Source organism: Poecilia mexicana, unplaced genomic scaffold, assembly GCF_051168715.1.
Source record: "Poecilia mexicana isolate PSO_F unplaced genomic scaffold, ASM5116871v1 scaffold_12, whole genome shotgun sequence".
In the NCBI taxonomy this organism is placed as follows: Eukaryota; Metazoa; Chordata; class Actinopteri; order Cyprinodontiformes; family Poeciliidae; genus Poecilia; species Poecilia mexicana.
In genome coordinates, this window is record NW_028263381.1 from 27,467,997 (window position 1) to 27,528,944 (window position 60,948).

The window sequence follows — 60,948 nt, forward strand, 5'->3', positions numbered from 1 at the left end:
CATCAGGTTCATCAGGTTCATCAGGTCAGAGGTTCATCAGGTTCATCAGGTTCAGCAGGTCAGAGGGTCATCAGGGTTCATCAGGTTCATCAGGTTCATCAGGTTCATCAGGTTCATCAGGTTCATCAGGTTCAGCTCCTCACCTGGCTGCTCAGCTCTGAATGGATCACGATGAATTAAAAACACTTTTAGTTCGTGATCCAACAGTAAAGTCTTGATTTGCTGGATCTGAGCAGCACCTTGACGCGTTTCCACCGTTTAGGTTTACTGTCACAAAAGTTGGTCGACTCCAAAAACGTCCTGAATATAAAGGGAGTCAAAGAAACATGAAGATCATAAACAGAACAGAGATGAAGCTTTTATGAAATGATGAATGAAAAGCAGGAAAACACAAACAATTAGAACCAAGAACAGAACCGTGTGGACCTCCAGAGTCCTGTTGGCTGAGGAAGGTCAGCTGATGGAGTCGAGTTTAGAAAAGAAACATCTGTAACATTCTCCCAGTTAGCCGACTGGTGGACCTGAACATGGGAGCAGGTTGTGACCACTTCCTGTCTGATTCCTGCAGATCGTGAAGATCCTGAACCTCTACACGCCTCTGAACGAGTTCGAGGAGCGAGTCACCGTGTCCTTCATCAGAAACATTCAGGTCAGTCTGAGCTGAAACCGACCTAGTCAAAGTCTGGGACCTGATTCCTCAGACATGTTCACCAAGTGAAACCACAAGAGTTCAGGAGGAACTTGTGTGTTTTCTGCTTGTCTCTGCAGAGCGTCCTCCAGGAGAGGAACGACCCGCCGCAGCTGCTGCTGGACACCAAGCACACCTTCCCCGTCCTGTTCCCCTACGCCCCGTCCGCCCTCAGCCTGGAGGCCGTGCACATCCCCGCCTCCCTGGGGCTGGACTTCCTGGTCCGGGTCTGACCCCGCCTCCCTGGGGCTGGACTTCCTGGTCCGGGTCTGACCCCGCCTCCCTGGGGCTGGACTTCCTGGTCCGGGTCTGACCCCGCCTCCTGGGGCTGGACTTCCTGGTCCGGGTCTGACCCCGCCTCCCTGGGGCTGGACTTCCTGGTCCGGGTCTGACCCCGCCTCCTGGGGCTGGACTTCCTGGTCCGGGTCTGACCCCGCCTCCCTGGGGCTGGACTTCCTGGTCCGGGTCTGACCCCGCCTCCCTGGGGCTGGACTTCCTGGTCCGGGTCTGACCCCGCCTCCCTGGGGCTGGACTTCCTGGTCCGGGTCTGACCCCGCCTCCCTGGGGCTGGACTTCCTGGTCCGGGTCTGACCCCGCCTCCTGGGGCTGGACTTCCTGGTCCGGGTCTGACCCCGCCTCCTGGGGCTGGACTTCCTGGTCCGGGTCTGACCCCGCCTCCCTGGGGCTGGACTTCCTGGTCCGGGTCTGACCCCGCCTCCCTGGGGCTGGACTTCCTGGTCCGGTGTGGCCCCACCCCCTCAGACTGACGCTCGGCACCAGCCTTCATCTCCTTCCTCTGGATCTTCCAGGTCGATCTCTGACCCTCCAGCAGAATTCGGTCTGGTTCGGCCCGGTTCTGCTCCTCTTTAGGTTTAGTTCGAGGAAGGAGGCGGAGCCAGTGACCTAGGAGGGTTAAAGGTCACTTCCAGGTTCTTCCAGATGGATGTTGGGTAGAAGATCCGGCCCCCCCACCCCTCTGTCTCAACCAGAACCAGAACCAGAACTCTAAACCAATCAGAACTCTTCGTCCTCCAGATTTCTCACTAATCAGAACCAGAAGTTACCAAAATAAAAGCATGTTAGTCTGCTTCCTGTGTGATTCCTCCAGCTAACACTAATGTGCAAAATATTTAAACCAGCTGAACTTTCTGTCATCATCTGTAATAAAGGTTTTAATGTTTCTGTGTAATACTTTGAGTTTAGTCGGGTTATTCAAACTGCAGAACTTTTCACTGGACTTCCTGTATGAATTCATCCATCCACCTATTTTCTGTAGTGGGGTCAGGAGGTGCTGCTGCCTCTCCAGCTAACATTCTAGGCGAGAGGCGGGGTCACCTGGACGGGTCACCTGGACGGGTCACCAGTCTGTCGCAGGGCAACACAGAGACAGGCAGGACACACAACCACACACACACACACACACACAACTACACACACCTAGGGAGGATTTAGAGAGACCAGTTAACCCAACAGTCGTGTTTCTGGACTGTGGAGGAAACCAGAGAAAACATGGAGACGGGGCTGGGAATCGAACCCAGAACCTTCTTGCTGCAAGGCAACAGCTCTACCACTGCACCACTGTGCAGCCCGTCATGAATTCATAAATGTATTAAAAAACTTAATCTGCTGGGCATCCATCCCATAACGCTTCCTGTCCATCCCATAACACTTCCTGTCCATCCCATAACACTTCCTGTCCATCCCATAACACTTCCTGTCCATCCCATAACACTTCCTGTCCATCCCATAACGCTTCCTGTCCATCCCATAACACTTCCTGTCCATCCCATAACACTTCCTGTCCATCCCATAACACTTCCTGTCCATCCCATAACGCTTCCTGTCCATCCCATAACGCTTCCTGTCCATCCCATAACGCTTCCTGTCCATCCCATAACACTTCCTGTCCATCCCATAACACTTCCTGTCCATCCCATAACACTTCCTGTCCATCCCATAACACTTCCTGTCCATCCCATAACGCTTCCTGTTTCCTCACCTGAGTAGCAGGTGGACCAACAGCAGAACTCAAACTTTAATCTGGATTCTGTTCTAGATATTTCCTGCGTTTCCTGAATGTTGCACAGAACCAGAACCCACTCAGGAAAAGTTCTGGGCCATTCCGGGACGGATCCCTCCAGAACCCAGGAGAACCGGGTCCAGCTGGAGGTTTGATGGTTAATAACAGTTATTATGTTTGTGATGATCCAGGAGAGCCTGATGTGGGAAGTCAGCCGGACCGAACCGGACCGAATCGAACTACAATCGGTACAAACACCAGGAGATCCCGGGAGAAGACGGCTCAGGTCGCTCTGAGTCCAGATGGATTATGGGTAATGAAGTGTTACTATGGCGCTGTCCGCCATGTTTATCTGCTCCGACGTCTTTGTGAGGAACCTGGATGCCGGATCAGAACCTCTTCCGGTCCCGGACGGGCCGTGTTTCCTGTAGAACCACCAGCAGTTCGTTTCAAGCTGTGAAGCAGAAACTCAGCGGTTCCCAGCGCCGCCGCGGCAGTTGGAGCAGCTGCAGCCGCTGAGGCTCCGTCTGCGGTCTACCTGCCGCCAGGTGCCGCCAGCAGGCATCCTGTGGGAACCCACAGACCCACCCGGAACCACAGCAGGGTTCTGCATCGGCCCGCCGACCCGCTCAGGTCCAAACCACCAACAGCAGCCAGCGAAATCCTGAGAGTCTGAGAACCGGGCCAAAGTTCTGTTCATCAGAGGTTCTGGTTGATGAAGAGGAGGAGACAATGAGGAAGACATGTTGTCTCTGCTCAGCAGCGATCAGCCGATTAGAACCGACACGGTACCGGCCTCCGGTACCGTTCTACTCCCACTGACTCGTAGGCGGTACCTTCACCTGTCCACCTGTCCAGAATGAAGACATTTTGAAAATAAATTTGCTTTAATAGAAACTCTGCGGTAACGAACCAGATTTCTGGATAAAGTTTTTCTCCGTTTGAATTGAGCATTTCATAAAACTGCAACAGAAACATTGAGTTCACAGGAGTCACATGATCAACAACCGGATGTTGCCGCTGGCGCCAACCACGAAGAAGAAGTGGACAGGAAGTGATGGGAGGACAATGAGGACAATGAGGACAATGGCGCTGCATGTTTCTAAACTGTCCGTGATTTTCATAGTTTCTTAAACGCCACTGACAGTCAGACTGAGTCTGTAGGGTGGGACGTGTCCAACTGTCCAACGTGTCCAACATGTCCAATGTGTCCAACATGTCCAACATGTCCAATGTGTCCAACGTGTCCAACATGTCCAATGTGTCCAACGTGTCCAACATGTCCAACATGTCCAATGTGTCCAACGTGTCCAACATGTCCAATGTGTCCAACATGTCCAATGTGTCCAACGTGTCCAACATGTTCAATGTGTCCAACATGTCCAACATGTCCAATGTGTCCAACGTGTCCAACATGTCCAATGTGTCCAACATGTCCAACATGTCCAACGGTCCAACGTGTCCAACATGTCCAATGTGTCCAACATGTCCAACGTGTCCAACGTGTCCAACATGTCCAATGTGTCCAACATGTCCAACGTGTCCAACGTGTCCAACATGTCCAACGTGTCCAACGTGTCCAATGTGTCCAACATGTCCAACGAGTCCAACGTGTCAACTGGTTCTAAACCTGCAGTTTTTATTAAATTTCATAACTTTTATATTGAAAGAAAAAAGTGGTTTGGAAAAGTTTTCTTCTGCCTCATTTTGTTATTTTACAAAATGAATCGTTTTCATTTTGGTCCTTAAAACAGAGAAATGTCTGTCTGATGATGCATCTTTTAAATATTAAATTATTGATCATCGATAAGTTACTCAGCATGTCAGCAGATTTTTTACAAACTTGGACGGTTATTTTTACTCTGACAGGGGGCGCTGCAGGCCCCGTGTCTCCCAGCAGGGGGCGCTGCAGGCCCCGTGTCTCCCAGCAGGGGGCGCTGCAGGCCCCGTGTCTCCCAGCAGGGGGCGCTGCAGGCCCCGTGTCTCCCAGCAGGGGGCGCTGCAGGCCCCGTGTCTCCCAGCAGGGGGCGCTGCAGGCCCCGTGTCTCCCAGCAGGGGGCGCTGCAGGCCCCGTGTCTCCCAGCAGGGGGCGCTGCAGGCCCCGTGTCTCCCAGCAGGGGGCGCTGCAGGCCCGGCCCGCTGCAGAGCAGCCTCTGCTCAGCTGGAGCTGCTTGTTGTTGTCAGAGGATGAAGCTGGAGGAAGAGGATGTGGTGACAAGTCATTTCTCAACAAGTGGAGCCCCGCTTGCACGGCTTGCATCACCTTTCTTCAGAAACGCAGCAGCAGGTTGAAGCTGCAGGCCTGATGAAGGCGAGGAGGAAGAGGAGGAGCAGGAAGCTGCAGCCTGGCTTCAAACGCTCCGGCTGCTGCGGCTCCTCGTCTGGCTCTGCAGACGCTCTGCAGGAGGGACGTCCTGCAGAGCCACATTTATTCACTTCAGGCTTGAATCTTCTCCTCCTTCATGGATCCATTTCTGCAGCGGTTGGAGCTGAACACACTGAAAGTTTCTCTGATTTATGAATTCTGAATAAATGTTGAAATGCTGAAAGGAGCTGGACTCAGTTTTCTGCTCATGTTAATATCATTATGGCCTTTTTTATTTCTCTGAACAAAGTCAGACATGGAGAAATAAAAGAGCAGGAATGTTTCTGTCTGAGTCAGATCACATTAAGACCAGCTATCCCATGGTCAGACACCTTTATGGATCGCCATGGCAACGACTCGGTCCGGGATCAGGTCAGGGTTTGGTAGATACAAAAGCATGAAACTTCCTCAGAGGATTTTACTGGACATTAAAGGGGCGGGGCCGTGTAACTGTGTTACACATCAAATATGACTTTAATAAATCTGACTTCCTGATTTAACGCCTTGAAATTAGGTCTCTGTCTCTAGAAGCTCTGCTCTTCCTGAAGCTCCGCCTCCAGGAAGTCATTCCAACATGGCTGCTCTATTAATCCTTTAATGTTTTCACCAGCGTTGCTCTGAGCAGCAGCTCCTATAATGAGCTCAGCAGATGGTTGCTAATTGCTGCTGGCTAGTCTGGAGGAGCTGGGAGGGGGAGGAGCTCCATCTCGGAGGCGGGGCTAGGCCCGCCCAGGCATTTAGCAGCTGAATGGTCGCCATGGAGATTAAAGGATGTCTTAAACATGCCTTGAAAGAATCAAGGCAACATTCCAGGTTAGTTTTGATAAGGGAATAGTTAAAGTATATTTTCATGATGCTGCGTCTTTGAACTGCTACCAGGTCCGTTTGTCTTGTTGGGCGGCGCTGAGGTGAAGTTTGCTGCTCAGTGGCAGTAGAAGCTCCGAGGTTTCTCCTGCCGTCGCCTTCCGATCCGGAATGTTTCCTCTAAACTCTTCGGATCCGTCAGAACCTGAGCGGCAGCAGAGACTCCAAACCGCAGCTGAAGATGTTTTTGATGCTGAGCCGAGATACGAACCTCAGCCTGTGGTTTGGTGGGGGCGGGGAGAGCGCTGCGCTGGAGCTGCAGCAGCAGAGGCCCGAACAGCCGGTTCAGGTCGGAGAGGCAGAACCTCCTGGACCCACACAGCTTCCTCCCGGTTCCTCTGGGATGTTTTCCTTCTCCAGGATTTTCTCGCCTCCTGAACGCAGCACGGTAACCACAGCAACCGCCCACACAGAACCAGCCAGGCCCGGTTCCTCCCACCGACTCCCTGCCACAGAACCACCTGCAGAGCTGGACCCGTCTCCATGGAGACGGCTCTGAACTCTCTGGATCGCAGCGAATCAGAACCAGTTTGAAAAGTTTCTATGAACTAAAACGTCTTCTAGTTTCCACCTGAAGTTTCATCTCAGCTTTACAGTGTTTTCCTTTTATCGCTGTGAACTCCTGGGGTCAGAGGTCAGGGGAAGTGACCTTCAGCCTGCCAAGGTGATGATGCTCCAGGAATTAGACCAGACCCACATTCAGAGATCAATCATCAGGTCAGAATATTGATCAGTAACTGATGATGTTTTTATCTGGTCGTTCTGAACTTCTCTGAGTTTCTCATTAAACTGACTGAATCTCCTGGCTTCAGCTGAATGGTGCGGCCTGCAGCTTCACGGCTGAGGCGTTTTGAATGTTGGACTTCCTGTCAGAGCAGGAAGGAGGAAAGTTTCAGTCTGAATGGATCTCAGAGAACGATGGGGCCCATCAGGATCCTCGGTTGACTTCAGGTTTGGTTGTTACTCTTTGTTCCTTACTTTGATTAGACCAGTCCTGTTTCACTCCTGAGTGTTTAAACTTTATTATGTTTATTTCTTGCTGTAGTTTCTGTTTCTCTGCTCTACTCTTTAGAGTTTGGACCAGAACCAGAACCAGAACCAGAACTGTCTGAGCTGGAGATGCGTTCAGGATCAGTGAGAAACGGGAAACGTTCCTGTTTTTACCCAGAGCAATAATTCATGAGTTATTGTTTTTCTCTTTGTGAATTTTCATGTTGGATCCAAACATCTGCACCCAGCAGAGGAAGGTTCTGTTCAGGTTCTGGTTCCGGTTCTGTCAGAACAGCATGTTGAACATCGTTTAGTTTCATCTGAACAGGTCGGTTCTGGTTCCCTAACAGAACCAGAATCGACCTGGCTCACCCGCTGCTTTCCCAGCATGCCCTGGAGCAGAGGATGCTGTATCCATGGAGACAGAACCACAGCCAGGCCCAGCAGAACCGAGGCTGAGGCCTGATTGGGTCAGAAGTTTCTGGTGATCATGTGACCCGTTTTCCTGTCGACGGCAGCTCAGGGTGTCTCATCTTCATCTTGGCCTCGTTTCCAAACAAAGAAGCTCAGACAGACAGGAAGTGGTTAGTGGGTCGGGTTAGACTCTGAGCCGGTTCTGCTGCAGGTTCTGATCGCTGCAGCTGATAGCTCTGTGGTCTCTGCTGATGGCATCATGTGACCACCAGCTGCTATTTCTGGTTCTGATTCTGGTTGACATGAATTTATTTAAATCAGGTTCTGCTGCAGCTCCCTGCTGGCTGACCTCTGACCCCAGGGTCTTGCTGCAGCTGCATCCCTCCAGGCTGCAGAAGAGAAACAAGACGACAAGTTCTGCTTTCAGCTGAGCTGCAAGGAAGTCCATGATGCTGCAGCATCAGATGGTGCTGCAGCATCATGTGAAGCAGCAGCATCTTGTGAAGCAGCAGCAGCATCTTGTGAAGCAGCAGCAGCATCTTGTGAAGCAGCAGCAGCATCTTGTGAAGCAGCAGCAGCATCTTGTGAAGCAGCAGCATCATGTGAAGCAGCAGCATCATGTGAAGCAGCAGCATCATGTGAAGCAGCAGCATATTGTGAAGCAGCAGCAGCATCTTGTGAAGCAGCAGCAGCATATTGTGAAGCAGCAGCATCATCATGTGAAGCAGCAGCATCATGTGAAGCAGCATCATGTGAAGCAGCAGCAGCATCTTGTGAAGCAGCAGCAGCATCTTGTGAAGCAGCAGCAGCATCATGTGAAGCAGCAGCATCTTGTGAAGCAGCATCATCATGTGAAGCAGCAGCATCATGTGAAGCAGCAGCATCATGTGAAGCAGCAGCATCATGTGAAGCAGCAGCATCTTGTGAAGCAGCAGCATCATGTGAAGCAGCAGCATCATGTGAAGCAGCAGCATCTTGTGAAGCAGCAGCATCATGTGAAGCAGCAGCATCTTGTGAAGCAGCAGCATCATGTGAAGCAGCAGCATCTTGTGAAGCAGCAGCAGCATCATGTGAAGCAGCAGCAGCATCATGTGAAGCAGCAGCATCATGTGAAGCAGCAGCATCATGTGAAGCAGCAGCAGCATATTGTGAAGCAGCAGCAGCATCTTGTGAAGCAGCAGCAGCATATTGTGAAGCAGCAGCATCATCATGTGAAGCAGCAGCATCATGTGAAGCAGCATCATGTGAAGCAGCAGCAGCATCTTGTGAAGCAGCAGCAGCATCTTGTGAAGCAGCAGCAGCATCATGTGAAGCAGCAGCATCATGTGAAGCAGCAGCATCATGTGAAGCAGCAGCATCATGTGAAGCAGCAGCATCTTGTGAAGCAGCAGCATCATGTGAAGCAGCAGCATCATGTGAAGCAGCAGCATCATGTGAAGCAGCAGCATCATGTGAAGCAGCAGCAGCATATTGTGAAGCAGCAGCATCATGTGAAGCAGCAGCATCATGTGAAGCAGCAGCATCTTGTGAAGCAGCAGCATCATGTGAAGCAGCAGCATCTTGTGAAGCAGCAGCAGCATCATGTGAACCAGCAGCATCTTGTGAAGCAGCAGCATCATGTGAAGCAGCAGCATCTTGTGAAGCAGCAGCAGCATCATGTGAACCAGCAGCATCTTGTGAAGCAGCAGCATCATGTGAAGCAGCAGCATCATGTGAAGCAGCAGCATCATGTGAAGCAGCAGCATCTTGTGAAGCAGCAGCATCATGTGAAGCAGCAGCATCATGTGAAGCAGCAGCATCTTGTGAAGCAGCAGCATCATGTGAAGCAGCAGCATCTTGTGAAGCAGCAGCATCATGTGAAGCAGCAGCATCTTGTGAAGCAGCAGCATCATGTGAAGCAGCAGCATCTTGTGAAGCAGCAGCATCATGTGAAGCAGCAGCAGCATCATGTGAAGCAGCAGCATCATGTGAAGCAGCAGCAGCATCATGTGAAGCAGCAGCAGCATCATGTGAAGCAGCAGCATCTTGTGAAGCAGCAGCATCATGTGAAGCAGCAGCATCATGTGAAGCAGCAGCATCATGTGAAGCAGCAGCATCTTGTGAAGCAGCAGCATCATGTGAAGCAGCAGCATCTTGTGAAGCAGCAGCATCTTGTGAAGCAGCAGCAGCATCTTGTGAAGCAGCAGCATCTTGTGAAGCAGCAGCAGCATCTTGTGAAGCAGCAGCAGCATCTTGTGAAGCAGCAGCATCATGTGAAGCAGCAGCATCATGTGAAGCAGCAGCATCTTGTGAAGCAGCAGCATCATGTGAAGCAGCAGCATCTTGTGAAGCAGCAGCATCATGTGAAGCAGCAGCAGCATCTTGTGAAGCAGCAGCAGCATCATGTGAAGCAGCAGCATCATGTGAAGCAGCAGCAGCATCATGTGAAGCAGCAGCAGCATCATGTGAAGCAGCAGCAGCATCATGTGAAGCAGCAGCATCATGTGAAGCAGCAGCAGCATCATGTGAAGCAGCAGCAGCATCATGTGAAGCAGCAGCATCATGTGAAGCAGCAGCATCTTGTGAAGCAGCAGCATCATGTGAAGCAGCAGCAGCATCATGTGAAGCAGCAGCAGCATCATGTGAAGCAGCAGCAGCATCATGTGAAGCAGCAGCATCATGTGAAGCAGCAGCAGCATCATGTGAAGCAGCAGCAGCATCATGTGAAGCAGCAGCAGCATCATGTGAAGCAGCAGCATCTTGTGAAGCAGCAGCATCATGTGAAGCAGCAGCAGCATCATGTGAAGCAGCAGCATCATGTGAAGCAGCAGCATCATGTGAAGCAGCAGCATCATGTGAAGCAGCAGCAGCATCATGTGAAGCAGCAGCATCATGTGAAGCAGCAGCATCATGTGAAGCAGCAGCAGCATCATGTGAAGCAGCAGCAGCATCATGTGAAGCAGCAGCAGCTCTTCTGGCCAATCAACCTCCTGCTTATCAAGATGTTTTCTGATCCACAAACTTCCTGTCTCTGAAACCTCAGTGAACCTGGCGCCGCCTCCCTCCTTCCTCTGCCTGCTGGCCCCTCCCCCGCCTGCTGCTGCTGCTGAGTGCCACGGTGTCGCAGCAGTTCAGGGCGAGCGGAGAACAGGTGAGTTAGTGCTGCTGCATGGAGACGATGCTGCCTGGCTGGACAAGCGTCCTGATGCTGCTGCTGCTGCAGGTGGCCGGGAGCTGGGCCCAGAGCGGGGACCGCGACCCGGACTCAGGTGAGACCCACTGGACTCGGCTGGGCCGAACAGAACCAGACCGCTGGGTCAGAAACACACAGGAACATCTCTGCTGTCTGCGGCAGGAAGGACCTGAGAGAAACTCTGGTTCTGGTTCCAGACGTGGAGAAGCAGCTTTCAGCTTCCATCTTATCTGGAACAAACTGAAAAACAGCTGAAACCCTGATCTCCTTTAATCAGACCAAAGCAGCCGATCAGCAGATCAAATGTTTGATGTTCAGTGAATCGTTTGTTTCTGGTTTCTGAGCGATGGTCTGTCACGTTTCATCTTTTATGACGTAAAGCAGCCAAGCTGCCTGCTGCTGAATCAAACATAAATAACTGTGGCTGGTTGAGGCAGAACTTTGACTGGTCCCCTGCTGTCTGTGGTTGTGGTTCTGCTTCCTGCCAGAACTGAGCCTCAGCTGCAGCTCTCATGTCAGCGTCCGGGCGAACAGCCTGACTTGCCATCTGCTGGGACGCCATAGAGACGAGGACGACGAGGACGATGAGGACGGAGACAGAGACCCCATCGACAAGATGATTGTCTGGTAAGGCTCTCTGCTCCGGTTTCTCCTGAGAGAACCCACCAGCAGAACCTGACAGAACCTTCTGCTCGTCTCTGCAGCCAGGAGAGGAAGGAGAACAACAGAACGAAGCAGAAATGTGTGAGGGCTGATGGAGGCACGGTGAGCGGTCTGTCTCCAGTGGCCGACGCCAACGTGACGGTCCACCGGCGGGGAGGAGGACGGCTTTCAGCCATCGTGCAGCTGCACAAGATCGGTGAGTCCAGAACTGGGCCGCGCCGGCCCACAACGCCACAAAACGATTCACGAGTTTCAGCATAGAGGTGAAAAAGTTTCATATCCTAACCCCTTTACTCTGACACCCTGAAACAGAAACCAGAGCTGCTTCAGCATTTCACTCATGCATGCCCCCCACACTTTTCAGATTTAAATGTTTAAAAGGTTCAAACTTGTTTTCCTTCCTGTCTATAGTTCTGTTGGTCTGTTGCAAAAAATGAAATATTTAACGAAGCGACCCTGACCCTAACGAAGCGACCCTGACCCTAACGAAACGACCTCGACCCTAACGAAGCGACCCTGACCTTAACGAAGCGACCCTGACCCTAACGAAGCGACCCTGACCCTAACGAAGCGACCCTGACCCTAACAAAGCGACCCTGACCTTAACGAAGCGACCCTGACCCTAACGAAGCGACCCTGATCCAACTGAAAGCACTTTGACAGTGAATTCTTGTGAACATTTCTTTCTGCCTCTGTGTTCCAGTGAAGCCCAAAAGTCCGTGGATTCTCAACGTGACGATGGATCCCGTGATGAACCGGGCTGTGATCTACTTCCAGATCCCCTACAGCAAAGACTACCTGAATCTGGACAACCAGATCTTCCAGCTCAACCTGTGGACCAACGGCAGCAACATCGTACGGCCCTCAGCGCTACCAGAGAGTCTGACCTCTGACCTCTGCTGGATCTGACCTGCTGATCTCGTCCTGCAGACCCAGAATGTCACGTCTAAGAACTTCCTGCAGATCGACAGGCAGCACCTCCACCAGGCCTCTGAGTACCGGGTCAGGGTCCGGTCCATCCCTGCCAGCTCTCTGGAGGGAACCTGGAGCACCTGGAGCCCCGAGTTCTCCTTCCACACGCCGCCTGGTGAGAACATCGGACCTCCAGCAGCGTAGAGCTCTGAGCTGCAGCCACTGACATCATTTCCTGTCCCTCATCAGAGGAGAAGCCGCCGAGTCCCCATGAGATGGAGCGGACCGTCTCCGGACCCGTCCTGAGCTTCATGTCTGTGCTGGTGGTTCTGTTCAGCATCGTCATCGTCTGGAAGTCGGGGTAGGACCTGATGTCTGGCCGGAGCTTCAGGTGTGTCTCTGGTTCCTAACTTCCTGTTTCTCTCAGGATCTTGTCCTACATGTGGCCCAGCATCCCACACCCCAAGCAGGCGCTGGTCCAGATCTGCAAACCGAACAAGGTGACTTCCTGAACCAGCAGGTTCTGCTCACACCAGAACCCGCCTAACCGTCTGCTGCTCCCCAGGGCCTGCTGCTGGACCTCAACCCCGAGGTCTTCAGCCCCCTGCGAGTCCTGCCGCTGGAGAAGCCTCAGGCGGAGGAGGCGGAGCCGCACAGGAGGCCCACTGGGGCCGGGTCCGCCGCCGGGTCCCAATCCGGATCCCAGTCTGGATCCAGGTCCAGCTCCTCCCACAGCACCACCAGCAGCGCCTCCAGCGCCGGCACCGAGGAGCTGGAGATCTCAGCGCTGCTGAGCTGCTCGGACGGTGAGGACAGCGTCCCCAGCAGCGCCCCGTCCCCTGTCGACGTCCCGCGGCGCGGAGACGAGTCGCAGAACCTTCTGGCCCGGCGCGGCGGCCCGGGGCAGGAGGAGGCCTACGTCACCATGTCCAGCTTCTACCAGAGCCAGTAGCACAGCGCCACCAGCTGGAGGACCAGCGTCTCATCTGTCCTTCACATCTGACTCCCAAAGCTGGACTCATACGACCTTTGACCCTTCCTCAGGCATCTCTGTTCATTTTTCAGGGCTCCTCTCAGTATTTGACCTTTGACCTCATATAGCTGCTTCCTGACTGGACCCGGTCGGTGGGTCCCCAGTCCCCCAGAACCTGAGAACAACCAGTTCCTCTTACTGGTCCCAGCGCTCACATTCACACTAACAGGATGAGTCACATGGTCGACAGCAGCCAATCAGAGCCCAGCTTCTTCTCTGTCCCTGATTGGCTCAGGAAACGATTTTATTTTATCAGTTTGATTGAATATTACAGCCTGAATGAGGAGAATAAATAATTTAATTTGGAGAATAAAGTCATAATATTATCAGAATAAAGAGAAAAACCTGAGATATTATCAGATGTGAATCATCTGCAGGTTTTTATTTCTAGTCAATGTTTAAATCCTGTGACTGATAATCTGATGCTGATATGATAAAAACTTATAAACCCATAAAGATGTTCCTCATTTTAACAAAGATTTAAAAAATGGCTTTAAATGGAGGAACTGAAAAAATGATTCTGACAAAACGACAAATTTATTCTGTTATTACGGCTTTATTCTCATGTTATTATCATTATTATCATTATTATCATTATTATTATCCTCTCCTGTTGTTATGGCTTCACGCTGTCTCAGACCGGACCTGCTGCTGGTTCTGGTTCTGAACATTTGGGCCAAACCGGTTCTGATGGTTTCACAGGTCCTGCTGTAGATCCAAATGGACTTTGGTTCTCCATGAAGCTCAGTTAAATCAGAAGGTTCTGTTGGTGGAACATGGCAGCAGAACCAGAACCAGGCGGTCCATTTGACCCGTTCTGGAGGTTCTTCATTTAAGGTTCTGGACCCAAACGTCACAAATGTTCCTGATCTCAGCAGGGAAACTCAGAGACCCAATCAGAACCAACCAGAAGGTTCTGATGGACTTCCTTCATCCGGCTCCAGAACCTTCTGATAGAACTGAACCGTCAGAAGAACCAAAGCACCAAACCCGACAGAACCAAGAGACAGAACGGTTCCTTTGGTTCTGATCCGTTCAGTTCAGATCGAAGGTCATCTAAACTGGATCATCCAGTCCGATCATTTGGGTCAGAACCGGGTCAGAAGCCAATCACAGCCCAGATTGGGTTGAAGTGATCATAAAGATCGTTTCCATGGAAACCAGCTGGTTGCCAGTCATGTTCAGCCTCCAGAACCTTAAGAGTTCTACATGTTCTCTGGTTTGACCCGGTTCTGTTTGGGTTCTGGTTCCTAACAGCAGTAGAACCTGTGGGAACATCAGAGACGTTCTTTAGAAGCTGCTCCCATCCGGACCCGTCCGGTTCTGGACCCGTCCGGACCCTCAGAACCTGCTGCTGCTGCAGAGTTTCGTTTCCCCTGCAGCACTCAAACGCATCGCGTGCCGAGTGGGAACTTCCTGTTGCCATGGCGACCTGTTTGTTCTGATTGTGGTCGGGTCGGGTCGGGTCAACGCTGCTGCTGTAAAATCCGACCCGGTCCAAATGTCACGAGCATCCAGACCAGAATGTACGGCTCCACTTTGTCTGTGTTAATGTTCTGTACATACTGCCAGGTTTGAACTAGGACCTTTATTTAACCGTCATTAACCAGTTATTGATTATGGACAATAAAGTAAAAAATTCACATGAAAAGTTTCTGTTGAAATGATGAAGCAAAGTTTGACATCCTAAAGATGGAAATCAATTATTTGATCAGTGATCACTGTAAAACATTAATAACATTATAATAGTGATCACTGTAAAACATTAATAACATTATAATAGTGATCACTGTAAAACATTAATAACATTATAATAGTGATCACTGTAAAACATTAATAACATTATAATAGTGATCACTGTAAAACATTAATAACATTATAATAGTGATCACTGTAAAACATTAATAACATTATAATAGTGATCACTGTAAAACATTAATAACATTATAATAGTGATCACTGTAAAACATTAATAACATTATAATAGTGATCACTGTAAAACATTAATAACATTATAATAGTGATCACTGTAAAACATTAATAACATTATAATAGTGATCACTGTAAAACATTAATAACATTATAATAGTGATCACTGTAAAACATTAATAACATTATAATAGTGATCACTGTAAAACATTAATAACATTATAATAGTGATCACTGTAAAACATTAATAACATTATAATAGTGATCACTGTAAAACATAAATGCGGCGTCAGAGCTTCCAGGCGTTCCTCATCATCAGGATGAAGTAGGCGTCGCTGTCGATGGAGGCGCTGACGCCACTGTAGTAGTTCAGAAACTCCTCTTTGCTCACCTGGAGGTCAGAGGATGAAGATGGTCAGTGAGGAAGAGGAGCGCGTCCAGAATCGGTTCTGTCCAACGTTCTCCGGACTGACGGCAAACCGAAAGAAAAATGGAGAAATCAGAGTAGATCAGAGTAGACATCATCCTACAGGAAGGTAAAGTTTCTGAGACCCAAAGGTCTGGAGGAAGTCCTGACCTTTGGGTCTCCCAGGAGGACAGGGGGACAGGAGGTCAAGGGGACAGGGGGACAAGGGGACAGGAGGACAAGGGGACAGGGGGACAGGGGGACAGGAGGACAAGGGGACAGGAGGACAGGGGGACAGGGGACAGGAGGACAAGGGGACAGGAGGACAGGGGGACAGGGGGACAGGAGGACAAGGGGACAGGGGGACAGGGGGACAGGGGGACAGGAGGACAAGGGGACAGGAGGACAGGGGGACAGGAGGACAAGGGGACAGGGGGACAGGAGGACAAGGGGACAGGAGGACAGGGGGACAGGAGGACAAGGGGACAGGAGGACAGGGGGACAGGGGGACAGGAGGACAAGGGGACAGGAGGACAGGGGGACAGGAGGACAAGGGGACAGGGGGACAGGAGGACAAGGGGACAGGAGGACAGGGGGACAGGAGGACAAGGGGACAGGAGGACAGGGGGACAGGGGGACAGGAGGACAAGGGGACAGGAGGACAGGGGGACAGGAGGACAAGGGGACAGGGGGACAGGAGGACAAGGGGACAGGGGGACAAGGGGACAGGAGGACAGGGGGACAGGAGGACAGGGGGACAAGAGGACAGGAGGACAGGGGGACAGGAGGACAGGGGGACAGGGGGACAGGGGGACAAGGGGACAGGAGGACAGGGGGACAGGAGGACAGGAGGACAGGGGGACAGGAGGACAGGGGGACAGGAGGACAGGGGGACAGGAGGACAAGGGGACAGGGGGACAGGGGGACAAGGGGACAGGAGGACAGGGGGACAGGAGGACAGGAGGACAGGGGGACAGGAGGACAGGGGGCAAGGGGACAGGAGGACAAGGGGACAGGGGGACAGGGGGACAGGAGGACAGGGGGACAGGAGGACAGGGGGACAGGGGGACAGGAGGACAAGGGGACAGGGGGACAGGAGGACAGGAGGACTGGTTTTAATGTCTTAATGTGTAGAAAAAAAACAAACAACCAAAACAAAAACCTGGACATGGAACCGAGGAACTGGATCGTCCTGCTGGATCCAGGAAAGTTCTGCTGAGGCGTGAGGTTGTCTACCAGAACTGAGCATTCTGTCTGGTTCCGGTCCAAACGTCGGATTGTTCCAATCATACAGCACAGATCAGGAGACCCACAGCCATCCCCACCAGCAGATATAGCTAGCTAATGCTAATGCTAGCACCAAGAGGATCACTGATCACCTGACCATCAGAGCCTCTCTGATGGTCAGAGGCCCGTCAGACTCTGAACCACGGACTCATTCCCGTACCTTCCCGTCTTTGTCATACGGAGAGTCGAAGCTGTCCAAGAAGGTCCGGAACACCTGCTCCTCGGTCCACTCCCCATTCTGGTACTTTGGGTGGTACTTGGCGTTGTAGACGCCCCTCAGGTCATCCACGGTGATCACGCCATCTCCGGTCTTATCCAGCTTCCTGAACGCCTCCATCACCACCTCCTTCCTAGACTTGGACATGGGAGGCTGCAGGACAGAGGGACGAGTTCATGCTAAACCAGTGGAACCAGTTGGTTCCGAGGTCAGAAAAGACACTGGGGTTCATCAAGCAGCCGGACGATTAAAACCAGACAGGAGACCAGTGAGACCAGGACAGGTCTTCATTTAAAATAATTAAACATGTTTTTCTGATAGATGTTTCTGCCTGGTGGTACTGATGGTACTGGTGTTACTGGGTTTACTGGTTTACCCTCAGGGTGACGAGGAACTCGTCAAAGTCGATGGAGCCGCTGCCGTCGCGGTCGAAGTGTTGGAACATGGCGGAGGCCTCGTCCTTCTCGATCAGCAGCCCGTAGTCGCTCAGGCCCTTCAGGAACTCCTTGAAGTCCAGGGAGCGGTTCTCGTTGTCGTCCATGACCCTGAAGGTCCTGACAGGAAACAGACTGTTGGAGCAACTCAGCCCCCTGCTGGCCACCCCAGGTCAATGCACCACAAACAGACTCGTCCTCAGGGATTTATGTTTGAAACTACAAACTGCTGAACTAAGTTTTTACATTTATTAAAGTATCTTCAGATTCTCACTAAAACTAAATCTGAGCTCCAAACAGAACAAAAATACAGGAAGTAAAAATACTTATGTTACCATCTGTATAAAAACTGTTACGGTATGTGTCTGTGGTTTCTAGTTCTCAGCCTTGATGACACATTTAGAGCCGAACCGAGAAACTACGATCGCAAACTGCTGATCTGATGTAGTAAATGAGCTCAGAGTACCACAGAGTACTACAGAGCTGAGATCAGTGGCTGGAAACCACCGACAGCAACAGAACGACGAAAACAACAACATCCTGCAGCAACGCCGAGTCAGCACAGCCCACAGCATGACTACTGCAGACACACAGAACTCTGAACGACACGGAGCAACACTGGAGTAATCAGAGTACTACTGGAGTAACTAAAGAACTCGTGGTGTTTTGGATCAGGTTAGCTTTTTCTGAACTGAACCTGCAGAGACATTAAAACCTTTGATCAGTGTTTGTTTCTTTATGAAGTTTATTAGTTTTAACTTTACTTATAAATGCAGGGTTTCCCTGAGTGCATTACAGGCCTGACGGCCACCATGCTTTACTAGCGCCACCACCAGGCTAAACCTTTCTTTTTTATGTTTTTAGGAAAATAATAAAAATAAATAAATAAATAAAAGGTTTGTGCTTCACTGGCGGAGCAGATTTATCCCTAAAAGATTTGTCTACAGAAGATAGGTTTATAGTTTATGCATTTAAAGCCGGACCGATCCCACCGCTGGCGCCTCTGCAGCAGCTGGATTAAGTTTACCTCAGCGCGGATCCTTTCACTCAAACTGACCTGTATGGATATTTACATCCACCCCTGTGAGGAATTATGATTCTTTCCAGAGTTTTTGATCAAGGTAGGACTTTAAACACCACTCTGGTTGGCTCTGGTTGCAGCTCTACATGAACTGCAGGAATAACTTGTAGTCGCTTTCAGAGGTGCGTTAAGGAGCGGTGAGAATGATTTATACTTATGAACAAAACATTATGTGGCTTTTCCATCTCAACACGCCGCCCAGCGCCCGGCTCTGCCTGCACTGATAGTTTATCTGTGTTCCCAGTTGGCTGGTGTGTTAGTTAACGAACCAGCTAACCTGATCATGCAGGTTCAGCCTGGTGAGGAGCTTTGAGGAGCTTTCGCTCCTGTCAGCATCATGCTGATTTTATATTATTATATTTTTAGTATCATTTTTTCGGTTACTCAATGTATCAAACGTATCAAATGCTTTGTCCACTTAGTCAGACAGAGTTAATGTTCGCAGCGGCGCAGAGATCTGAGAAACTCGTCCCATAAACTCGACCAACCAGAACAGTTTCTGTGACGCTTATTAAAACTCAACAGACATGAAATGAAAGAGCTACTGAAGCCACATTGGCAGCATTGCAGTGCAGCAGATTTACCTCATCCTGCAGGGCCGGTCCAAGGCTGATGAGGCCTGGAGCAGAATCTGACTGAGGGGCCCCTTTTGTTGCTACAATCATCAGCACCTCTAACAGATGTGTTGGATTTAATCTGAGAGAGGGGGACTAGATTAACTGGCCAACCTAAAGAGCAATAAATTATAACTGCAGTTTACTAAATTGTATTTGTGAACAAACAGCTCAAACTTAAAGATTAAACTCACAGCATCAGATTGTTGCTATGGTAACAAAACAATCTAACTATAAATACTTAAAATCTTACATATAAATGTTAATTTAAAAGCTTTTAATTTATGTATGCTGAAATTGAATCAAATTTAACAGCATTGATCATCTCAATAAATAAATGTTACATTCATGTATCTGTAAGGTTTTCTGGGGGAAACCCTGAAATGATTTATAACTATATTTATAAATATCCATCCGTCCATTTTCTAACACCTTGTCCCTTAGTGGGGTCAGGAGGTGCTGCTCCCTCTCCAGCTAACATTCTGGGCGAGAGGTGGTGTCACCTGGACGGGTCACCAGTCTGTCGCAGGGCAACACAGAGACAGACAGGACACACAACCACACACACCTAGGGAGGATTTAGAGTAGCGGTTCTCAACGTGGGCGGTACCGCCCCCCGGGGGCGTTCAGAGGACGGCAGGGGGCGCTGGGATGCCTTTGGGGGGCGTTTGGTCGAAGGTAAACTTTACACCTTATATGCACAACAATACCAGTTTAGACTCTGAGCAACTTGGTAAAACTGTGTTGTGTAACATTAAGTCATGCTTGGCTGCAACTGTATCAATGGCAGCTCTTCTTCTATTCAGTGTTTGTTAGCTTCTGTTAGCTTCTGTTAGCTTCTTGGCACTGCTCCGTTCTCCTGCTACTAGTAGCTTCACTGCATCAGTTCAGCGTCTCACCGGCTGATGACGTTGCTGTGATTCACTTTGTCTGGTATTTTTGTACATACGTTTTGTCAGTTCTGTGATCATGTCAAAGCAGCAACTTATATTAAAAAGTGTTTTATTTCCGTTTGAAGGCTTTCCGCTTCCATGGAAGGGCAACAGAAAATCGCTATAAACATGTAATTACTAAAATCACGATACCCTGACTTTGTGTCCCTCTGAAAAATGAACCCATTTAAATAAAGAAATCCCTCCATGGTGACACCACGACAGAGAGCCTTCATTTTATAGCGTTAACACCGGAGCTGTAAGGTCTGGTATGAAACTGGGTGATGGAACAACACAGCACTTTTAAATTTCAATAATAAAAATACCGCAATTGTTTCCGTTGTTTTAAAAGGTTTATGTCAGTCTGCCTTTTCCCCGTCGACACGTTTCCCAGCCGCCCTGGACTTTAGAGGGTTAAAAAAAACAAAAAAAAAAAACGACGCGCACATTGTGCAAAACTGTGAAACAGGAGAAGCGGGACGTAAAACGGAGCGATTAACTAGATGTGAATTATGGCATAAAAACAGAGAATCTGATGCTGAACAGTGAAAAATCAACACATGATGTGAAACATGACCATTAGGCAGGTGATGAATAAATCTAGCAGCAGACACTATTTCCAGATAAAAGGTAAAATAATATTGATGAAGTGCCATGGGTTTGTTTAGACCACATCTAGTACTGAGAATAAATATATCTTACAGATCATAACAGTAAATAACTGATCACTTATTTATGCTTTAATTAGATTTGATATATTTATTTCTTCAATATTATTTTCATGTCAGTGTTAATGTCATGGTGGTGTTCAGGGACTCCATGACACTTTCACTTTGACTCATTAGGATTTAAGAACCAGATTTGTTCTTTGTAATTTCTGTCCATTAAAACTATTAATCTATAATCAATAGACAGATCTATATAAAGATATAATCCATGTTTCTGTCTCATATTTCTATGGCATTAAAAGGAACTTTAGTTTTTCCACTGAAAGCTCTGGTTTGCTCACTAAATGCCATGTGGGTGAAGTTTTATGGATGATGCTCTGATGTCTCATTCTCCTGAAGGCAGCACAGAGCTGCACCACCAGAAACACTGAAGAGAAGAAGAGCTGTGATTAATGTAGTTCCAGTTCTATCCATGTTTTAATGCTGCAGAGCTCAGTGGTTTGCAAATAGATCAAAGTTTAAACTGGCATGTTGTTCATCTTTTATCTGGTCATTTTGTGGAATATTTATCTAGAAACTGGCACAAAATAAGAATATTTTCTCCACTCTGATTGGCTGCTGTTGGCCTACAGATTTTAACTTGAATGTTCATTGCATTTTTCATAGACGCCTGTGAAAATAATTTCTATTCTCATGAGTTTTTTGTTCTCTGGGGAATTATTTTTGATGATAAATACAGAAACAAGCATAAAAATCAAAACATCTACAATAGTGATAGTAATATTAATGATAAAATAATAGTCAGAGCAAAGTAGCCTGCAGATTCTTTGGTGGGGGGGTGGGGGTTCCAGGTGGTTAATGTCACGATTACACCATGTTGTAGGTGTTGGTGGCTCTGTTCTTAAATGGTTCAGGTCTGACCTGGAGGACAGAATAACCATCTGCTGCTTCAATGCCTTATGGTGTCCCACAGGGCTCGGTTCTGGGCCCACTGCTTTTCTCTCTGTATTCACTGCCTCTGGGTTCTGTCCTCAGGAAACATGGGATTTCATTTCACTGTTACGCTGATGATTGTCAGATTTATTTGCCCCTGAAGCAGAAGGATGTCCATCCCATCAAGCATCTCCTGGCATGTCTCTGTGATATTAAAGGCTTTGAACTTTTTAAATTTAATGAAAACAAAACAGAGGTGATGGTGTTTGGACCCAGTGGCTCCTGTGAGTCCTCCTCTGTGGACCTGGGACCCTTGGAGGTTTATTTTAAACCTGTTATTACAGATCTTGGTTTTAAGGTGGACATGATCTCAGATTGGACGGCCAAATCAGAGCTGTGGTTAAGTCCAGCTTTTATCATTTAAGGCGATTGGCGTCAGTGAAATCTTTTCATTTTGAAACAGTGATCCAGGCTTTTATTTCGACTCGACTGGATTACAGTAACTCACTTCATCTGGGAGTCAGTCAGTCGCTGCTCTCACGTCTGCAGCTGGTTCAGATGCTGCTGCACCACTTGGGACAGGAACTCGACAGGGAGCAGGTGACCCCTGACCCTGACCCTGACCTGGCCTCACTTCACTGGCTGCCTGTATATTTTAGGATTCATTTTAAAATTCTTATGTTTGTTTTTAAATCGCTACATAATTTTGCCCCGGCTTACCTCACTGAGCTTCTTCACCCCTACATACCCCATCGGTCTCTCAGGGCAGATCAGCTGCTCCTGGAGGAACCGAGGTCCAGCAGGAAGCTCAGAGGGGACAGGGCTCCTCTGCCAGGGGCCCCATATGGACCGTCAGAGGGGCCCCTTCACTGTCCACTTTTAAAACCCATCGGTTTTACTCGGCTTTCAACTCCAGCAGGATCCAGATTTAAATTTTTTGTTTTTAAACTGAAAGTTTTTATTTGATGTTTTTTATTATGTTGTGTTTTGATCTTTGGATCAGCTGAGGTTGTTTTAAAATGTTTATGAATAAAGTTGGTTTGGTGAGTTGAAGAAATGTTTCCTCTGATCCGACCAAACTTTGATGTTTCTGCATTCAAGAGCCTCAGTGACCCGGTCCTGGCCCGGTTCTGACCCGGTTCTGGCCCGGTTCTGACCCGGTTCTGGCCCGGCTCCACTGTGGTCAGAACAGCAGTAACCAGGTGAGTGAAGTGGGCGGAGCTTACCTGCCCAGGCCTTTGATCCCAGACGAGCCGCGGGTCAGACACTGCAGCCGGAGCCGCTCCACCGGGTCAGAACATCCCGACAGCTGCTGCCGGGCCTTCTGGGCCATCGCTCGGTCGTGTCTGGACGTTCCTGCCATGACTGACAGCCACATACAGAGGGTTGGTTCTGGTTCTGGTACCAGAGGGTTGGATCTGGTTCTGGTACCAGAGGGTCGGATCTGGTACCAGAGGGTCGGTTCTGGTACCAGAGGGTTGGTTCTGGTTCTGGTACCAAAGGGTCGGTTCTGGTACCAGAGGGTCGTTCTGGTTCTGGTACCAGAGGGTCGGATCTGGTACCAGAGGGTCGTTCTGGTTCTGGTACCAGAGGGTCGGATCTGGTACCAGAGGGTCGGTTCTGGTACCAGAGGGTTGGTTCTGGTTCTGGTACCAGAGGGTCGTTCTGGTTCTGGTACCAGAGGGTCGTTCTGGTTCTGGTACCAGAGGGTCGGATCTGGTACCAGAGGGTCGTTCTGGTTCTGGTACCAGAGGGTCGGTTCTGGTACCAGAGGGTTGGTTCTGGTTCTGGTACCAGAGGGTCGTTCTGGTTCTGGTACCAGAGGGTCGGATCTGGTACCAGAGGGTCGTTCTGGTTCTGGTACCAGAGGGTCGGATCTGGTACCAGAGGGTCGTTCTGGTTCTGGTACCAGAGGGTCGGTTCTGGTTCTGGTACCATAGGGTCGGTTCTGGTACCAGAGGGTTGGTTCTGGTTCTGGTACCAGAGGGTCGTTCTGGTTCTGGTACCAGAGGGTCGGATCTGGTACCAGAGGGTCGTTCTGGTTCTGGTACCAGAGGGTCGGTTCTGGTACCAGAGGGTTGGTTCTGGATCTGGTACCAGAGGGTCGGATCTGGTTCTGGTTCTGTCAGAATGAAATTTTGTCTTTTTATTTTTTTCAATCAAGAAACAATAAATAATTTGTTTATTTATTTATTTTTTTACTTTTAAACAACAAATTTCTCCTTTTTATGACTGAATATGTAAATAGTTAATAAAGTATCAATAATAATATCAGTATCATTGATGAAGCATCAGGTCAGAACCTGGATCTGCTCCAGAACCATCAGAACTGGGATCAGAAATGTTCGGATTATTAAAAGTTTCTGTTTATCTGCTGGGCGGACAAACGGCGCCACCTGCTGGTCAGAAGGACGAACTGACCTCAGTGTTCCGTGCTTTTATTGTGAAGGTCTGCTCCAGGTGTGGAGACCTGAAACTCTGATGTTTATCTCTGGAACAGGAAGCAGCAGCCGCCGCTGCGCGCGCAGCGACACAAACAAACAACCAAACAAACAACCAATGAACCAATCAGCGGCTCGGACTCACCAGTTTCTCCTCCAATTCTCCCAGTTGAACCAGTTTGTTCTCAGCTCCGACGTTGCTCTGCTCTAAACGATCCGTCGTTACCATGGAGACCTGCTGCTCTGGGCTCTGATTGGCTGCTCTGTCTATAGCGGTGACGTCATGTTTATCAGGAAACAGAAGAGCCAATAAAAACCCTGAAACGCTCACTAGCGGTGACGTCACTGTTTATTTCAGTTCTGAGTTTTTGGAATATTATTAAGTCCAGAACCAGAACCGGAACCGGAAACGGGCAGCAGCACAGGTGATGAGGACAGACCGAACCTTTCTGGATCAGCTCGGTCCAGACAGAAACATTCACACATTTCTATGATTTATTATGTGGCAACATCACATGAATCTCAGTTTTCGGACCCAATTAATAAGTTGCTCAATAAGAACAACATGGAATCTCACAGGTTCGGTTTCGGTCCGGATTCCTTTTGCTTCTGTGTGATGGAGTAACAGCTGGTTCTGGTTTATTAAATCAAATAAAACTTTTAACTTGTTGCTTCAGAAGATAAACCCAGGGCGGCAGCTGCATTTTATTCAGGTGGACGCGACACGTAAAGCGGCCGAAGAAGAAGAAGGAGCCACGAAACGTTACTCAGGTGGATGATGCACAACATACTGGGCCCGGTGCCGCTCTGGGCCCGGTGCCGCTCTGGGCCCGGTATATTTACAACATTATATGTTCATTAATATCCACTATTTTAATCAAATCAAGTGAAGTTTATTGTATAGCACATTTCAGCAACAAGGCAGTTCAATCAATCAATCAATCAATCAATCAATCAATCAATCAATCAATCAATCAATCAATCAATCAATCAGCAAACACAGGGACTGTAACATTAGGCTTTGTTCATGGAGTTCATCCCACCCAGGATACCAGATGTCAGATCTGCTCTCAGAGACACGATGGAGGCTCAGCTGGTTATTAGTTCTGATGGAGAACCTGAAACTGGTTCTGCTCTCTGATTATCAGCTGAACGATTTTATCTTTATTGAAGAATAATGATGACGACAATCAAGACTCATTTTAGGTCACCTTTTATTTCTCTTCATGCAGTAGATGAACAGTGAGTGACTTAGACTGGATAGATTAACATGGTCGTTGTAGCTAATCTGGAATTCTGCTCTTAAACATTAAATGAACAAAGAAATATCTATAAAACATAATTTACTGGCTAGCTTACTAACAATTAGCCCAAGTCATTAAATTACAATGTTTCCAGCACCAGACAAAACTTGGGCAACTAACTGGTCAAGAACCTGTTTGGGGTCAAAGACCAAACTGGTTTCAAGCAGTGACACCAGTCACTAGTCCAGCCATTCCTTCTCACCAGTAGGTGGCGCCTCAGAAACACACATATATATATAAACCCATAGAACTGGAACTAACAGAATATTATCTCACACCAAATGCTGCTAAACGTAAGAATGCAGCTCATCCCTCACAACCGTCAGATTCTGTTTCTTCGTCTTTTCATTGGACCCAACATGTTCACTTCCTGTTTTTGTGGACCAGGAATGAGACGCCATGTACCTCAGCCCTGATCTCACCTGATCTCCATCATATCTTCTTCTCATCTCCTCCAGTTTCTGGACTTTCCATACATCTTTCTTCTCCTTTATCTGGCCAATCAGGAAGTCCAAGTGGACAAAAGTGGACAGAGACTGGTCTCTGAGGACGATCTGCTCCAGTTTCATGGTAATACACCTCATCAGTCAGCTGGAACTTCTCTGCTGACAGTTTTTCTTTTTCCTTCTCCAGATTTTGCAGCAGATTTCTCTTCTTCATCCATCCTCCTTGGCTGAACTCTTATCTCCTCTTCACATCTTCCAGGATGTTCTGGACTCTCCTGGTTCTGGACTGGTACATCCACTCTCGTTTCACATGAGCTGAAGAATGACAGTAACAGACACAGCAGTGGCCATTTCTCATGACCTCACAGGTGGCAGGATACCAGGTGACGGTGCAGGGACAGTGGCAGGTTTTGTCACAGTGACAGCAGGAGACCGCTCCGTCATAAAACACCAGCCCCCACATCCCTCCATCCAGATGCCGCCTTTCTTTGTATTCCTCATCAACTTCTACAGTGAAGCTTTGGCTCCTCCTCATCTCCTCTTCATGGCTCCTCACAGCTTCCTCAGTCTGCCTGATTTCGGTCTGCTTCAGCTCCATCAGCTGTATCTTCTCCTTCAGGTTCTGGATGCAGGCTGTCAGTCTGATCCGGTCACCCAGAACCTCCACAGTTGTTGCCAGGTTTTGAGGTTTGGATGTGGTGAGGTACTGAGTCAGATGGTCCATCTGTCTGTAGGAGAAACCCCAGGAATACCTCAGAGCTGCTGCTCTCTCTGCTGGTTCCCTCTGTAAGGTTTGTTTAGCATCCAGCAGGAAGTGGACGGGCCGGTTCTTCCCGTCTTTGGCACATCTGATACCTGCAGCCAGCAGGGTCTGGAGGAGATGTTCTGGTGTTTTAAGATCAGAGCTACAACGTGTTTCTCCATGTTTTACCAAACAGAGACATCACTGAATCATAGATGTACATCAGTTGGTCACTCAGTCGGTTATCGCTGGCCTTCACCACCAGACCCACCGCATGGATCTGGATCCATCAGACTGGAACAGCTCCAACAGTCTTCCTCTGATAGTAACATCCCATGAAATCCCTCTGCTGTTTCCAAACCCCGGAGTATCGATGACGGTCAGAGAGAACGGCAGAGTCTGACCATCAAAGACCTGATAAACGGTCACATCTGATGTCTGACTTTCTGTCTGAGTCTCCTCCTCCTCTACAATCTGAAACCAGACTTCATCCTCAGACTTCACTCCCATGCTGTAGTTGACCAGAGTAGATTTTCCTGCTCCTGTTTCTCCAACCAGTAAAACGGTTTCATTTGGTTTCTTCAAATCTTTCTGACCAACACTGACTCTGGTCAGAGTCCCGATCTTCTCCTTCTTCGTTCTCATCTGGTAAACAGCAGGAGGTCCTGGATGGACTGGAAAACTGTCTGAGGTTAAATCTTCATAATCTGATGTGATGCATCTCATCCTGCAGAGAATGAGAACAGTTCAGTTTAATGCTAAAACAAAGATTTCCTTTTTACAATTCAAAGACTGGAACTAACAGAATATTATCAGAATATTGGTGGTTACTATAAATAATAACAGATGACCATCTTCTCATCTGGTTAAACTGAAGGTCTTTAATATGTAATTTATGCCTGAGACCGACCCGGACTGGGCCCAGTGTTGAAATATGAAGCAGTAATTTGTTCAGTGGTTAATGGAGAGGCTGTTATGCTGCCATCTGCTGTGTCTTCTGAGTACTGCAGTTGTGTTGTACCGTTTTGAGAAATAAGAAATAAATGAACGCACGATGAAACGCCTGTTTTCTTTCAGGTTATGGGCCCAGAGCGCTAAAAAGTTCTGTAAGTGAAGTTTTTGAGTCAGATAAACAGAATTGTGGGATTCACAATGGATAATAAGATGTTTATCGACAAGCTGAGCGGAGCAGAGAACTGGGCAACGTGGAAGTTTCAGATGGAGCATTTACTAAAAGAGAGAAGGAGCATTTTCCATGTTAATGCTAAAATGCTAGTACAACCCAGTTGTATTTAATAACAAGCTGCCAAACTCCAAAAGAGGCTTGGGACATGCTAAAAGGACATTTTGAGAGAGAGACTTTAGCAAATAAACTGTTCTTGAAGAAGAAATATTTCAGATGTGAAATGAAAGAAAAGGACCGCTTAAATGACCATTTAAAACAAATGAAGGAACTGACTGGTCAGCTAAGAGCAGCAGGTGCTGTAATTGAAGAGGAAGATCAGATTGTAACACTCCTGGGTAGTTTACCACCAAGCTATGCTACAATCCTCACTGCTCTCGAAACGAATAAGGACAATTTGACATTGCAGTTTGTTCAGCAAGCATTAATCAATGAAGAGCAAAAAAGAGCCAGTGTTAATGATGACTACAGTGCTACTACATCAGCTGGTGCATCAGCCATGTCAACACAAGTTCACAGAGAAATGCAGGACCATTCAAAAGTAGTGGGAGCTGAAGGACAGAGTTCATGGAGATGTTACAAGTGTGGCAAAGAAGGACACATAAAGCGTAACTGTCCAAAAATCAAATCAAAAATCACAAAGCCAAAAATGTAGTATGTGAAAATGAAGAAAATCCCTCTGAGAGTGCCTTTGTTGCAGAAAATTCAAATCTAAGTGAAGGACCAGGACAAGTCGAGTGGTTGATTGATTCTGGAGCATCAAAACTTATGACCTGTGACAAAGAAGTTTGTCAAAACTACCAGCAGTTTTCAAAAACACAATCTGTAAAACTGGGTGATGGCAGGGTGGTGGAAGCTCAAGGATGTGGCATTGTGAAATTGAACATGACCTTGAAAATAAGTGATGCTAAACCTGCCACAATGTATGATGTGTTATATGTTCCAAAGTTCCCTGGGAATCTTTTTTCAGTGGGAACCGCTACAAGAAAAGGAAATACAGTGCAGTTCAAAAAATCTTGGTGCTACATGCATGGCAAGGATGGAACTCTTCAAGGAATGTGAACACAAAGATCAACAGACTGTACCAGTTAAAGGATCTTCACCTGTATGTCATAGTGCATCAATAACAGCTAATCTGTGGCATCAGCGCTTAGGTCACACCACCAAACTAAAGGAACTAGAAGATCTGGTGAATGGAGTGAAATTCTCTGCAGACAAAGAACTTCCTTTCTGTGAAGCCTGTGTGGAAGGCAAGCTCACAAGACAGCCATGTGTGGCAGTGGGAGAAATCCTTTCCAAATGTAAGCTGCAACTGGTCCATAGTGATGTCTGTGGATCCATACAGACTGAATCCATAGGTGGGTCAAAATACTTTGTAACCTTCATTGATGACCAGGGTTTCCCCCAGAAAACCGGCTCAGATCGAGGCGCCGAGGCGGTCCACCGTGTTTTTGTATTAAAAGATGTTAAGGTGACAGGATGTTTTAAAATATCACTCAGTAATTATACGTTATGGGAAAACATCACCAGTGAAACATTACTTAAACCCACAACTAGTCTTAAAAACAACAAATCAGAATATACAATTAAAATGAATATCAATTAATCCAAATTAAGTCGGCGGCTCCATCAGGCCCCCCAGGGCTTCAGGGGCCATAATTGCTGATACATTAACAGAAATCACAGATACATAAATGTAACACTTGTTTGTTGAGATGATCAATGCTGTTAAACTTGATTCAATTTCAGCATAAATTAAAATATTTTAAATTGTTTAACATTTATATGTAAGATTTTAAGAAGCTGGCAAGTTTACTTTGTAAAAGTTCAAAGAACAATATTCATAGTTAGATTGTTTTGTTACCATAGCAACAATCTGATGCTGTGAGTTTAATCTTTAAGTTTGAGCTGTTTGTTCACAAATACAATTTAGTAAACTGCAGTTATAATTTATTGCTCTTTAGGTTGGCCAGTTAATCTAGTCCCCCTCTCTCAGATTAAATCCAACACATCTGTTAGAGGTGCTGATGATTGTAGCAACAAAAGGGGCCCCTCAGTCAGATTCTGCTCCAGGCCTCATCAGCCTTGGACCGGCCCTGCAGGATGAGGTAAATCTGCTGCACTGCAATGCTGCCAATGTGGCTTCAGTAGCTCTTTCATTTCATGTCTGTTGAGTTTTAATAAGCGTCACAGAAACTGTTCTGGTTGGTCGAGTTTATGGGACGAGTTTCTCAGATCTCTGCGCCGCTGCGAACATTAACTCTGTCTGACTAAGTGGACAAAGCATTTGATACGTTTGATACATTGAGTAACCGAAAAAATGATACTAAAAATAATATAAAATCAGCATGATGCTGACAGGAGCGAAAGCTCCTCAAAGCTCCTCACCAGGCTGAACCTGCATGATCAGGTTAGCTGGTTCGTTAACTAACACACCAGCCAACTGGGAACACAGATAAACTATCAGTGCAGGCAGAGCCGGGCGCTGGGCGGCGTGTTGAGATGGAAAAGCCACATAATGTTTTGTTCATAAGTATAAATCATTCTCACCGCTCCTTAACGCACATCTGAAAGCGACTACAAGTTATTCCTGCAGTTCATGTAGAGCTGCAACCAGAGCCAACCAGAGTGGTGTTTAAAGTCCTACCTTGATCAAAAACTCTGGAAAGAATCATAATTCCTCACAGGGGTGGATGTAAATATCCATACAGGTCAGTTTGAGTGAAAGGATCCGCGCTGAGGTAAACTTAATCCAGCTGCTGCAGAGGCGCCAGCGGTGGGATCGGTCCGGCTTTAAATGCATAAACTATAAACCTATCTTCTGTAGACAAATCTTTTAGGGATAAATCTGCTCCGTCTTGTTTATGTTTTCCTAAAAAGATAAACAGGAAAGGCTTAGTCTGGCGGTGGAGCTAGTAAAGGATGGCTTGACATTTCTCGCTGTTGTAAGGTTTACTTCATGAAACAAAAAAGTGAAGTCTTAAGTAAATTCAAGGAATTTGAGAGAACATTCTCCAATGAGTGTGGACACAAAGTTGCAAGACTGAGATCAGATAATGGTGGGGAGTACATTTCAAGTGAGTTTCAAGAATATTTGAAGGCTCAGGGTGTCCATCATGAATGTCTGTACCTCATACACCTCAGCAAAATGGAGTTGCAGAAAGAAAAAACTGGACATTGGTTGACGCAGCTAGAAGCATGTTGTCACATGCTAAGCTACCAAAGATGTACTGGGCTGAAGCAGTAGCAACAGCAGCTTACATACAAAACGGATTGCCAACATCTGTTCTGAAAGGAAGAGACACCCTATCAACGATGGTCTGGTAAAAAACCTGACATGAGCCATGTGAGAGTGTTTGGTTGTGTTGCTTATGCACATGTTCCAGACGCTGAAAGACAAAAATTCGACAAGAAAGCTGTAAAGTTCAGGTTTGTGGGATATGCAAACAGCACTATCGTCTGTTCGATGAAGAAAAAAGAAGAATTCTGATTCGAAAGGATGTCGTCTTTAATGACTCGGACTTTGACTGGAAACAGAAGGAGGACACTTCCTGCCCAGAGAAAGAGGTGATTACCATCACAGAAGAAAAAGAAACAACTGATGATGTCACTGTCGATGAAACTATTAAAAGAGGAAGCAGAATCAGAAGGGCTCCAAAGAGATATGGATATGATGAGTTTGCAGATATGGTGACTGTTGATCATTATGCTAATGTGTGTTCTGTCATGGAACCAATCACACTGAAAGAAGCATTAAAGGGTCCAAATGCCAAAGAATGGCAAGAAGCAGCTGATTTGGAATACCAGTCACTGGAAGAAAATGAAACATGGGATCTGGTGGAATTACCAAAGGACAAAGAGGTCATTGGGTCAAGATGGGTGTTCAAAGTCAAGCATCAAAGTGATGGAGAAGTGGAGCGATACAAGTGCAGACTTGTTGCCAAAGGTTACTCACAGCTCTATGGTGCTGACTAACATTTTCACCTGTGGTACGTTTTAGCTCAATTCGTACATTATTGTCCTTTGCCATCCAGAATAACCTACATGTACATCAAATGGATGTTGTCACTGCATTCTTAAATGGACACCTGGAAGAGGAAATATACATGGAACAACCAGAGGGATACATCAAACCAGGTCAGGAGCATCTAGTATGCAAGCTAAAAAAGTCAATCTACGGATTGAAACAGTCTCCTCGTTGTTGGAACAAAGAGTTCACAACATTCATGATGGACCTTGGATTTAAGCAGAGCACCTCAGATCCATGTGTGTTTCATCACAGGAGCTGGAGATAATTGCAGTTTATGTCGATGACCTGATGCTGATTACAGAGTCGACTGAAAGCATGGATGAGTTAGAACTGACTCTCCAAGAGCGCTACAAAATGAAGGACTTGGGTGAACTGTCCTACATCCTCGGCATCTCAGTTATTCAAGACAAAGCAAAAAACTGCATCTATCTTCATCAGAAACAGTACATTGAAACCGTTCTTCAGAAATACGGGATGGATAAAGCAAATCCTGTGGCAACCCCTGCTGACATCAGTGTAAAGCTGAAAAAGGATGATGGTGTCAGTCATCCTGTCAGTCCAAGCACATATCAGTCTATGGTTGGAAGTCTACTGTATGCTGCGATGACAACAAGACCAGACATGGCACAAGCAGTGAGTGCAGTGTCAAAGTTCAATGCAAGTCCAAATACTGCACATCTGACTGCTGTGAAGAGGATTCTTCGATACTTAAAGGGCACCGTTAACCTTGCTCTAAAGTATGACGGTTCAGGGAACAAAGATTTGACTGGTTTCTCTGATGCTGACTGGGCTGGAGATCAGGACGACCGCCGTTCAACAACAGGCAACATATTTATACTCAGTGGAGGAGCAGTGAGCTGGCTAAGCACCAAACAGTTTCACTTTCAGCAGAAGCTGAGTATGTTGCTGTCAGTCAAGCAGCTGAAAAGGCTGAGAAGATTACTGAATGATCTTGGAATGGTCACAAAGCCTGCAGTGATTCTGGAGGACAACCAAGGAGCCATTGCAATAGCAAAGAATCCGGTGGACCATTCAAGAACCAAGCACATAGACATTCGTTACCATTGCATTCGTGAGTGTGTGCAGAATGGTGAAGTCAAGTTAGAATATCGTCCAACCGATGACATGGAGGCAGATATCTTGACAAAGTCTCTTGCAAGACAGAAGTTTGAGTATTTTAGAAGAAAGATGCGACTTTTTCCAATGTAAATCTGTGATACAATGTCTTGCTTTGTAGTTTCATTATAAAGTTGACAATATTTTTGTGGAGTATAGCAAGACAAAAATGTAAACTATAAACGGAAAAGGACTAATAAGTTAGTCTTGCAAGTTGAGTTAAAATTAGTTTCAACACTTTGTTGAGTCTTAATCCCGTTGTAAAAACGAAGTGGCAGTGTTGAAATATGAAGCAGGGATTTGTTCAGTGGTTAATGGAGAGGCTGTTATGCTGCCATCTGCTGTGTCTTCTGAGTACTGCAGTTGTACCTCTTCACCCCCTTCTGATATCCTGGTTCCTAGAGTCTTCCTGTCCAGTTCAAACCTGACCTCTGACCTCTAGGTGGAGCTGGACTCTCAGTCATTCAAATGGTTCTCCAGTGGAAAAGTCCATTTCCAGATTAATTCACCTGAAATCTGAGGCAGCTCCGTCTGTTTGTCTGGACAGAGAAGCAGCTGAGCTTTACTGAAGCTATAAAAGTATAAAACAGGCTTTTCACAGGAAGCTGATCAGAGTTCAAAGGTCAAATCTAGAAACAGAATCAGCAGCTCTGCTCTGGTTCTGTCGTCCATCTTCTTGTCCATCTCCTCCAGTTTCTTCACCTTCGCTTCGTCTCCTTTCTGCTTCATCTTGTTGATGAGGAAGTCCAGCAGAACGTGAGTGGACCCAGAGTTAACGCTGACCGGTCTGGTCTGACCCAGTTGGACCACGTGTTGGCAGGCTGGGTCCAGCAGGTGTGTCCTCTCTGCTGCCAGCTCCTGCATTTGTTTCTCCAGGTTCTCTAACAGACCTGACCTGATCCCTCCTGCTGCCTGGTTCTGGTTCTGGTCACATGTCTGCCCACTTCTGCTTCAGTGAGTTGGACCTTTCTGGATGCAGGACATTTATTGGTGCAGGACCTACAGGCTCCGTCCTTCATGACCTCACAGCGTTGTGGCCTGAGACCCATCGTGCATCCAGGATAGTGACAGTTCTCCTCACAGACCGGACAGCAGACAGCCGCTTCCAGCACCGACCCAGACGACCCGGTTCTGATCGGTTCAGTGTCTTTAAAGGCTTCAGTACCTGTAATTATGAGCTGCTGGCTGTGTGTTTGTGCAGCTCCTCCTGAGTCAGACGGACGTCTCTCTGCTTCAGCTCCGTGAACCTGATTCTGTCCTGCAGGTTCTGGACGCAGGCCGTCAGTCTGGCCCGTTCTGCCAACACCTGGAACGTTGCTGTCAGGTCGTTAGGCTGGGCAGCATGCAGGAACCGTGCAAACGCAGTTAGTCCATTCAGTGACACTCTCCATGCCGTCTCCAAGCCAAAGAGATTTTCCTGAGTTCTCGGAGTCATCTTCTGTTGTTGAACACAAAGTGAACGGTCTGGCTTTAGTTATTTTTTGAACAGGTAATATTTGCCTCCTCTAGCGCCTTCAGGGCGTCGTGTGGGGGGGGCATCCCATCAGAGCCACGGTGTTTCCTGCTCCAAACAGACAAACCACTAAAGACGTACTTTAGTCGATCACTGACTCTGTCGTCTGTCGCCTTCATCTGACTGACTGACTGACTTTTCTCCACTTCCTCCGCCACCTGAAACCAGCCGCCATGTTCAGACTTCAGCCCCATGCTGTAGTTGCAGAGCGTCCATCAGGTTTCCCTGCTGCTTTTTCTCCAACAAGATGCTTTTATTGGGTCTGTTTGGGTTTTTCTTCCAACCGTCTCTCGGCTCAGATTTCCCGTTTTGTTGATTGTTGCTCTCAGCTGGTGGCCAGCAGGAGGTCCAGGCCTGACCGGGAGGCTGCTGGGCCTCATGTCTTCAGATGCTGATGATGTCATTATGAAGCTGTTAAATATATAAAGAACACACATTATTAATGTAGAAAGGAAAATGCCAGCTTGCTTGGTCATTTATTAGGACAAGGAATTGAGTGAAAAACTGAATAGGGTTTCAAATGTATTATTTTTTTTAAAATAATTACTATTTGAAATATAAGCTTATAGGAAAAACATTTCTGCTGTTTTTACAGGGAATTTATAACTTCGAGGTTTTTGGTCTTTTAACTGGAAACCATTTAATGCTCTGCGGCTTCACAGTGACACCTGGTGGCCAAGTGGAGTTACAGCAGCCGTTTCGTAGTGAGTGTTGGTGTGTTAAAGTACAGCTGGACACACAACAGAAACCTTAAGAAGCTTTCTGACCAAATGAAGTCAGAATCAATGAAAGCAGCAGAAACGTGTCAGTCTGGTGGAACCAACCAACCAGAGGCTCATGACGTCATCATGGAGCCATCAGAGGCTCCTGGCTCTTCATGAAACCTCCACTTGTTCAGATTGGAGACTGGATTTATTGCTTTTGTCAACATGAAGAGACCCTGGAAGCCTAAAGAAAGCTGTGTGTTTGGACCAGACCGAACCGAACCGGGCCGAACCGGACCGGGCCGAACCGAACCGGGCCGAACCGGACCGGACCGGAGCCGCTTGATCCTGGAGCCGGAGGAACGTCAGGTTGATCCCATCAGCCAACGTAGAAACGTTCATCTGTGAAAACTCAGATTATTTCATCTCTTCCTGAGACGTTTGAATGTTTTAACTGGCCTGAACTGAAGCGTCAGCCAGTCAAACCAGTGGATGGACTGACTGGTTTGACTGGATGACATCTCCATGTGACCCGGATCATAACCTCATTATGTTCATCAGCTGCTGTGAAAGGAAACTTAACGTCTTTAACTCGGGACCTGGAGTCTGATTGACATTCAGAGCTGTGTGTGAAGTAAATGAACTGATTGGTGTTTTTCCTGAACCTACATGAAGAACCACAGACGACGTAGATGAGTTTTATGGGCAAACTTTTGCAAAAGGAGAAGACTCAGCAAACTGCTCCTCCGAGCCGATCAGAGCGTTCTGCAGCCGGTCTGTTCATAGAAAGACAAAGAGCAAAGACAGACGGTGACCTCCGGCTGCAGGTCGTCCAACTCAGGCTGGAGGGAACCATCAGTTCTTGGTGCAAAAAGTTTTAACAGACAAGACCAAATGAAAATCACCTCAATACTGATTAATGATCCAAAGTAATAAGTAAATATGTAATGTATAAATTATAACACAAAAATCCAAATCATTTCTTGTTTCTCATAAATCCACTGACCTTTTATCCTTTTAAACATTAAATAAAGTCTCATTTCCACAAACTTTCCATCTTCATCTCATGTTCAATGCTTCATTTCTTATCAGGTATTTTTGTTGGAATTGAACTTTTATCCAAACTGAATGATTTAAACTTTTAAACAAAGCAAAAGTTTAAATCACTTTTGCAGCTTTATTGTTTCCCAACTGATGAAAATGTAATTTTATGTCATTTACATCCAGAAATGAACTCAAAAAATTCTTTGAAACATTTTCTGATTCCTTAGAGGAAACTAGTGGTCCAGTAACAGCGACGCGTCGGCGCATGCGTCCAGCCCACAGACCAAAACGTGTCGGTTTCAGCAAGTCGCCTGACCGAAGTGACATTAAAGCACCAAACTGTTTCTAAGGAAGCCGATCTGTCAAACGGATTCTTGATCTTTTGCAGCATCACCTGTGGAGCAGCCTCAGAGGAAAGGTTTCCTCAGTGTGGGAACATTTTGATCTCATATTGGAAAATAAATGAGTTTTCATTTCGTTGGTTCATCCGGTTCTTGTCAGTTTCTACTTGATCTGAATCCAAATTCAGCTGAAACTCTTAGTTTACTTTCATATCATGTTCTGCAGGTTAAGTGTCGCACATGTTTGACTAAACTGTCTATTTAAATAAATCCACCTCCTCAATGCTGAGGCATCATGAGAATCAAGTCCCAGATAAACTCATATGCAGCCGTTCTACGAATTACTGTTGCTTTTTATACATTATTTCATATACATGTTTTGTTTAATTCATTTTTTTCTTCAGCAGAAGTTGTGTCCAAAGAGTGTAACAAACTAAATTTCTAAATGTTGGAAAAACTTTATTTTTTTAATGAAAATGTGTGGGGGGGGAAACCCCCCAGTCCACCAGGATCCTCATTCCGAATCACTTTATGGTTCATGTTCACATTGTCATGGTGGGTCTTAATTTCTGAGCCCACATGCAGAAACTCAGAGGCAGGATAAAAGTTTAGATGTTTTACTGACAAAGATAAAAGTGGTCAAAAACACCCGCAGTCGTGACGCTGCAGTGGGAAGACTGGCACGGCTGCACACAAAAGGAGAGTGGAGGTGAGTTTAATGGTTGTAGGAAAACAGGCTACTGGTATGGGTTCAGTGCTTACTTGTAGTAATTTGTTCAGGTCGGGGGAGAGGTCCGGTACCAGGTCGCGGTTGAGTGGGGGCTGACTTGGAGAGAGACTCCATGAGCCTCGGGGCTCCAGCGACCGGTGAGTATGGCTCCCAGCGTCGTGGACGGAACTCCCTCAGGGTTTGAGAATGGGAGGTCTCCGGGGAAACTTGAAAGTGTCCTGGAAGGAGTCACAAAACAACAGGTAAGGTTTGAAGGCTACTAGAAACGACCTCAAAGAGACAAACAGTAGAGAGGCACCACAATAGGTCAAACACTCTGGCGGTGGAGTGCAGGAGCCTGCCGCTGAAATACTCCTCTGATGAAGATGACTCGAGCCAGCAGGAACCAACTGACACACCCACCACGGAAAAGTGGCTCCTGGCGCCCTCTGATGGTCAGAGCTGAAAAGGAAGAAAAAACCCAACCTGGTACCCAACACACATTATTTATTGACTGTATCTAAGAATATCAAATATATTTTAAATGTAACTGAATATATGATATAATATAATATATAATAAAATACAAAGACTTGCATCTTGTTGTACTGAAGGTCCTCAGGGCTCACTGACCTGCATGTTTTATGTCCCCCTGCTTCAGCACACATGATTTCAATTGTTGACTGATTAACAGGGTTTTGCTTATCATTTTTTTATCATTTATCTTTTTATCATTTTATCTTTTATCATTTTTTGCTTATTTTGCAATCATCTGCATGGGGTGTGTTGAAGCAGGGGAACATCTAAAACATGCAGGTCATTGGCTAATGCCCATTTGACGTCACAGCGCAGCGACCACGTGGTGACCGTCTCACAAACAAAAGCTACAGTAGTAAACACATGCTAATGTAGAAATAAAATTCACAGATTTCCCAAATCTGATACGGAAAGCCTAGCTTGGCTCAAAGCTTGTGCACGACCGCATTTGCAGCTCAACCGTCGTAGGATCAATAAAAACAAAGGAGTGTGTGCTGGTGTGAGTATTATTGCTTTGCTTTCTGTGTGTTTAGTGAATGGGGATATTTTGAGTGGCCCTGACAGACTGGCGACCTGTCCAGGGTGACCCGCCTCTTAGCTGGAGATAGGCACCAGCACCTATATAAAATATACATATATTAAATATTGTAAAGTCTTAAGGAGGCCTATAATGTGTGAACAATGACCCCAAGTCTGAAAAAAGTCAGTAATTAACACATCCATTATGAAAACCTTTTAGCTAAGTACAGCATAACGGCAGTACCGATACATCTTCTACACCCTGAAGCCTGTCTGTTACAGTCTTACGTTAGCTGAACAGATCAAGATGCAATGTGCACCGTGTCTGACATACATTAAAGATTTTATTTTACCTGAAAAGGTTTTTTACTAAACTGTAATCATGTTAGCCACGCTAGCATCGAGGTCAGCTGGAGGTCAAACATTCAGCTCATTAAATTATAACATCATAAAAACAGGAAACAAAACAAAACTGTTCAAAAATCAATAATTTATAGAAAAAGAACTGGAGAACAGAAACCATGCTGTGTGTGAACACACACACACACACACACACACACACACACACACACACACACACACACACACACACACACACACACACATATCTATACTGGGAACCAAAGCTAGCATGTTAGAATGTCATTATTACAGTTATTACTCTTATTGAACAAATAGACAAAATGAAATGGAAATTAAAAAATAATGTTCAAACTAAATAATTCATTAGAAAAACAAAACAAAGGAAAATTGATCAACGGAATCAAACAGAATCAGCATCAGCTGCAGTGAGACGGAGGAAACATCCTGAGACCTCGTGTTTCATCCTGACCTTCAGTTTGACCTTCAGTTTGACCTTCAGCCTGACCTTCAGGCTGAGGGCACAGACAGGTGTAGATAAGAACTGGATTTTGTGAAAGTTTCTTCGTCCTTCAGCCCAACAGAAACATGTGAACCAGCAGTTTATTCCTGCCACAGACAGCAGGGGGCGCCCCGAGCCAATAAACACCCAGAGCACAGAGTCAAGCTCAGCTGAAAGTATTTCGCCAAAAAATGAGGCAATGAGACAGAAATTTATAGATGATTAAATGATTTAATGGAGAGAAAAATGATTTAATTTTATATTAAAGGTAACAGAAAATTCCAGATACTTTCTGAATAATAACAGTAAAATATTTTCTAATCTAAAGTCGGTTTTCTTCTAGCTGAGCAGCTTCTGGAAGCACTCCACTCCATCACCTCATCTGTGGCGCCCCCCACAGGCTGTCTGAGGAAACAGCTGCAGTCTGAAAACTGATTTAAACTCAATAATCAATCAAATAAATAAATACAGTACTAAACATACTGGATCTGAAGCAGAGTTAGATCGATGTAACCTAATCAATAATAAATACATTTCATTTTCATATCAATTCATCTCAGTTTGATTTATTACACAGCTCTGCAGCGCCCCCTGCTGGCAGGAAACACGAAGCATTAAAAACTGTTAAAACTGGAGTTTCCAGTTTCCTGATGAACAAATGAAGGTTTATGGAATACCGAGGAGGATTTATGATCATAAAGTGAATTATTGATTAGAGTTTAGTCAAATCAGAGCAGATGAATGTGAAACGATGCCGAGAGTTTCAGCTTCACTGAACCGAACCGGAACCCAGCTGGACCCGTTTGGGTCAGAACCTCCTGAATGTTCCAGAGGTTTTTCACGATCCTGAAGCGAATTATTGATTCACAGAGATGATCAGGTTCTGCCCAGGTTCGGTTCAGGTTCTGTCCAGGTTCTGTCCAGGTTCTGTCCAGGTTCTGTCCAGGTTCTGTTCAGGTTCTGCCCAGGTTCTGTTCAGGTTCTGTCCAGGTTCTGCTCAGGTTCTGCCCAGGTTCTGTCTAGGTTCTGTTCAGGTTCTGTCCAGGTTCTGTTCAGGTTCTGTTCAGGTTCTGCTCAGGTTCTGCCCAGGTTCTGTTCAGGTTCTGTTCAGGTTCTGTTCAGGTTCTGTTCAGGTTCTGTTCAGACTTGCTGCTCTTATGAAACTGTTTAAATGCCCTGAAGCTTCCTGGTTATGTAACAAGAATCTGCTGAAACCTGCAGATGTTATGAAGCAGAACCTCCAGGAACATTCCTCACCGGGCCCGGACTGGGACCAGGACCGGGACCGGGACCGGACTGGGACCGGGACCAGGACCGGGACCGGACCGGGACCAGGACCGGGACCGGGACCAGGACCAGGACCGGGTTCTGGTCTTACTGATGAATCGTATTCAGGTCAGGAAGTGAAACCAGAAGAGGAAGCTGGAGTGTGTTGTTTCTGGTTTCTGGCTCTGGTTCTGGTCTAAATCCAGAACCAGAACCAGACATGGAGAACCAGCTTCTGTGCTCCACAGATCTGGAACAAACTTCCAGAAAACTGAGAATCATCTGAAACCCTGAGCTCCTTTGAGGCTAAGTGGCTAGCTCTGCTTCAGGACCAATAATCAATGAAACGTTGATCAATAAAATGTAGCGATGATCCTGATGATGTCACTGATCAGGATATCAGGTGGTGACTGATGGTGTCATGACTTTTATTTTGTTTTCGTGCCATCATAAAGCTGCTGAACAGGACCAGTTCATGGATGGGTGGTTCTGGTCGGTCTGTGGCCCAGAGTCTCTCAGTTCCCGTCCTCAGGCCTCCTGTCCTGCATGTTTTAGGTGACTGAGTCTCTGGGTGATTAACAGCCTGCTGTTCTTGATGGCTGCAGAAGAGGTCATGCTGTTCTGGAATAGAGGCTCATGTAACACATGCAGAGCAGGACTGAGGACTGAGGACTGGACCTGGGAAGTTCTGGTTAGCCGGAGTGAACGACGGCGGCGTCCTGCAGCTCAGAGAGGAATGAGGACATGGAGACACTGGTTCTGTCCAAACATGTCAGATCAGCTGAGCAGCTGCAGCACAAAGCAAAGAAACACGATGAGAAAGAGGCGGAGCTTAAGGAGCAAACAGCAACACTCCTGGACATGTCCCCTGCTGGACATGTCCCCTGCTGGACATGTCCCCTCCTTAACATGTCCCCTCCTTAACATGTCCCCTCCTTAACATGTCCCCTGCTGGACATGTCCCCTCCTTAACATGTCCCGTCATGAACATGTCCCCTCCTGGACACAACTCTTGTGAAGGTTCAGTGCTTCATTCACCATCAGCAGGACTTTAACTCCAGTTCTATGACAAACAGGAAGTCTGGTTCTGATCCATTTCCTGGTGCTGCTCAGGACTCAGGCAGCAGCACATTGACTGATCTGCTGCTACCTGATTGGTTACTAATGGAGAACTGTTCATCAGCATCACAGAGATCTGATCAGGTGAGAACTAAACCGGCATCTTCAGATCCAGTTCAGTTCTGGTTCTGTTCTGGTTCAGATCCAGTTCAGTTCTGGTTCTATTCTGGTTCAGATCCAGTTCAGTTCTGTTTCTGTTCTGGTTCAGATCCAGTTCAGTTCTGGTTCTATTCTGGTTCAGATCCGGTTCAGTTCTGGTTCTATTCTGGTTCAGATCCGGTTCAGTTCTGGTTCTATTCTGGTTCAGATCCGGTTCAGTTCTGGTTCTATTCTGGTTCAGATCCGGTTCAGTTCTGGTTCTATTCTGGTTCAGATCCGGTTCAGTTCTGGTTCTATTCTGGTTCAGATCCGGTTCAGTTCTGGTTCTATTCTGGTTCAGATCCAGTTCAGTTCTGGTTCTATTCTGGTTCAGATCCGGTTCAGTTTTGGTTCTATTCTGGTTCAGATCCAGTTCAGTTCTGGTTCTATTCTGGTTCAGATCCAGTTCAGTTCTGGTTCTATTCTGGTTCAGATCCGGTTCAGTTCTGGTTCTATTCTGGTTCAGATCCGGTTCAGTTTTGGTTCTATTCTGGTTCAGATCCGGTTCAGTTCTGGTTCTATTCTGGTTCAGATCCAGTTCAGTTCTGGTTCTATTCTGGTTCAGATCCGGTTCAGTTCTGGTTCTATTCTGGTTCAGATCCGGTTCAGTTCTGGTTCTATTCTGGTTCAGATCCGGTTCAGTTCTGGTTCTATTCTGGTTCAGATCCAGTTCAGTTCTGGTTCTATTCTGGTTCAGATCCGGTTCAGTTCTGGTTCTATTCTGGTTCAGATCCGGTTCAGTTTTGGTTCTATTCTGGTTCAGATCCGGTTCAGTTCTGGTTCTATTCTGGTTCAGATCCAGTTCAGTTCTGGTTCTATTCTGGTTCAGATCCATTTCAGTTCTGGTTCTTGCTCAGGTTTGTTTCCACATCCTTAATTTCTGACTTCTGTTTCCTACATTTAGCAGCAGGAGGTTCTGACCCGTCCACTCGTGAACTGTGGATGGGTTCACTGAGTCACTGAGAAATGAATCTGAAGCTGTTAGTTTAATAATTCACATAAATACTGCAGTAGAAGATCTTGAATGCATAAAATGAATAAAACCTGAATGAAGAAAACCTGGCAAAGCCACAGAACCCCTAAAATGAGTCAGTTTGTGTCCAGGATGTGTGGGATCTGCAGAGATATTAGCTGACCTTTGACCTGGGTCATCAGGACACAGATTACAACCAGATCCTTTCTGTAGATCAATGTTATCCTCACAGTTCACCACCTTTATCTGCTGAAGAAGAAGAAGGGTGTGGTGTTGGTTGCCCGGGGAACGATCTGAACTGGATCCGCCTCTGAACTGGATCCGCCTCTGAACTGGATCCGCCTCTGGTCTGCAGTATAAAGATCCTCCCAGCTGAAGCTGCAGACCCTGAGAGAAGCAACAGGTCACAACTTGAACTGAACGTCTTTCTGCTGCTGAACCTCTGAGGTAAGGCTGAAACTTTCTCCTTCAGGTGAGAAACCATTTGATCTATCTAATGAAATTTCTAGAATTTAATTTTTAGAGAAGCTGCAGCTGCAGACGCTTCATGACGACAGTGAAACATGAACAGTGTTCCTGGATGAACTGCAGCAGGTTTTATTCTGAAATGTTTTCTGGGCAGTTGGTGAACTTCTGAAGGAAAGACCAGTTTGATTGGTTGCCATGGAGACGGAGGATTCAGGTTCAGATAATCCAGAACGAGTCAGCAGTTCGTCCTGTTCAGGAGGAGCTGATGATGATGATGATGATGATGATGATGATGATGATGGAGGCATCTGGAGCCTCAGGAGTTCAGAATGACATCATCATCCCATAGAGACGAATATTAAAATAAAACCTTCAGGAGGATTATAATCTATAATCTCTGATGATGATAATCCGGCTCAGATTACCGTTAAGATCAGAGATTCAGACCCAGTTCCTCTACATGGTCCCAGTAACTGACTGGGAACAAGTACAGCTCCAACTGGTCTGGGTCCTGATAGAATCCTGACCTCCAGTGGGAGGACAGAGTGCTGTGTTGATGTCTCTGTGGACGTTCTGTCTCTGTGGACGTTGATGTCCCTGTGGACGTTCTGTCTCTGTGGACGTTCTGTCTCTGGGGACGCTGACCCTCCAGTAGACGTTGATGTCCCTGTGGACGTTCTGTCCCTGTGGACGTTCTGTCTCTGTGGACGTTCTGTCTCTGGGGACGTTCTGTCCCTGTGGACGTTCTGTCTCTGTGGACGTTCTGTCTCTGTGGACATTCTGTCTCTGTGGACGTTCTGTCTCTGGGGACATTCTGTCCCTGTGGACGTTCTGTCTCTGTGGACGTTCTGTCCCTGTGGACGTTCTGTCTCTGTGGACGTTCTGTCTCTGGGGACGCTGAACTTCCAGTAGACGTTGATGTCCCTGTGGATGTTCTGTCTCTGTGGACATTCTGTCTCTGTGGACATTCTGTCTCTGTGGACATTCTGTCTCTGTGGACGTTCTGTCTCTGGGGATGTTCTGTCCCTGTGGACGTTCTGTCTCTGTGGACGTTCTGTCTCTGGGGACGCTGAACTTCCAGTAGACGTTGATGTCCCTGTGGTGTTCTGTCTCCCCAGACGATGTTTGCGGCTGAAACCAAAGCTCTGGTGAGGAACACTGGCGCTCAGGACGATCTGATCTCCAACTGCAACCTGAACAGAAAGATGGAGGTTCTGACTCTGGTTCGGGTCAGAAAGGGAGCCATCTTCCAGTTCCCCACATACAAGGCCATGAACGTCACACTGCCGGAGCTGCTGGGGGACCAGGACTTCTCCCCAGGTGAGTCACCTGTAGCTCAGCAGCTGCAGAATCGTGTGACGTAGAGACTCTCTGCCTCCTGACAGAGTTAGAGGAGGAGGTCCTGGTGGAGGACTTCAAGACGTGGGTGGAGACCAGCGGCAGCGGCAAGGTGGACGGAGGACATGGAGCGGTCGGTGAAGCCGACCTCTCTGCAGACTACGACTCGGTGGACGGCCTGACCGAGTCCGTCAGCATCAACAAAAAGAGAGTCGACCTTTCAGCCGTGAGGAGCAAGTTCAGCGGCAGGTAAAGGTGATGAAGAGGTTTAGTAGGAGCTCAGCTTCCTGCTTCCTGTTGACCTGTTGCTTCCTGTTGACCTGCTGCTTCCTGTTTCCTGTTGACCTGTTGCTTCCTGTTGACCTGCCGCTTCCTGTTGACCTGTTGCTTCCTGTTGACCTGCTGCTTCCTGTTGACCTGTTGCTTCCTGTTGACCTGCTGCTTCCTGTTTCCTGTTGACCTGTTGCTTCCTGTTGACCTGCTGCTTCCTGTTTCCTGTTGACCTGTTGCTTCCTGTTGACCTGCCGCTTCCTGTTGACCTGTTGCTTCCTGTTGACCTGCTGCTTCCTGTTTCCTGTTGACCTGTTGCTTCCTGTTGACCTGCCGCTTCCTGTTGACCTGTTGCTTCCTGTTGACCTGCCGCTTCCTGTTGACCTGTTGCTTCCTGTTGACCTGCTGCTTCCTGTTGACCTGCCGCTTCCTGTTGACCTGTTGCTTCCTGTTGACCTGCTGCTTCCTGTTGACCTGTTGCTTCCTGTTGACCTGCCGCTTCCTGTTGACCTGCTGCTTCCTGTTGACCTGCCGCTTCCTGTTGACCTGTTACTTCCTGTTGACCTGCTGCTTCCTGCCGCTTCAAGTCTTTACCTGCCGCTTCCTGTTGACCTGCTGCTTCCTGCCGCTTCAAGTCTTTACCTGCCGCTTCCTGTTGACCTGCCGCTTCCTGTTGACCTGCCACTTCCTGTTGACCTGCTGCTTCTTGTTGACCTGCCGCTCTGCAGGCCGATCAGCGGCGGTATGCTGCAGGCGCTGAAGCTGAAGGAAAACGACATGCTGACCTTCGTTTATGAGACGGTTTATAACTCTGGACCCGTGACCATCGTCAAGAAGGACAAGAAGGACGGCTGCTTCTCCGCCAGCTTCCATAAATTGGCCAACGTGGTTTTTAAGGTGAGAGAAGCTAAATCAGAACACATCTAGAATGCCTATTTCTGGATTCAGCAACCATCAACTGTTTGGAGTTGATGGGTGCAGTTCAGATCTATGTGATCTAGATCTATGTGGGTCTGTGACATATCAGCTCCAGCCTCTCTGTAGCTTAATGTCAGAGCAGGAAGTGATGTCATACAGCCACAGCACTTGTTCTGCATCTGGACCTGGTGTGTCCAGGAGCAGCAGCTGGACAACAGAGGACCAGCTGAGCGTCCTCCATGTTGTAGACGATTTCATGGCCGTGGATTCACTCAGAGCAGAGACAAGAGGCAGAGTACAGTAAATGTCTGGGAATCGAACCCACAGCCACTGCGATCATTGCTGGCTCTGTTCAGGCAGCTCTGTGTAGCAGAGCCTAGTGCGCCCCCTGCTGGCTTTGTGGCTCCAGAGCAGCTGATGGAAATTAGTGACTGTCTAACCCAGGGTGGTCACTCCAGCCCTGGAGGGTCTCCTGCAACTTTCAGATGTGTCTCTACTTCAACACACCTGAGTCAAATAACGAGGTTGTTAGCAGAACCTGATGCAGTGAGGAGGAGATTCAGCAGCTGGATCCAGGTGTGTTGGACCAGGGAGACATTAAGAGCTGCAGGACTCGGCCCTCCAGGACCAGGACTGCCCACCCCTGGACTAATATAACATGACGTTGGCTGAGTAAAGTAATCTCTCCTCCTGGGTTTGACTTGCTCCATCAGGGCAAGTCGAAGGAGGACACCACCTTCACTGTGCCAGAGAAGTCCACCTTCGCCTTCAGCCTGGTGGAGGTGCTGCTGCGGGACGGGGTGATGGGTAGGAGCACTGCTGCGTCTTCACTGCCCTTCTGGTCATTGTCAGGGGAGTCATTGTTTCTTCTCACCTTCTGCAGAAATCGCTTTAGAAAGCTGGAGTCACAAACGAAGAGGTTGGTTTCCGTCTGACGGCGTGTCGGGCGTCAAGCTTTAGACCCAAATGTTCGCCTGAGGCTAAAACCGGCTAACAGATGATGTGACCATACCTGATGTTCTGCTGGCAGGTCTGAGCCACGATGCGGTGAACTGTGACCTGATCGAACAAGCCAGAGACGGTGACTCTCCCAGCTGATCTTCATCCTCCTCCTCTCCATCACTGACCATGTGACCTCACTGCTGATAACTTCCTGCCGTTTCCTGCAGGGATTGAGATGAAGGAGGTTCTTCTGCAGCCACTGGAGGAACTTCCTGTGTCGACTCGCCGTGATCTGCTGAAAGGCCTCCAGGACGTTCTGGAGGAAGGAGAGGCGCTGAGTCTCCTGGAGGAAACGGTTCAGACCCGACCTTCACCCTGACCTTCACCCTGACCTTCACCCTGACCTTCACCCTGACCTTCACCCTGACCTTCACCCTCACTTCCTGTCAGCTGGTTAGCCTCCAGATGTTAGCGTCTGATCAGACGGTGATTCTTCTTCTCCTCTTCCTGTCAGCTGGACCAGAGCAGCAAAGGACAGACAGAGCGTCCCCCGTCCAAGGTCGTTTCATCCTTCATGGACGTCTTGGATGAGTCCAAAGTGTCCTCCAAGGTGAGGGACGCTGTCCATCTTCTGGTCTGCGCCATGGACGGTGAGTCTGCCAGAAAATGTTTGTGGATATTTGAATGAGTTGAGAAGTAACCTCTGACCTCTCTTCTGTTTTCTGCAGCTCTACCAGAGATAATGCTGCAACCTTTGACCTCCTGTAGTCCTGAAACTCTCACTGCCCTCACCCAACTGGTTCGTCCACTTTTCTCTCTAAAATGTCAACTTCCTGTTTCACCAAACATCGACTGTCTCCTGAGAATCCTGAGAATGCTTCTCCTGCCCGATGTGTCCACCTGTCTCCAAGTCCCTCATCCTGTCTCCATGTCCCTCATACTGTCTCCTTGTCGCTCATACTGTCTCCATGTCCCTCATACTGTCTCCTTGTCGCTCATACTGTCTCCATGTCCCTCATACTGTCTCCTTGTCGCTCATACTGTCTCCACGTCCCTCATCCTGTCTCCTTGTCCCTCATCCTGTCTCCATGTCCCTCATCCTGTCTCCTGGTGTCTCCAGGTGGACAGTCTGAAGGACGGAGATGAGCCCAGTCTCCCAGCGTGTCCCCCTGTCCCCCTGCAGCAGGACGGGGAGCTGCGCTGGGCGGCGGATGTCCTCTGTGGGTCCAGTGAGACGCTGGTGGAGCTGAGTGCGGCGTGGGACCGGCGGCCCGAGGTTCTGCTGGAGGTTCTGGCTCTGGCCGTGTTGGGAGTCCACAGGCTGCAGAGTGAAGAGTGAAGAGCATCGATTCCCTCTGAGGACAATCTGACCTGCAAAAACATCCTGACATGTACAACCTGAAATTAAAAGTCATGTTGTTTTGAAGTCTACTGGTGACTTGTTTACAGTTAGCATCTAGGCTAGCAGTAGCATGGTGACCTAAAGAGATGTTTAACTGTCCAGCCTCAAAATGGCCGCTGCCGCGTTTCTTCCCTGACGGCTCAGAAACTGGATGATTGTTGGTAACCCTGACCCGACCTGTCAGCAGAACAAGCTGAAAAGCAGAAAAGTAAAAGTAGCACAAAGTGTGCAGAAGAAGAAACACGACGAGAAGTTTACTGAAACCCAGGAACAGGAAGTTAAAAAGAACAGTTCTCATGAACTGAGTCGTTCCGTTCCTCTGATCATATCAATAAGAATAAAAAAGACAAAGTGCCAATGAAAAGACTAGGGTTAAAAAATAAAATAAAAATATTATATATATATATATATATATATATATATATATATATATATATATATATATATATATATATATATATATATATATATATATATATATATATATATATAAAACAAGGAAACATACCAGAAGGAGATGAAATCTAAATCAGTGCATAATGGGAAGAGGACAGCAGTGTGTGATTGACAGGTGTTGTAAACACTGAATCAGGTGCTAGCCTCCTAGCTGTAGCATCGCACTTTGACCTCACTACATGCTGATAAATGGTTCTTCACATGCAGTAACTTGCAGGCCACTAGGGGGCGCCCGGAACCCACCGATGGGCAGGTTATTCCTCCTGCTGGTGGAACTCTGACTTCATGAAAACGGCTCAGACAGACGGACTAAAAATGACTTTAATTCACACAGAAACGTTTTAATAAGAGCAGAAACCAGAATCACTTTGTGAACCAACAAGAAGTTTGACTTTGGTTCCATTTGCTGTAAATGTGATAAAATGTTTTCTGCAAACCTGTAATGTTTCCAGAGGAGATTCAGATAAATTAGGGTCTGCAGAGATGTTAGCTGCTGTTTGACCCCTGACCTTTGGCAGTCCTGGATGGAGGGAAGGCCCCCCTGATCCTCCCTGTGGATGTAACTACACTTCATCTGCTGCTGAGACCAGTATGGGGACAATAAGGGGCTTTAAGTGGATTGCTCCCGTTCCACTTCAGATGCAGGTTTGGTCCCAAAGTGGGACCCATCTGGTAAATATGAATAAAGTTCAACCCAGGGCCCCATGTGAGATCTGTGGGGTCCAGTTTGGGTTCCTGGGCTGCATGAAGGTCCCGTGATGGCAGCTATGCAGGTTAAATGGCTGACATGAGAAAGGTACCATGCTAACTGCTAGTTAGCGCTGCATGCTAATGAAACATGGCTGAGCCTCAGTGGGCTTATGGGTCCTACATTAGGCTGGACTCTTGGTGGCTATTGGTAACATTTGGAGCCTCCATCTGACTGGGACTATCTGACTGGGTCCAACTGTCTGGACCCAACTGACTGGACCCATCTGACTGGACCTATTTGACTAGGTCCATCTGACTGGGTCCAACTGACTGGATCCAACTGACTGGGCCCAACTGACTGGATCCATCTGACTGGGTCCATCTGACTGGACCTATTTGACTAGGTCCATCTGACTGGGCCCAACTGACTGGATCCATCTGACTGGGTCCATCTGACTGGATCCATCTGACTGGGTCCATCTGACTGGGTCCATCTGACTGGGCCCAACTGACTGGGCCTATCTGACTGGGCCTATTTGACTAGGTCCAACTGACTGGGCCCATCTGACTGGGTCCAACTGACTGGGCCCATCTGACTGGACCCATCTGACTGGGTCCATCTGACTGGGTCCAACTGACTGGGCCCATCTGACTGGGCCCAACTGACTGGGTCCATCTGACTGGGCCCAACTGACTGGGTCCATCTGACTGGACCCATCTGACTGGGCCCATGTGACTGGGTCCAACTAACTGGACCCATCTGACTGGGTCCAACTGAGGCTGATGTAAACGTGGCAGCTGGTCTGATTTGTCACTCAGGATGTGTTGAGACTCGTTGGCTCTGATTCGGCGCCTCCAGCTTTAAGACGTTCCTGTAAACGAGCCTCAAAGCCGTAAAAGGAGTCCTGGGCAGAGGAAGGAACCTCTGAGGAGGAGAGCTGACGGAAACGTGTTGGTGGGAGGTTGGACTGAACTGGCTTCCTGTGTGGTTAACAACCTTCACAGCAGAACAGTTCTGGTAGCGTGAGATTACATGGCGTGGAATGTGACACGTAAATCCAGGAAGTGACTCTGTTCACAGATAAACAGCTGAAGCCGAGAGGAGCCACAGCCTGACGCTGCTGCGGCACCACATGTCCAGGTAAGACCTCATGTCCAGGTTAGACCTCATGTCCAGGTAAGACCTCATGTCCAGGTTAGACCTCATGTCCAGGTAAGACCTCATGTCCAGGTTAGACCTCATGTCCAGGTAAGACCTCATGTCCAGGTAAGACCTCATGTCCAGGTTAGACCTCATGTCCAGGTTAGACCTCATGTCCAGGTTAGACCTCATGTCCAGGTAAGACCTCATGTCCAGGTAAGACCTCATGTCCAGGTTAGACCTCATGTCCAGGTAAGACCTCATGTCCAGGTAAGACCTCATGTCCAGGTAAGACCTCATGTCCAGGTTAGACCTCATGTCCAGGTTAGACCTCATGTCCAGGTAAGACCTCATGTCCAGGTTAGACCTCCTCTGGCTTCTTCACTGCTCATGACATGGAGCAGCTGCGTGTCTGCAGTAGCAAACAGATGTTCACAGAAAGGCTTTTTATGGTTATTTCACTAAATGAGGTTTAAAAGTTATTATCTCTACAGAACCAAAAACATTTTAAAACGTTCAGGCTGGTTGACGGTTTTGTTGGAGATTAAATTATGTTTTCAGATTTTCTTTGGTTTGTTTTTCGAAGGGTTAATAATAATGTTATAAAGTTATTTTACATTTGGACTGTTGTTGCATATTGTTGTAGACATGTAGCATCATCAGCCTGAACATCAGGGTTCGTCTCCAAGGCATAAAACCAGAGAAAATCACTTTTTTGATAAACATAATATTACAACACAGAGTGCAGCGAGCAGGAAAGGTTTCAGTCCTGAAGTTTCTCAGGTTGTCATGGAGTTGATGGAGGATCAGAGCCAGGCCCGGCGGCATGGGCAGGGACTGGCCGCCCACAGTCAGCCATGCCCCCCTGGAAGCCCGTCTGAGCCGGAGCCGGTCCGTTATCAGTGTTGATAACGACGACCTGCTGCAGTTTCTCTGCTTCCTGTTGGGACTAGAAACCTCAGGAGCATCAGGCTGAGTTAATCGCTGGTTTAGGAATCCAGAACCAGAACCTGACACGATGCTTTGAAATGGGTCGTCAGCAAACATACAGTCAGAAAAGCAGTGGAACCGGTCCATCTGGATCCGGTGGTTCCACAGAAAGAGCCTGAGGTCGGATTCTTCAGGTTCCCCACGTGAACGTTTGCTGTGCAGCATAATTACCGACTTCCTCATGAAGGAATCTGCAGCCTTCAGTCCAGCCTATAAATGTCAATGTTCTGGTCAATAATCAGGACCGATACCTGATAAACCCGACAGAAGACGAGTAACTAAAATCCATAATCAATGCAGTGGAGAACTGATCAGGTTTATCAAACTGACTTATCCTGGTAGATGGAGATGTTTACGATTCAGGGATGCAGATTAGGATTATTTGACAGAGTTTAGATTACTGCAGAACTAAACTAAAGTCTTTAGTTTTGGAGCTGAGGGTTCAAAGGTCAGTACCCTGGATGTTTGAAGTATTGTAGCGCTGCAGGAGGTGATGCTGATCCCGAAGTGGAAACCTAGATCTGGAGCCGGTCTTCAAGCTGAGGCGATTCTGGAAACAACGTTTAGTCTGAGCCTCAGAGACCCAGGCTGAGGAGCAAGTCTGGCTTCAGATGAGAGCATGTAGCAGAAACAATGCGATTTGTAAAGCTTGGATGAAGAAATGACTGAAGGCCGATCCAGTCAGACTCAGTGGAGGCCAGCCGGATCAGAACCGGATCAGAGCTGGATCCTGTCAGAGGGGATTCCAACCGCAGCATTCAGTACCATTCTGACACTAGCAGAAACTGCCTTGTCATTAGATGTGACCGTCTGCTTCATCTTCTGTGTCCAGACACGATGTTCAAAGCTGCAGCCACAGCGTTCGTCAAAAACCTGAGTGTTGGCGAGCGTTTCGTTCCCAATGAAGATCCAGATACAGAAGTAGACCTTCTGACTTTAGTCAGAATCAAGAAGGGGACTTTCTGGACTTATCCCAAGTACAAAGTGCTCCAGTACACCTTACCCAAGCTTGTGGGGGAGAAGACGTTTTCACCAGGTGAGTAACTTGAAGCTGTTTTATCGAGATTCTTGAGTAGCGTAGTTGATTCTACATTGTGTCTTGTGGGAATAGCAGCTAGACAACAACAGTAACTGAACTATCACTTACCATGTTTAAAATATAATCATTAAGTACAGAAAAAAACCTTCAAACCTTACCCCACAAAATCCAATCTGGCAAAACAATGCATCCTCCATAACCTTTAAACTTATCTTTCTAAACACCAAACTGACACTCAGATTAGCTTCATACACTCAACAGTAAAGACAGTAATTCAGAATTACATATTTTCGTATTTTCTAAATAAAAGCAGCCGGTGTCCATATAATTTCCTATAACAGTAAACTGCCCTTTTCACAATCTAGTGTAATAACATCAGACTGCTGCACTTGGTTCCTTGCAGGTGAAAATGAGAAAGAGATGGCGGTGGACTTCAAGACCTACAGAATGATCGGTGGGGACGTCCAAGTGAAGGCAGCAGATGTTGTTGATGCTGGGATAAGCGCTGATGTTGTGGATGCTATGAGTTCTGCTACCATCAAGAAAAAGACAGTCAATCTTGATTGTGTGAGGGAGACTTTCAGGGGCAGGTAGGTCTTGTTTCCCTCTGTTCTGCCCCACTGCAGGTTGGAACAGCTTCTGTTTTCTGATGCTGATCTTCTTCTTTGTCAGAACGATTAAAAAAGACGACCTGAAGCAGCTGAAACTGACCAAACACAACACCCTGGGGTTTGTTTATGAGAGGGCGTACAACACTCAGCCTGTGACATTGACCAGTGTAGGAAGCTGTAAGGGAAGAGTCTCCGGATCGTACCAGAGCCTGGTGAATGTGGGTGTTGGGGTGAGTGGACCTTCAATGAGTCACAAATGTTGAGAACATCTGAATATCTGCTGACTGAAGCTAATGAAGGACGATAAGCTAGATTGGGTTTTGAGGCATCTGCCCCCCTCCAGTAGAGCTTTGCCTCCACAGTTTAAGTTTATTAACCTGAAAAACTCAGTTAAAAAAATATTCAGCTGAAGTACATTGCCTCAGATATTTTCTGATGGGGAAGAAAAAGTGGCCTGGGAGTTCCTGACACCATTTCATCTGCAGTGGGCCATGACCAGTGCTGAGATTCAGAGTGGTGGACATCTTGGTGCCTGTTTATATGGGTGCTGAGAGCAGCACTCATTAATCTGTCAGCTGGAAACTAATCTGGATGTTTTAGATGGGATGACAATCACTGACAGTTCAGAGATAATCAGTTTCTCTCTAACTCAGGAATAGTTTTAGTTTTTGTGTAGAGATGAATAAATAAACCTCTTGGGTTTGGTTTGTTCTGTCAGGTGAGGGTGGAGACGGGCACCAAATACCAGGTACCAGAAAATAGAACCTTTGCTTACAGCCTGGTGGAGATCAAAGTGGAGGATGGGAAGATCGGTAGGAGCATTCACCGTCTGTACAGAGCTGTAGATGTAGATGTTGGTGACTAATCATTTCTTCTTGCCTTTTGCAGAAATACCTTTTGAAACCTGGAGTCACAAACAAGGCAGGCCTGAGTTTTATTAAAACAATTCTTTATTACTGTAGTTTAAAATACAATATATATTAGAAGCCTTTAGTCCTTGAATTGATATTTTTAAGAACGAAATGCAGGCAGGAGACAGGACAGATCATCATGCAGGAAGTTTTCATGATGAACCTCCAGAACTGTAGTTAATGGAAAAGGAAAAGCAAGATGGAGGCAAAAGATCTGATGGGAACAGAAGGATCTGACAAGTAACTGAGAAGATTGGGAAGAAAAAAACCCCAGGGGTCAAGAAAAAGACTAGAAGTGACCAGAAACTGTGTGAGCAGATGGGTTGATGGAAGGAGGGTCAGAAACTGAAGGATGTCAGACCAGAAGATGACCAGAGGTCTGACAAGGGGCAAAGGAGCCAATGAAGAGTCTCTGGGGGTAAAGGTCGCTCCAAGGAGCCAATGAAGAGTCTCTGGGGGTAAAGGTCGCTCCAAGGAGCCAATGCAGAGTCTCTGGGGGTAAAGGTCGCTCCAATGAGCCAATGCAGAGTCTCTGGGGGTAAAGGTCGCTCCAAGGAGCCAATGAAGAGTCTCTGGGGGTAAAGGTCGCTCCAAGGAGCCAATGAAGAGTCTCTGGGGGTAAAGGTCGCTCCAAGGAGCCAATGCAGAGTCTCTGGGGGTAAAGGTCGCTCCAAGGAGCCAATGCAGAGTCTCTGGGGGTAAAGGTCGCTCCAAGGAGCCAATGAAGAGTCTCTGGGGGTAAAGGTCACTCCAAAGAGCCAATGCAGAGTCTCTGGGGGTAAAGGTCACTCCAAGGAGCCAATGAAGAGTCTCTGGGGGTAAAGGTCACTCCAAGGAGCCAATGAAGAGTCTCTGGGGGTAAAGGTCACTCCAAAGAGCCAATGCAGAGTCTCTGGGGGTAAAGGTCACTCCAAGGAGCCAATGAAGAGTCTCTGGGGGTTACCCAAAGATCACTCTGTCCAATAAGGAACCTCTACAGCAAACAAAGCTGTTTCTGAGAATTTGGAGGTTTACTTTGAGACAAAACTCTGAGAACTGTCTGTTGAACCTGAACTCCTGCAGGTTCTAAGACCTGAGGTCTTCTTCATGTGTCGTTCTTCATTTGAGCTGACTTTTATCCTTTGTGTTTACAGGTTGGCTCCATGATGCCATAGACAATGATATTTTGGAAAAAGCTAGAGAGGGTGAGAAGTATACTTTACCTGTTAGCACAGTTGTTTCTGTGTTTCCAAATCATCAAACCCTGAGAAGTTTCAGTTTCAGAGATATTTTCCTGGTAAGACAAAGCAGTTAAAGCTTGACCGGCTTGTGTTGCCACATGGCTCAGCGGTAGAGGAGGCGCTCCATATGCAGAGGCTGCAGCAGTGGCGGAGCAAGTCGGCGTCGGGCCAGGGGGGGGGGCTAATGATCGGGCCCTTTATTCCCAAAATAACAAAGCTCATGAAAACATAATTTTATTAAGTACTAATAAAAGCCACTCATATTTGTCGTAAAAATACTCAAATCTACCTAGTTTACAATCCGTTCCCAAGTATCTGACTGATGATGACGTTGTGGATGGTTGGTGACGTATTTTACCCAGAATACACTTGGAGACAATATCGCGATCAACTTGTAAATTTGTATGTCACAAAGTTAAATGTAAGAATGAAAATAAACCCAGTCATGTAGCACAACGTTTATTCAATATTTTACACCCACTACGTCACTAAAATCATTCGGTCTTGTAAAGTTTTTTGCATCCATGAGTCAACAATGTCTGGGGCAGCCAACTATATAACCTACTGGGGGACCAGTAAGCTACACTTATTATACACCGTACTCAACAGGAGAGGCCCCACCTTCTCCATCAGACTGATAGACTTGAATCTCTGAAGTCTCCCATCTGGCCCCCCTAGACCCCCCCATAGCTCCGCCCCTGGGCTGCTGTCCACAATGCAGGCGTCCTCCGTTCGATTCCTGGCCCTGGGACACTTGCTGCATGTCTTCCTCTCTCTGTCCATCTGCTGATGACTGAAGGCCTCTAGAGCAGGGGTGTCAAACTCCAGTCCTCAAGGGCCGCTGTCCTGCAACTTTTAGATGTGCCTCTGCTGCACCACACCTGAAAAGAATAATTAGGTCATTAGCAAGGCTCAGGAGAACCGATCTACACAGGGAGGAGGTAATTAAGCCATTTCATTCCACTGTTTTTTACCTGTGGCACATCTAAACACTGCAGGACAGCAGAGGACTGGAGTTTGACACCCCTGCTCTAGAGCCATAAAAGACTTTAAAACCAGAACTTAACAGGCAGGACTTTTTCTAACAGTTGTTTGGTTTTATGTAAAACTGGAGGAACATTAATGTCCAAATTCTCATCGTGATTAATGTTTAGTTCATAAGATTCCAGGTTTATTAGAGGAAACTTAGTGTCATTTGAGAAGTGAATCTGGATCCATAACAGATTCTTGCTGGTTTTGACTGTTTTTCCTGCAGGGATTGAAGCAAAGGAAAATATTCTGAACCTGATTGACAGACTTCCAGAGTCGATTCGTGGAGATGTGCTGAAAAAGCTCAGAGAGGTTCTGGAGGAAGAGGATGCTCTGAGTGAGCTGGAGGACATAGTAAGTCTTTGGTTTAAACTCGTCTGAGGATCAGAGGATTTCTGCTCCCTGGTCAGGAGATGCCCAGATCTATAGAGCAGCAGCGTCTCCCAGAAATCTCCATCACAGCTTCTCAGTCGGGATCAGTTTTCTAACCTCACAGTCCGGTCTGGATCAGTGCATCACTGTCTTCCTGTTCCTCTCAGCTGGACGATGGCAGTGGGCCTCCTGTGTCTAAGGCTGTCTCTTCTTTCGTGGACATCCTGGACCAATCCAAAGAGCCCAAGGCGAGGGACGGTCTTCGTGTTCTGGTTGCCGCCTTGGATGGTGAGTCTCCTGAGCAGAAGCTCAGGAACTTCAGCTTTTAGTTGTTTTCAGGTCTGAATCTGCAGGGATGTTTTTGGTTCCTCCTGTGGAGAACATCCAAGATGAGACAGATGGACTCTGACCGTCTTCTCCTTCTGCTGCTTTCTGTAGCTCTGCCTCTGCCACTGCAGGGATCTCTGACCTCAGGAAGTCCTGAGACCATCACCATCCTCCACCAGCTGGTTCGTCCACTTCTTGCCCTCACCGTCACTTTTTACATCACTTTCCTCAACCTGCACACATTTTTCAAAACTCAAGACAAAAACTCATGAGATCAAAACAATTTAACCCACTGGGATAAAAACAGGCATGAAAACTGAGAACACTTCAAGTCAAAGTCTTTCAGTTCACCAACGAGTTCAGATCCAGTGAATTCGGACAATTAGAGACTAAATGAGGCTGATTACATCTGAATACTGGACCTGTCCCCATGTGTCTCCATCGGTCCCCATCTGTCTCCATCTGTCTCCATCTGTCCCCATCTGTCTCCATCTGTCCCCGTCTGTCCCCATGTGTCCCCATGTGTCCCCATCTGTCTCCATCCGTCCCCATGTGTCTCCATCGGTCCCCATCTGTCTCCATCTGTCTCCATCTGTCCCCATCTGTCCCCGTCTGTCCCCGTCTGTCCCCATGTGTCCCCATGTGTCCCCATCTGTCTCCATCCGTCCCCATGTGTCCCCATCTGTCCCCATCTGTCTCCATTCGTCCCCATCTGTCCCCATTTGTCTCCATCTGTCTCCATCCGTCCCCATCCGTCTCCATCCGTCCCCGTCTGTCCCCGTCTGTCCCCATCTGTCTCCATTCGTCCCCATCTGTCTCCATCTGTCCCCATTTGTCTCCATCTGTCTCCATCCGTCCCCATCTGTCTCCATCCGTCCCCATCTGTCCCCATCTGTCTCCATCTGTCTCCATCCGTCCCCATCTGTCCCCATTTGTCTCCATCTGTCTCCATCCGTCCCCATCTGTCTCCATCCGTCCCCATCTGTCCCCATCTGTCTCCATCTGTCCCCCATCTGTCCCCATCTGTCTCCATTCGTCCCCATCTGTCTCCATCTGTCCCCATTTGTCCCCATCTGTCCCCATCCGTCCCCATCTGTCCCCATGTGTCCCCATGTGTCCCCATCTGTCCCCATGTGTCCCCATGTGTCCCCATCTGTCTCCATTCGTCCCCATCTGTCTCCATCTGTCCCCATTTGTCTCCATCTGTCTCCATCCGTCCCCATCTGTCTCCATCCGTCCCCATCTGTCCCCACCTGTCTCCATCTGTCTCCATCCGTCCCCATCTGTCCCCATTTGTCTCCATCTGTCTCCATCCGTCCCCATCTGTCTCCATCCGTCCCCATCTGTCCCCATCTGTCTCCACCTGTCCCCCATCTGTCCCCATCTGTCTCCATTCGTCCCCATCTGTCCCCATCTGTCTCCATCTGTCCCCATTTGTCTCCATCTGTCTCCATCCGTCCCCATCTGTCTCCATCTGTCCCCATTTGTCTCCATCTGTCTCCATCTGTCCCCATTTGTCTCCATCTGTCTCCATCCGTCCCCATCTGTCTCCATCCGTCCCCATCTGTCCCCATTTGTCTCCATCCGTCCCCATCTGTCCCCATCTGTCTCCATCTGTCCCCCATCTGTCCCCATCTGTCTCCATTCGTCCCCATCTGTCTCCATCTGTCCCCATCTGTCTCCATCCGTCCCCATCTGTCTCCATCCGTCCCCATCTGTCTCCATCCGTCCCCATCTGTCTCCATCCGTCCCCATCTGTCCCCATCTGTCTCCATCCGTCCCCATCTGTCCCCATCTGTCTCCATCCGTCCCCCATCTGTCCCCATCTGTCTCCATTCGTCCCCATCTGTCTCCATCCGTCCCCATTTGTCTCCATCTGTCTCCATCCGTCCCCATCTGTCCCCATCTGTCTCCATCTGTCCCCCATCTGTCCCCATCTGTCTCCATCCGTCCCCATCTGTCCCCATCTGTCTCCATCTGTCCCCCATCTGTCTCCATCTGTCCCCATTTGTCTCCATCTGTCTCCATCTGTCTCCATCTGTCCCCCATCTGTCCCCCATCTGTCTCCATCTGTCCCCATTTGTCTCCATCTGTCTCCATCTGTCTCCATCCGTCCCCATCTGTCCCCATCTGTCCCCATCTGTCCCCATCTGTCTCCATCTGTCCCCATTTGTCTCCATCTGTCTCCATCTGTCTCCATCTGTCCCCCATCTGTCCCCCATCTGTCTCCATCTGTCCCCATTTGTCTCCATCCGTCCCCATCTGTCCCCATCTGTCTCCCTATGTCTCCAGGTGGACAGTCTGAAGGACAGAGATGAGCCCAGTCTGCCCGGTTCTGTCCCCGCCGCCCTGCAGCCAGATGGACGTCTGCGTTGGGCCGCTGATCTGCTCTGCTCGTCTGACGAGGTTCTGAAGTCGCTGACCGATCTCTTCGATGTGCCACCAGAGGTTCTGCTGGAGGTTCTGGCTCTGACCGTGATGGGAGTCCACAAGCTGCAGGGCGGAAAGTAAAGCCGGTCCTGCTGGTGGACGTTTCACACTGGGGACAGAAAAAACCTTTTTCGTTCTGGGCCACTTCCTGTTGGGTTTCCTGTCACAGCGCCACCTTCTGTCAGGTTAAATAACGCTAAAACCGACGAGCTGCTGGCGTCTGATTGCCTGATTTGGTGTATTTTCATGTTCTGAATGAAACTTTGACTATAAAAATGAAAACCAGTCTATTGTCTTTCTCCTCTGAACGATTATTAAAGGCATTAAAACCTGAAACGGCTTCGCTGAATTTGTTCATGAACTAAGAATCAGATTCATCCAGAACCATGTTGATCATCAGTCCTGACCCGTTTCCCAGACCTGCACAGAATCTCATGTCCTCCATGTTGACCCAGGTGAAAAAAGTATACAAGTACTTTAGTATACTAAGTATTAAGTGTACTACCTATAAATATACCTGAAGTATTCTAAAAGTATACTTGTACCAGTTTCAGAATTAGAACTTTAAACACATTTAAACATAATTGGACCAAAATACACTTTTAATAAATATATGCAAGTGAATATATACCCTTAAAAGCCCAAGTTACCCATACACTCGCTCAAGTGTATTCTAAATATATTTAAAATGTATTTTGTGTATATTTTAAAATATATCCTCAAAATATATATTTTTTAAATTCACTTAACACTACTTTAAATTATTATTTTCACTATGTTTTAAATGACATCTCAGTGTAAATTGTAGGCTAATAAAGTATGCCTTTTTTAACTTCTTTATTTAACCAGGTGAACCCCGTTGGGATCCAGATCTCATTTTCAAGAGGGACCTGGGCAGAAGTCTGCAACACGCAGCAACCTGGTTACAAAATAAAACTCATGAATACATATGCAGAAGTTTGTCTTTTAGGCTCCTATTGTCATGATCCGTGTTTCTGTGTCCCGTTTCCCTGAGTCTCTGTCCTCCCCGTTGATTGTTTCCAGGTGTGTCTCATCGCCTTGATTACCTCGTGTGTATTTAAACCCACCTGTTCTTGTCGTTTGTCGCCTGTTTCTTCGTGCTGTTCCCTGTTTACCTGGATTATCACCATTAAACTCTTCATCTTCACCTTTGACCTGGGTCTACCTGCATCCCTCTCCTCACCACATCATGACACCTATAAAGTAATTTGAAACATAGTGAAATTAATAAAGTAGCGTTAAGTGAATTTTAAGAAAGCATATATTTTAAATATATGTTAAATATATTTAAAATATATTTTATATTCACACTTGGGTAAATATATATTTTGTTCACTTAAAGTATACTTTTATTTAATATATTTATCGAAAGTGTATTTTGGTCCAACTATGTTTAAGTGTGTTTAAAGTTCTAATTCTGAAATTGGTACGAGTATACTTTTAGAATACTTCAGGTATATTTACAGGTACTACACTTAATACTTAGTATACTTAAAATACTTTCACAAATGTAAGTATGTTTGAAATATACTAAAGTATACTTTTATTCACCCTAACAGAAAATAGGAGCAGAGTTGTTCCAATGTCTCCCTTTTGTTTGACCAGATGAAGAAGCTGCTTTTCTCCTGCACCTGCAGCAGAACCTGCAGCAGAACCTGCAGCAGAACCTGCAGCAGAACCTCCATCCCCACTCTGAAGCCCCATGTTTCTGCAAAGGAATGATGCTGAGGAGCCGGATGGAGCCGAGCAAAGGATCATAACTGC

The 60,948-nt window shown here is 47.4% G+C and overlaps 5 protein-coding genes and 1 pseudogene across 7 annotated transcripts in view; 4 read left to right on the plus strand and 2 right to left on the minus strand.

The window, feature by feature from the left end:
* myo5b (myosin VB) overlaps positions 1-1,877 on the plus strand; it is a 38,405-nt gene extending 36,528 nt beyond the window's left edge. For all 3 annotated transcript variants that reach the window (XM_088011256.1, XM_088011255.1, XM_088011257.1), the window contains 2 exons: positions 569-649; positions 769-1,877. In XM_088011256.1, the coding sequence (XP_087867382.1) occupies positions 569-649; positions 769-921 (234 nt within the window). In that variant the 3' untranslated portion in view covers positions 922-1,877. The remainder of the gene's footprint in view (positions 1-568; positions 650-768) is intronic.
* Positions 1,878-10,432: 8,555 nt separating this feature from the next.
* il7r (interleukin 7 receptor) lies at positions 10,433-14,772 on the plus strand. The gene is made up of 8 exons (XM_014977019.2): positions 10,433-10,589; positions 11,002-11,140; positions 11,218-11,372; positions 11,880-12,031; positions 12,107-12,263; positions 12,338-12,449; positions 12,516-12,588; positions 12,654-14,772. The coding sequence occupies exons 1-8, from the start codon at positions 10,490-10,492 to the stop codon at positions 13,038-13,040; spliced, it is 1,275 nt and encodes a 424-aa protein (XP_014832505.2). The 5' UTR covers positions 10,433-10,489; the 3' UTR covers positions 13,041-14,772.
* Positions 14,695-24,316, minus strand: capslb (calcyphosine-like b). Its single transcript, XM_088011261.1, has 5 exons — positions 24,209-24,316; positions 22,849-22,987; positions 17,337-17,514; positions 16,904-17,113; positions 14,695-15,441 (listed from the first exon to the last, which is right to left on the minus strand). The coding sequence occupies exons 2-5, from the start codon at positions 22,983-22,985 to the stop codon at positions 15,340-15,342; spliced, it is 627 nt and encodes a 208-aa protein (XP_087867387.1). The 5' UTR covers positions 22,986-22,987; positions 24,209-24,316; the 3' UTR covers positions 14,695-15,339.
* Positions 24,317-25,275: 959 nt separating this feature from the next.
* On the minus strand, positions 25,276-34,777 carry LOC148156302 (uncharacterized; annotated as a pseudogene).
* An 8,205-nt stretch (positions 34,778-42,982) lies between these two features.
* On the plus strand, positions 42,983-47,971 carry LOC106908265 (uncharacterized). Its single transcript, XM_014974319.2, has 11 exons — positions 42,983-43,056; positions 44,196-44,397; positions 44,463-44,664; positions 45,414-45,582; positions 46,317-46,410; positions 46,487-46,522; positions 46,634-46,684; positions 46,773-46,900; positions 47,060-47,195; positions 47,274-47,344; positions 47,666-47,971. Exons 2-11 carry the CDS (start codon positions 44,199-44,201, stop codon positions 47,882-47,884), a joined length of 1,305 nt encoding a protein of 434 aa, XP_014829805.2. The 5' UTR covers positions 42,983-43,056; positions 44,196-44,198; the 3' UTR covers positions 47,885-47,971.
* A 2,004-nt stretch (positions 47,972-49,975) lies between these two features.
* Positions 49,976-59,499, plus strand: LOC106908266 (uncharacterized). Its single transcript, XM_014974321.2, has 11 exons — positions 49,976-50,234; positions 52,057-52,260; positions 52,667-52,853; positions 52,936-53,104; positions 53,593-53,686; positions 53,763-53,795; positions 54,919-54,969; positions 56,261-56,388; positions 56,574-56,694; positions 56,845-56,915; positions 59,026-59,499. The coding sequence occupies exons 2-11, from the start codon at positions 52,062-52,064 to the stop codon at positions 59,242-59,244; spliced, it is 1,272 nt and encodes a 423-aa protein (XP_014829807.2). The 5' UTR covers positions 49,976-50,234; positions 52,057-52,061; the 3' UTR covers positions 59,245-59,499.
* The last annotated feature ends 1,449 nt before the right edge of the window (positions 59,500-60,948 follow it).

Excerpts from the sequence above, each read along its gene's own strand:
- il7r (XM_014977019.2), top strand. The coding sequence starts at position 10,490 with ATGGAGACGATGCTGCCTGGCTGGACAAGCGTCCTGATGCTGCTGCTG. Across the intron at positions 10,590-11,001 it reads GGACCGCGACCCGGACTCAG|AACTGAGCCTCAGCTGCAGC; the intron begins GTGAGACCCACT and ends GCTTCCTGCCAG. Across the intron at positions 12,264-12,337 it reads CTCCTTCCACACGCCGCCTG|AGGAGAAGCCGCCGAGTCCC; the intron begins GTGAGAACATCG and ends GTCCCTCATCAG.
- capslb (XM_088011261.1), bottom strand. The coding sequence starts at position 22,985 with ATGGCAGGAACGTCCAGACACGACCGAGCGATGGCCCAGAAGGCCCGG. Across the intron at positions 17,114-17,336 it reads AGTTCCTCGTCACCCTGAGG|CCTCCCATGTCCAAGTCTAG; the intron begins GTAAACCAGTAA and ends TCTGTCCTGCAG. Across the intron at positions 15,442-16,903 it reads CGTATGACAAAGACGGGAAG|GTGAGCAAAGAGGAGTTTCT; the intron begins GTACGGGAATGA and ends TCTGACCTCCAG.
- LOC106908265 (XM_014974319.2), top strand. The coding sequence starts at position 44,199 with ATGTTTGCGGCTGAAACCAAAGCTCTGGTGAGGAACACTGGCGCTCAG. Across the intron at positions 44,398-44,462 it reads GGACCAGGACTTCTCCCCAG|AGTTAGAGGAGGAGGTCCTG; the intron begins GTGAGTCACCTG and ends GCCTCCTGACAG. Across the intron at positions 47,196-47,273 it reads TCTGGTCTGCGCCATGGACG|CTCTACCAGAGATAATGCTG; the intron begins GTGAGTCTGCCA and ends TGTTTTCTGCAG.
- LOC106908266 (XM_014974321.2), top strand. The coding sequence starts at position 52,062 with ATGTTCAAAGCTGCAGCCACAGCGTTCGTCAAAAACCTGAGTGTTGGC. Across the intron at positions 52,261-52,666 it reads GGAGAAGACGTTTTCACCAG|GTGAAAATGAGAAAGAGATG; the intron begins GTGAGTAACTTG and ends GGTTCCTTGCAG. Across the intron at positions 53,687-53,762 it reads AGTGGAGGATGGGAAGATCG|AAATACCTTTTGAAACCTGG; the intron begins GTAGGAGCATTC and ends TGCCTTTTGCAG.